The sequence below is a fragment of the Lathyrus oleraceus genome, chromosome 2 (genome assembly GCF_024323335.1).
Source record: "Lathyrus oleraceus cultivar Zhongwan6 chromosome 2, CAAS_Psat_ZW6_1.0, whole genome shotgun sequence".
Lineage (NCBI taxonomy): Eukaryota > Viridiplantae > Streptophyta > Magnoliopsida > Fabales > Fabaceae > Lathyrus > Lathyrus oleraceus.
Genome location: NC_066580.1, coordinates 148,805,753 through 148,877,841, shown reverse-complemented (window position 1 = coordinate 148,877,841; position 72,089 = coordinate 148,805,753). Strand labels below are relative to the sequence as shown.

General features: G+C 37.6%; 2 protein-coding genes and 1 non-coding gene across 3 annotated transcripts; 2 read left to right on the top strand and 1 right to left on the bottom strand.

Moving 5' to 3' along the window:
* Window positions 1-40,123: 40,123 nt before the first annotated feature.
* Window positions 40,124-41,134, bottom strand: LOC127122347 (uncharacterized). Its single transcript, XM_051052696.1, has one exon. The coding sequence runs from the start codon at window positions 41,132-41,134 to the stop codon at window positions 40,124-40,126; it is 1,011 nt and encodes a 336-aa protein (XP_050908653.1).
* A 13,498-nt stretch (window positions 41,135-54,632) lies between these two features.
* On the top strand, window positions 54,633-56,439 carry LOC127118599 (60S ribosomal protein L9-like). Its single transcript, XM_051048818.1, has 3 exons — window positions 54,633-55,090; window positions 55,937-56,059; window positions 56,175-56,439. Exons 1-3 carry the CDS (start codon window positions 54,719-54,721, stop codon window positions 56,256-56,258), a joined length of 579 nt encoding a protein of 192 aa, XP_050904775.1. The 5' UTR covers window positions 54,633-54,718; the 3' UTR covers window positions 56,259-56,439.
* LOC127124799 (small nucleolar RNA SNOR75) lies at window positions 55,430-55,517 on the top strand. Its single transcript, XR_007804270.1, has one exon. It is a non-coding gene; the product is annotated as a small nucleolar RNA SNOR75 (small nucleolar RNA).
* Window positions 56,440-72,089: the final 15,650 nt, after the last annotated feature.

Sequence of the window (72,089 nt, the reverse complement as noted above, 5' to 3'; positions counted from 1 at the left end):
GCAACTTACAACAGTCTTCAAATCAGCTTGCAAATCACTGGATCTTGCTTCCAATAGGCTCAATTATGCTCGTGGATGAGGATGCAATCAAGAACTTGGCGCGGTTTGTGAAGAATTTTGGAGAAAAGTTGAGAGAAAAAAATGTGAAGCTTGGTGAATTCAGATCTAGATCTGAGAATTTGATGTGTTAATCACATTTTCTGTTATGATTTGCAATATATATGGTCTGTTAATGATCCACACTAATCATGATTAGGCTAATGCAAAGGATTAATGAAAATGAAGGTGTTTTGGCCAATTTTGCAAGTGCACCCTATGCATACAATAACCAATGTAACAGTACACAAGTGCCTTTGGAAATCACTTAAAAACCTGTTTTGAACCAGATGCAAGTGTTAGGAAGTGAATGCCATGAATAATTTTTGAACTTGACTTTTCCCTCCAAATTTCAAATGGAAAGTCAAATATTTTTGTGAGCAAAATGCATGGCCTGTGATGCTTGAATTGGATAGTACATGACAAAAGAAGAATGTTGCAAAAAATCCCACTCCATTTGGCCTTATGGTTCAAAAGTTATGCACTTGTGAAGTTCAAATTTGCTTGACCAAGATTTGACCATATCTTGCCAACCACACATGAGAAATTCATGTTCTTGGACTTTTTGGAAATGGGAGAACAAGATCTACAACTTTCATGTTGGACAAAATTTCATTTGAATAATTTTTGATGATGTAATATTGAGGAGAAAACCTTTCCATTTTTGGCAATTTTGAATTACAAGTCACTTTCTATTTTTGGAAAGTTTTCATCTGACTTTATTTTCTTCAATGTTGATGTTTGAAATGTAAAATGAGACTTATTTGGACATGAATGAAGTCTCTCTAACCCTCTCCCACCTCCAAATCCATCAGTTGACTTTTGGTTGACTTTTTCCAGTTGATAGATGACTTGGTCATGCACAGATGAATTTGAGCCTCAATCAGTTGATGAAATGGCTCCAAAATGAAACCCTAGCTTCCACAAGCTCATTAAAACCATATGATGATCCCCATCTTCATGAAAGCCTCATCTCCTTGACAAACCCTGATTGGTATAATGCAGATGATTAGGGTTGACCAGAGGTCAAAACCCTAATCTCAAGGAATCTGATCAAGCACACTGAACCTCTTGGTGATGACAAGACCATGATGATGATGATGTACCATTTCAACCAAGATAATGATCAATATCCTTGAGGAACCAAGAAACCCTAATTGAAGCACAAATCCTCAGATGATTAGTGATCAATTCATGAGACCCTCAGGCTTGCATCTCTTAACCTCTCCATCTTCTGAGAAAGACCTAGGAGGATGACTTGCTTATTGTTTCCACATGATATGCAAAGATGCAATGCCTAATGTCCTAAAAAATGAAATGCAATATGTTAAGCTAGTCCCAAGAGAGGAGGGCAAATTTTGAGGTGTTACACTATGGATGGGGAGGATTTCACTCGTCCTGTGAATTCAGATGCAGTCAAGAAATACTTCGCCTAAAAAGAAAAACAGAATAGCTCGCTAAGTTGAAAACCTGAAAGGGCGACTTAGGCAAAAAATGAGCGTCTCGGTGGGAAACCCGAAAGGGCGATCCAAGCAAAAATTAGAGACATAAAAAAAGGGTATATTTGCATCCCGCTAGATTGAGTACCTCACTCTGGGGCAATCTAGGCAAAAATTAGGGATTTGGCAAGTAACTGCATCCTGACAAGACTTTCTGTTTCACAGCTGTCTTTTCGTCAGAGATTCTCGCTCAGTCATCATCAACTGAAGTTTCAAATACATCGGATTCAAATTGGTAGAGAAATGGTCATTATATTCAATGTGCCCTCTTCCAATATATATCACCGATTTCAAATTTGTACAGATCTATGGAGTCTTGCCATTTGCAGACTACCATCCCATCAAATCAATTTGAGCTTTTATCCAATTATTTGCACTCTTATTTGTTTCAATTCAACAAATGTTTTGCATGTTTTAATTGATAAAAATATCATTGTTTTCAAAATAAACAAATTTTTCACAAAAACAACTTTTAAACAAAGTGAACATTCACAATGATCAAAGGATACTCAGGAGATTCTCAGTGCTCTCCCAAGGGTGGCATGATTTCCAATAGGGTAAGACATTTGTTCATATCTCCAGCATAACTGTATCTTTTTCCTATAGAACCTTTCATGGTTTCTCCTCAGCGAGGTTGCTCAGTGCAGTGTTGGTTGAAGTTGTTCAGCTTCATTTCCCCGGCAGTACAACATTCTTCCTCCTAGCCTCTACTAGCCCCATGGTGGTTTTCATCCCCAGTGGAGTGCTGTCTTAGCCCTATTGTGGTTTTCATCCCCAGTAGAGTGTTGTTTGAACATTTTTGTGGGCCAGTTCCCGAGCAGAGTGTTTGTTGAAGACTTCAACTTGCCTCTCCAGCATTATTCTCTCCCCAGCATGGGTGCTTTTCTTGGGAATATTTGGTAGTTGGTGGGTTGACATTCCAATACTTCGTCATTTCCTCGGATAGATCCTTAGCGGAGTTGTTGGTATGATGAACTTCATCTATGCTATCTATCCCCATCATAGATCTGGTTGCTTCCTGACATCTCCGATCCCTAAGCATGAGTTGCTGTTGCGGCGTTTCTGCCTGTGCATTGAACTCTTTTCTCCGGTGGTGACCGACGATCCCTCTGGAAACTTCTTGAGGCCTTCCTCCCCTGCAGAGCTTTGGTGATTGCCTGATATCTCTGATCCCCAGTAGAGTGGCTTGTGTGGCAGAATCTACTTGTATGATCGTTTCTCCTTCAGACTGGTCTTCCCCAATGAAGTTGTTTGGAGTTGCTTTCGTGGCAGTTCTTGCTTGTGCAGCGAGCTCTCTTTCCCAGTTGAGACCGATGATCCATCCTTGCAGATGATTTGGTTGTCTTTGATCCCGGAAGATTGTTTGCTCTCCGGCGATCCTGGCTTTCTCTCCTGTGGTGTAGTACCGGGTGTTTACTTCCTGGACCTGTTTGTGTTAGATATGTCTGTTTTGTCGGCATTCATCAAACATAAATCACGCATATTCATGCATACTTTCAACATTCAGATATTCATGTTGCATTCTTTTGCCATATATCTTTTGATTGTTATCTCCTGTTAAGTGGTGATATAGATCTCCCTAGTAGATCTCCCCAAGCAGATGTCGGGTGTCTAATCTCTCAACATAGAGTCAGCCCCTTAAGCAGAAAGTGTCTGTCATTTCTTCTGCAGTTCCCCACTGAGATATATCCTCGTGGATGACGGTTGTTTCAGTTTCCTCCCAACACACATAATGGGATGGGTTTTCCCTTTTGAGTTCTTTCCTCATTAGGATGAGTCTTGATTTAGTTTGCCTTTTAGTTTGATCCTGAATTGGCCTTTTTTCAACTGTCTCTTGTGCTTCCCTGTGGTATAAATGAATAGTTGCTTACTAACCGACACTCATTCATATTATCCTCAGTGAAACTTGTGGCCTTCTACCTACTAACCGGTAGTCGTAAGTCCTATCTGTGTGGTTTACTGCCTACTAACCGGTAGTTATAAATCCTACTTACGTCCCCTAGCAGAGGTAACCTTTGTGGTTCATTCTGGTTGATGGCGGATTTTGTGGTTTTCTACCCAGTATTCAGTAGTTATAAATCCTATCCTTTGATCCTTAGCTGAGTCTTTGGTCTTCTACCTACTAACCGGTGGTTGTAAATCCTATTTTCTCGCTTTGTTCCTCAGCGGAATCTTTGGTTTTCTACCCATCATCTTGGTAGTTGTAAACCCTATTTTCTCTCCTTGCAGAGTTAACCTTGTTGTTCATCCCAACCGATGACGGTTACTTTTCCGTGGTTTTCTGCTTATTAACCGGTAGATGTAATCCCCTCTTTGCGGTTATCATTACCCAGTTGGCGGTATTGATTTTCCTTTCCCCTTTTGGATATGTGCTTTGATTAAGCAATTTTATCTCCAGCGGGTCTTCCCCTTCCTTTTGGATATTTGCTTTGAGTAAGCAATTTTATCTCCAGCGGGTCTTCCCCTTCCTTGTGGGTATTTGCTCCGAGTAAGCAATTTTATCCTCAGTGGGTCCTCTTTCATTCACCGTTTGCCGGTAATGTTTGTTGTCCCTTTTGATTGATCATCATTATCATACCTAGTTTGGTATTCCGATGCCTTTCTTTTCGGTTGATTTATCCTTTAACAACCTACAACCCGGTTATGGATAATCTTCCTTGCGAGTATATTATCTATGTTTTGACGGCTATAGATAATATATCTCATGCACTCTTCGGTTGAAGCCTTTCGTGTTTCCCCAGTCGAGTAAGATTCGTTGTCCCTTTGTGGAGTCGAATATTCCCCATTTGTTCTGATGATTGCCTTGCTTGCAATTTATCCCCAGTGAGTCATCTCTCGTCTACCCCTTTGTTGTTGGTAACGATTGTTTTTCTTTTCGGTTGATTTATCCTTTAACAACCTACAACCCGGTTGTGGATAATCTTCCATGCGAGTATATTATCTACGTTTTGACGGCTATAGATAATGTATCTCATGCACTCTTCAGTCGAAGTTTTGTCTTTCTTCAGTCGAGTAAGATTCGTATTCCTTGTGGAATCGAATGTCCATCCTATAAACAAGTTTGATTTCGCTCTCTTCGGGATGATGAGTGTTTTGGAACACAAACCAATTCACGTTTTCGGTTGATTTTATCCTTTAACAACCTACAACCCGGTTATGGATAATCTTCCGTGCGAGTATATTATCTACGTTTTGACGGCTATAGATAATATATCTCATGCACTCTTTGGGTCAAATCTTTTGATTTTTTCTCCAGCAGAGTAAGATTCGTATTCCTTGTGGAATCGAATGTCCATCCTATAAACAAGTCTGCTTTTCCAACTTTCTTCAGGGTGATGAGTGTTTTGGAACACAAACCAATTCACGATTTCGGTTGATCTATCCTTTAACAACCTACAACCCGGTTATGGATAATCTTCCATGCGAGTATATTATCTACGTTTTGACGACTATAGATAATATATCTCATGCACTCTTTGGTTGAACCCTTTGTTTGTTTCCCCAACTGAGTATGATTCGCATTCTTTACAGAATCGAATGTCCATCCTATAAACAAGTCTGCTTTTCCAGCTTTCTTCAGGATGATGAGTGTTTTGGAACACACACCAATTCACGCCTTGGTCGGTCACCTGTTATATGCCTACAACCCAGTATCCTTGGTGTTCCTTCCTGTCTGCTCCCTATTATAACCTTGGTCCCCTGTGGAGTTAGATTTTCCTGAGTTGATATACCTTTTTCAGGTCTCCCTCAGATGTTTTGATTGATTGATATCTCTCATCCGTACACAGGTCTTAGATATTCATTCTTGCTGAGCTTGTTACTCACTAACCGGTAACACCTCATCCTTTTGCTTCCTCTGGAGAGTCTTTGTTAGACATTCCCCAACGGAATTCCTATTGTGATTCACCCTTTTGCTGTATTGGCGTTTTCCCCAATATATGCAATTTTCCCCCGTCAGGGAGGTTCTGTGTGCATCTTTCCCCAGCCTGAGTCCGGATTTTCATCTGAAGTATCCTTTGTGGATAGTTTTGCGGTGTTGGCGTTTTCTCCAATACACGCATCTTTGAGTCCTTCACTCCCCAGTAAGGTCTCCAGTCGAGTCGTGTCCTGCTCACGCAGTGTCAAGTTGTTTTTCCCCTAATTCAGAGTCGTGTCCTGCTCACGCATTCTTTTCTTTTCTTATCCCCATAAGAGTCCCGTTAGAGTCTCCGTTCCTGGTGAGTATATTACTCCGATGGATCGTCTTTTCTTCTTTGTGGACCCATATTTCCCCACAGAGTTTGTTTCTTTTGCATTCATACATTTGCATCATGAGGTCTCTTAGGGACCAAAATTTGTCTCATTATTGTTATTTAAGCCCATTCTACCGCGTCGAGATGAAGATTTTAACCTTAACTTCTCCGGCTAGAATGATCTTAAATAGGGGCATCTGTAAGACCCCAATTTTGCCCCTAAGATCCCTCATGGCATCATATCATATCATTGCATAGCCTCAAGGATCATTGGACACCTTGCTTCCTTCCTTGTGGGTGGGATGTCTTTGAGAGTGGTTCTTGATCACCAAGCATTGCTTGCATTTGTGTATCATTGCTTTTCTTTTAATCACTAACCAAAATGTACAAAAATATGTCATCTAACATTTGTCTTGCAGCTTAAGCAGTCAACAGGTCAAGGCATCAGGTGAATTCATGGTACAAAGAGCAGATGGTATTTTCTTGAGATATGGATCATGTGATCATTATATGGAGCTTACATGAGCTATAGGTTCATTTTGGAGCAAAATCCCCAAGTGGTTGAGGCCCAAATTCATCAGAACATTTTCAGGTCATCTAAGGGCCAATACAGTCAACTGAAAAGTCAATTGTGGGCTTTGAGTGTGGGAATTGAGTTTCTTCATCTCATTCATGTCCAAATCATTCTTATTCATCATACCGAAGATCAAGGTTGAAGAATTTGAGGTCAAGTCAAAAGTTTCCCAAAATGGAAAGTGACATATAATTTCAAGTTTCCAAAAATGGAAAGTTTTTGGTCCAACTTCAACTCAACTTTCCAACATCAAAGAAGCTTCAAATGAATTTTTGTCCAACATGGAAGTTGAAGATCTCTCTCTCCCATTTCCAAAAAGTCTAAGATCATGATCATCTGATGAATGGTTGAGGAGATATGGTCCAATCATTGCCAAGTGCGCATGGAACTTCAAATGGCCATAACTTTTGATTCATAACTCCAAATTTGGTGCCTCTTTTTCTAAATTGCTTCTCATGACATGAAGTTTCCAAAACATCCATCACATTGCATGAATTTCCATCATATGATCATTTGTGCATTCAAGTCAATTTTGGAGGGAAACTTGGAAATTTAAAAATGGGGCATCATGAGAACTTTCTACCATTGCCAATGTGTTTAAAAAATGATTTTGAGTGACTTTGATCAAGCACATGAACTGTTCACGTGGGTTTACTACTTGCACCATGCAATTTTCAAATTTTGTCAAAACACCTTATTTTGCTAATCTCTAATTAACCAATTGCTAATTGCATTTTCAGTAGGATTAGTACAGCATATAAATACCATAATCATAACAGAATTTGGGGATTCACCATTTTAGATCTAGTTTTCATCTCACATCAAAAAAATTCTCTCAACCAAAACTTGCAATTTCTTCACATAATCTTGCATTTTTCTTCTATATTCTGAATCATTGAGTGTAGTAGATGGAGAATCAAGCCTTGGATCATTGATTTTGGTCAGAATTCATGCATAATTCAAGCAAGAACACAAATATGGAAGTGGTGAATTGAGCTAGATCTACACAGTTTCAAGCCTCAATTTCCTCATCAAACATCATAGCAAGTATTCTGGAGTAGAGCTGCAGCGTACAAGGCCTTAGATCGTGCGTTTTCAAGAATTGTTCTTCAAGAGGTCACATTTTCGATCCTTTTAATTCTCTGTTTTATGTGTATGTTCATGTAGATCTTGTGTTGCTGATAATTCTGAGCTAAATTTCACATGATTTGGTGCGTTATTGAGTGAGATATGCTTAATTAAAGTTTGATGCATCAATTTTATTTTGCTCGATTCTCTTTGATCATGATGAATTAGAATTAGATGTTGCTTGATCTGTGATCTCCATGGCATAAGGTTTTGTTTGATGTAAGATTTAGCAGTTTCTGGAAAAAAAATTGTTGAAGGTCTACTGTTCATCATCGTCTTCGCGAGGAAGACGATGTTTTCCAGATTAGCGACGGCCTTGCGTCCACTCTGGTTCGCTAGGGTTTTTTAATGAAACGACCGCGTTTCAGTTAGTGGCGCGCTTCATTTCAAATTTGTACACGGTTCGAATCCAGCGTGCGCCTATTTTCAAATTTCACATCCATTTATGCCTTTCCCTCCATAATTTCCATATATGCTTCATTTTCATTTCAAAATTTCTTTGCCAACTTTAAAAATTCATAATAAATTGAAAAATGCTCCAAATAATCCCTGGTTTTTTGCTACTTGTTCATTGAGATGTCCTCTATTTTATGATGTTAATTTCTGGAATTGTGCTTGGCTGGATTTTGAATTGTGTTAGATCATGTGAATATGTGTGCATATGTGACATTGCCTTCTTCTTTCCATTGTGAAATGCTTGATATTGATCCAATGACCCTGAAATTTTGTATGATGACTCTTAACATGTTGATTGACATTTTGGGCTTGGTTTGGTATTTTTATCATGTTCCATCCCTGTTTTATGTACATGTTTGCTTGGTGTGACATTGTATGTCACACAATTGGTTGATCAACTTGTGCAATTTTATTTCCATATCAAATGACCTCTGTTGATTCTTATTTTTTGTATGAGGATTGGTTTGGATGTGTTGAATGCTCATAAAAATTTCCAGAATTATTTAAATCATTTCTGTTTTGATTTGGAATTTTCTTTCTCAATGTCCAAAAGTATGCCTTGAATTTGCCTTTGACTTCTCTTGCTTATTACATGTCCTTGCTTGATGATTTTGATGTGGTCCTTTTTAGGACATGTTCATGATTGATTAAAGATGATTCATGTTGAGTTTTAGGTTCTGTTTTGAATTTTTTCCTCACTTTTGACCCTAGGCTTTGCCTTAGGGGTTTGGACTCACATTTTGGGTTGTGCATTTTAGGTTTCAAAGCAATTAGCCACATTGGTTGATATGATCTCATCACTTGAGATACAAATTATTTTGGTTGATTAACCTTGCTGTTTTGTAGGTCTTGAGGATGGTGAATCAATTTACTTTGCTTGCACCTTATGCATTGCACCATTGTTGTCTGATAATTGGTTGTCTGACTGTTGTTAGTTGCTTGATTTGTCTGAACATAAATATTAACTGTTTTAGCTTTTCTTACAGGTACTTTAGCCGCCTTAACTCATTATTTGAGTTGCTTTACTTTGCTTGTGGTTGGCATACCACTTAGGTAAACTTCTTTTCTTCATGTAGTCTGGAAGACCTGCTGTTATTGGCAGACACCTGTCTGAAGCCCTCCTTAAGAGGCCATGTCTTTGTTTGTTTAACTTTGTGCCAAGCAGGTTAAGTCCTCTTAAGAGGCAATTGGCAGATAAAAGGGATGTGTAATCCATCCCCTGCTATTCAGTTGTGTCTTTCATCTTGCTCACACCATGTGTTGATGCACTTTGAATAAAAAAACCAAAAATCTTGTACATAGAGTCATGTCATTGTGGAATAGAGTTCCCCATTCTGGACTCCCACATATTCTATTGATTCAAGCTCACCCAGGCCCGGGTTAAGAGCTGTGAGGCATAACCCTCATCCCCATTTCATCTGCTCACCCTAACTCTCAATGTTAGAGGTTAAGAGTCTGACTACCCATTCCAGTATTTGGCTTGTTTGTCTAGGTCGATATGACCCCTTGACTAAAGCCCAACCTTGCTTGAGCCATTGGTTGTGTATAGTGTGTGATAATTGATTGCTTGATTGCTTGTTTCTTCATCTGTGCATAATTGTTTGTGTGTGCCTCTGTGCATTGTTTTCATCTTTGAGCATTAATTATATATCATTTCATGATCATTGTTCATACTTTGTGACATCTTGTTGTCCATTGAGGAGTCAATTGTAAGTCCAGCTATTGGCATTTGTTTCCTGTGATCTGGTAGGAGTTGGAACTAAGACCATTGATTGGCATTCCATTTCCTTGGAGTCGAGTGTAAGACCATTTATTGGCAACTTGTTTCCTATTGCTTATTGCATTTGTTTTCTTTGCTTTGTGAGACTGGTGTAAGTCCATAGATTGGCATCTGGTATCCATGTTTTCTTTGCTTTGTGAGACTAGTATAAGTCCATTGATTGGCATTTGGTATCCATTTTTGTTTTGTGAGTCTGGTATAAGACCATTGATTGGCATCTGGTTTCCATTTTTTTTGGCTATCTCTGATACCATGTTTTACTTGCTCATTTGCTTTGTGCTTGTTGCCTATTCCAAAGGAACCACTTGGATCATCTACATATGATCTCAAGAGGTGAACTCCTAAGAAGTTTTACTCCTCACCCTCCCACCTTTTGTTTCCTTATAACCTCCATTTGCATGTTAGCCTAAACCAGAAAACTTTTGTGCAAACATTCTCACTTGTTTTCAAAACTAGAAACCCAGGCCTTAAGCCTTTGATTTTCAAACTTCATTTTCACAATACTTCTTCTGAATTAGATCTAATGTCAACTTTGACCATCTCTGTGAATACTTCTAATTGGTTAATTTCACTCACTCAATTGTTTTTGTGGCCCTTGTCCACTTCTTAATCAAGTTTTCATGCATTAGCCATAGATCTCAATTATCTTAGTGGTTGATGTGAATCTCACCTTTTGTCCTTAGTGATCGAACTGTAAGACTTCCATACTGAAAACAGGGTTAACCCCTCTAGTATGTCGAAGCTATTTCTCACATGGTGGACTTGTGGTTGTTCAGGTTGAGTTTTCTCCCATGGATAATGAAAGACCTTAGGGCTTTTGTTTAAAATCAATCCACTTACTTTTTGGAAATCTTTTAGCCGAACTACGGCGTTTTGATCCTTATCTTTCATGAAAAGGTACCTAGGCAATGGGTTTCATCCATCCAAACACAAAAATAATAAAATTATATATTCTTTTCTCATCCCTTCAATCAATGTTTGCACAAAAAAATTTCATAAACAAATAATAATACAACAAGTTGTGAAAAGAGGTTCCCTAGGAGTACCTAGGATGCATTGGGTGCCTAACACCTTCCCTTTGCATAATTACCCCCTTACCCAGATCTCTGACCTTTCATTAGTTTTCTATGTGTAAAACTTCTTAGGCTTTTGTTCGCTTTCTAGCCATTCCTTTTGGATAAATAGAAGTGCGGTGGCGACTCTATCTTTGTATACTTTGCTTTTGATTTAGTCAATAAATCATAAAGTGACGAATACACCGCTACATACACCATGTTCCATTTCCATCTTTATTGAAAAAGTGTTTAATAAAGATTAAGTGTTTTGAATTTGATTGAGAAAGGGGTTTGAAGATACCGCATTGACAATTTTAGACGATGGCGAGAGCTAAGATAGGTAAGGCATCCACCTTGAATCTTAATCTCAGGAGTGCACGGTATACACCATGTACCATTTCCATCTTTTAAAAGAGTGTTAAGGTAGGAATTAAGTATTTTTGAGTTTGGAAGACGAATATTTGATGAGAACGAGACATGAGCCTCGGGATCAATCACTCGGGGTTCCACTAGAATGCTAGATTCCAATGGTCCTTTTTCATTCGAATTATTTAAGAAAATTATTTAATGGACGACGAACACTTGATGAGAATCAAATGTTCAAAGGGTTACGCCAGAATGCTTGATCCCAACGGCCTTTATTTTGTCAAAGCTGATCATTAAGTGTTTTAAGAATGAAGGAAAAGAATGGACAGTTAATCCAAAATGTGGGGCTCAGGACTGATTATTCGAGGGTTCCCACCGAAATGCAAGATTCGGATGGTCCTCTTCTTTCGTGTTTTTAAAAAAGGAAATTAATCGGGTTGTAAAGATAGTTTAAAAGTAAAATAAAATTATAGGGATAAAATTAATTTTACAATTTTATATGTATATCGAATTAATTTTATATATATAATCGAGTTCCCACCAGAATGCTAGATTCAAATGGGAGGAAATGAAATTAAATGTCGAAACTATGGAGAGTTAGTGAAATTTAAATTGAAAAAATTAGTGAATTTGAATGTGATTATTTACATGTGTAAGGGTATGACCATGGATACCAATAACCTAATTAAATTAACTAACACAAAAAAAATCGACTAATCGAATAAAACCCAATATCGGAAAGTCAACCATTAATTAAATCTAAAAGGTAAACATTTAAAAATCTAAACAACTAAATAACGATTAAATTAAATTAATAAAAATATAAAAGTAAAATGAAGAGTAAGAAATTATAATAATTTAAATGAAATAGTAAGCATAAAAAATAAAAATATGGAGATATGCTACTCCAAAGTATCGAACCCATCCCACTATAGAAAGTGAAATTGCTCTCTCTCCACTAGGCCACTTATGGTCATTTGTTATCTTAATGATAACTTGAATATATGAACAGGAATAGCTGAAGATAGTTTAGAATAAAAACTAATTAAAAGAGGTGGATTACTGTTAATGGACAACTAATTAAAACGATAGAAGAATCCCAAAGGGTAACCCTAGTTGCCTGACTGTTGGGTTTAAGAGATTAATGGCTAGTAAATGAATGGGGAACACAAAAAACAATATATTAACATACACTATTTAATAAAAAGGTGCACAGGAAGACTAAACGTATTAAGTTTTAAATGGTTTAAATGTTTGTTTTTTAAAAATTAAATAAAAGGAAAGAATGTGAGAGAAACGGTAACAGAACCCAGAAATGTTCGTCTTCCTCACTAACGAAATCCTCCATTCTCTCAATCTCTCGACCTCAACCTCTCGACATCTCTCAATCGCTCATCTCCTCAAACTTTCGCACCTACCTCACAATACCCTACTCTCAATCTCACTCTAAACGCGGAAAAACCAAAGCTTCAAAAGAAAATCAAATAAGAAGGCTCACCTTCGGCGGTGATTCGGCACTGACCTCTTTTCTTTTATGAAATAGCAACGAGTTTGAATCGTTGTACATTCCCGGTGTAACCTTGCTGTTGTGGCTTACAGCTCATGAATGAGATTCCTTTCATTAGTTTTGAATTTCAGCTTGTTTAGATGAGCTTCTTCAAAAAAGGATATGGTTTTGGTTCTGGAATTTCCCTATTCATAGCGACTAATATCTGTGAAAACATTATATGGAAGGCATTTAGTCCTACCACCATTAATAGTGGACGTGGAGCTGAATTTGAGGGTGCTGTTATTGCTCTGTTCCATTTGTTGATAACTAGAACAGACAAGGTTCGTGCTCTTCGTGAAGCATTTTACCGGCAGAATCTTCCCAATGTGACAAATCTTCTTGCTACTGTCATGGTTTATAATTGGATGTAATTAGAATAGAAATGTGAATGTATTGTGGTTTAACACACTGTAATGAGTTGTTGCATATAATACGATGCGTAGGGCCTCTTGAATGGTTTCCTTTTGTTTTCTTCTCCTTTTATGTGCAGACTGTTTGTAAGGAGCTACTAATTTGCTTGGTTTTGCAGGCTCATGAACCACAACAGTACTTGGGAATTCTTTAGGATATGCTTAGTATGCCGTTTTAACATTTGTGATCTCCCAGGTGCTGTTTATAACCTTATGAGGTAATACCTTATACTGGCCTCAAGTGTTGGCTACCCTTGTCGGAGTTGAATTATAGGACACATGGCTTTTTCTTAATTATGCAGGTCACAACATGTTGCTCACATGGCAATCTGCAGGTTCTAGCAAGTTCGTAATAGCATGGAATCATGGCGACGTAGGAGCTTCTGAAGACACACGAACGAGCCACTCTTAACTAGATACCTTTATCTTCCTTTCCTGTTTAAATCCTGTAATATGTAACATGTGGCAATCCTGTAATATGTAACATGTGGCGCAACTTTGGCATGCTGCTCTAGGTGATGGGTTGGAAAGTGTTTGCTGTATAGCTTTATAATATGAAGTGTGATTAATCTATTTCATCTCACAATGTCTATCATGGATTAAATAAGAAACAAAAGAATTATAAATATGTTGATACAGACATCCCAAAAGAATAAGTTATCACTGCCTATGTTATATAAATAATATATGTCGTGTTACATACAAGCAAAAATCAATCAATTCATGTAATCACTCATAGAAAAAGAAATTGTGAATCAGACACACACTAGGGAGTAATCGAAGTGAAAGTTGATAAACAATACTTAGAATACAAGAGAGTTCGGTAGTAAGTTCACATATGACTTACTAAACCCGAATATGAAAAATTTCTACAACAGGTTCATACATGACCTGACAACACTGAAACAATCATAGAGAAAGACTCTTCAAAACAGGTTCATACATGACCTGGTAATATTGGAATGAAAACTCAACAGCAGGTTCATATATGACCTGACAATGCTGAGGGATATCAAGAAGTTCTGACAGCAGGTTCAGATATGACCTAACAAACTCAGAAAAATTCAAGAAGAGTGTATCAACAAGTTCATACATGACCTGACAACACTGAAATAAACATAGAGAAAGATTCTTCAAAACAGGTTCATATATGACCTGGTAATACTGGAATGAAAACTCAACAACAGGTTCATATATGACCTGACAATGCTGAGGGATATCAAGAAGTTCTGACAGCAGGTTCAGATATGACCTAACAAACTCAGAAAAATTCAAGAAGAGTATATCAACAGGTTCATACATGACCTGATGACCAACTTGAACATTTTGAGAAAATTTCCACAACAAGTTCATACATGACCTGACACTTTATAATGCATCTGATAGTTCTGGAGATTTCTCATAAGAAATTCATCCGATCAAAGATTTTGGAGATTCCTAATAGGGAATTTATGCAAAACAAAGATAAGCAGGAGTCTTCTTATAAGTAGATCATCCGTGCAAAAGGCTATGATGATTCTTTATAAAGAAATCAAACAAAACCAACATCATTGGAGTTTTCTAACACGAAAAACCTCCAAGCTTCTGGGAATTCCTCAAGAAGATAAGTCATACATGACTTTCACGGAACCATCAGGAAAGACAGGGTAATTAAACTCTCTGTACGTGCCAACAACAATTGGACTTTTAACCGTAAGTAATGGATTACAACCAACTTTTAACGGATTTTGCCAACAACAATTGGACTTTTGACTGTAAGCAATGGATTACAACCAGCTTTTAACAGATTTTGCCAACAACAATTGGACTTGAAAATGACTGCGAAAACCAGATGTTGGTTTAAGGGCACCAAAGACAAACTGGAATTAGAGGTCAAAGGATATAGGATCAACAACAAGACCTAGGTCAATGCAAAATGAGCACGGAGTATATTTCGGCTATGCATGATTTGGATTTTTTATGCATGATGTATGAATGATCATGATATGAGAATGCTGACAACAGGCAGACTGGGAGTTTGTATGGACTGTTTACAGGGATTCTGATTCCTCAACACCCATAACTCAAACCCGTACAATTAACAGGCGCATCCAGAGGAAAATCTATCATGATTGAGTTATAAATAACCAAAGGCCCATCCTTCCAGAGGATTAATAAGTTGTATTCCATGGGGACTTTTGTTGGTGATCCAGGAATATTTATGCAACCTTGAGGCTTTCGGGGAAACAAATGATTTTCCTTTGATTTTCACATATATCAAAGTAATTTTGTTCCTTTTACTAAATTTCAAAATTTCATTATTAACAAATAAATGACACTTTGCATAACAAAGAAAAGCGTAGAAGAACACAATTAACAATGATTGGGAAAACTCGTATTTTATTCAAGAATGGTAGCACACAAATGGCGTAGCTCCATAGAATGTTACAATTTTTTGGAAAATGGCAATAAGGAAAGGTTTACGTTGAATTCAGTGACCACTAACATCCTTACTAGATATGATTCCCCCAAAACCTTGCTTATAAGGGGAGTAACTGGATTGATCTTCCGCCTCAGATTCTTCGGTGTTAATCAGTAATAACTGATGCAGTTTATGCCTTGTGCCCCTAACTTTTGCCTGGATCGCCCTTTCGGGTTTTCAATCCACCGGGACGCTCCTTTTTGCCTAAGTCGCCTTTTCAGGTTTTCAACTTAGCGAGCTACCATTTTTTTATTCATCCCTAACTTTTGCCTGGACCGCCCTTTTGGGTTTTCAGTCCACCGGGATACTCCTTTTTGCCTAAATCGCCCTTTCAGGTTTTTGATTTAGCGGGCTTTTATTAGGCATAGTATTTTTTAACTGCATCAGAGTTCACGGGGTGTGAGAGCTCTTCACCATCCATAGTTGTGAGAATCAAGGCACCTCCGGAGAAGGCTTTCTTCACAACATATGGGCCTTCATAATTGGGAGTCCACTTCCCACGTGAGTCCTTGTGTATTGGCAAGATCTTCTTGAGCACGAGGTCTCCTTCTCTGAATTCCCGAACACGTACTTTCTTGTCAAAAGCCCTTTTGAGCCATTTTTGGTATATCTGTCCATGGCACAAAGAAGTCATTCGCTTCTCATCTATGAGGTTTAACTGATCAAATCTATTTTGGATCCATTCAGCCTCTTCTAGCTTGGTTTCCATCAGGATTCTCATTGAAGGTATCTCCACTTCAATTGGGAGAACTGCTTCCATCCCATATACCAAAGAGAACGGGGTTGCCCCTGTTGAAGTGCGGACGGAAGTCCGATATCCATGCAGTGCAAAAGGTAGCATTTCGTGCCAATCCTTATAGGTTTTTACCATTTTTTGCAGGATTTTCTTGATGTTTTTATTAGCGGCTTCAACAGCGCCATTCATCTTTGGATGATATGGTGAAGAGTTATGGTGCTCAATCTTGAAGCTCTCGCATAATTCTTTCATGGTCTTATTGTTCAGATTCGTCCCATTATCTGTGATGATCCGGCTTGGAGTTTCATAACGGCAAATGATCTCTTTCTTGAGGAACCGTGCAACCACTTGTTTTGTCACATTAGCGTAAGAGGCGGCTTCTACCCATTTGGTAAAGTAATCAATAGCAACCAGGATGAAGCGGTGACCATTGGAAGCTTTAGGCTCGATGGCGCCAATCATGTCGATGCCCCACATTGAGAAAGGCCAAGGTGACGTCAAAACGTTTAGTAGGGTCGGAGGCACGTGTACTTTGTCGGCATAGATTTGGCATTTATGACATTTTCTAGCATAATTGAAGCAGTCAGATTCCATGGTCAACCAGTAATAACCAGCTCTCAAAATCTTCTTGGCCATGGCATGCCCATTGGCATGAGTTCCAAAGGATCCTTCATGAATCTCCTTGATCAACAGGTCCGCTTCACGTCCATCCACGCATCTGAGCAGGATCATGTCGTGGTTCCTCTTGTATAACACACCATTGCTTAAGAAGAATTTGGATGCTAACTTCCTCAATGTTTTCTTGTCAAGGGTTGTTGCATCTGTTGGATATTCTTGATTTTGCAAAAAGCATTTGATGTCGTGAAACCAGGGTTTGCCATCGGCTTCCTCTTCAACCGACTGGCAGTAGGCAGGCTCAACTTTCCACTCGAACTGAATGAGAGGTGCTTCATTATGGAATCTGACTTGGTACATTGAAGCCAACATAGCCAAAGCATCAGCAATTTGATTCTCAGTTCTCGGGATATGACGGAAAGTGATTTCATCAAAGTATTTTATTAGTTCCATGACATAGGCACGATATGGGATCAACTTGGTATCACGGGTTTCCCATTCGCCTTTGACTTGGTATATCACCAAGGCTGAGTCTCCACATACTTCAAGAATTTTGATTCGGAGGTCAATTGTTGCTTCAATGCCTAGGATGCACGCCTCATATTCTGCTATATTGTCCGTGCAATCAAAACACAACCTTGCTGTGAAAGGAGTGTATCCACCATTCAGATTTAATAGAACAGCTCCTACGCCATGCCCCATGTAATTGGAGGAACCATCGAACATGAGCTTCCACCGAGATCCGGGTTCAGGTCCTTCATCAAGTCCTGGGATTTCAGAATCTTTTACTACCATAATGTCTTCATCAGGGAAGTCAAACTTCAACGGCTGGTAGTCTTCAACGGGCTGGTTTGCCAGGTAATCAGACAACACGCTTCCTTTAATGGCTTTCTGAGATACATATTAGATGTCATACTCAGATAGTAACATCTGCCAACGGGCGAGTCTTCCAGTTAAAGCAGGCTTTTCGAAGATATACTTTATTGGATCCATTTTTGAGATCAATAAAGTAGTGTGGCAAATCATGTATTGTCGTAGACGACGAGCGGCCCATGCTAAAGCACAACAAGTTTTCTCCAAGAGTGAATATCAGGTTTCACAATCGGTAAATCTCTTACTTAGATAGTAGATGGCATGCTCCTTTTGGCCGGTTTCATCATGTTGTCCCAGCACACATTCCATTGACTTTTCAAGCACAGTTAAATACATAAAGAGTGGTTTCCCCTGAACAGGTGGAATCAAAATAGGGGGCTCTTGCAGGTATTGTCCAATTTTCTCAAAAGCTATTTGACAGTCAGAGTTCCATTCAACTGCTTGATCTTTTCTCAGTAACTTGAATATAGGTTCACACGTAGCAGTCATATGAGATATAAACCTAGAGATATAATTCAAACGTCCCAGGAATCCTCTAACTTCTTTCTCTGTACGTGGAGCAGGCATTTCTTGTATTGCCCTAACCTTGTCTGGATCTACCTTAATTCCTCGTTGACTAACAATGAAACCAAGCAACTTTCCAGATCGGACACCGAAGGTGCATTTAGCAGGATTCAGCCGTAGTCGAAATTTCCGAAGACGCTCAAATAGCTTTTGCAAGTGGTTTATATGATCCTCTTCACTTTGGGATTTTGCAATCATATCATCCACATAAACCTCAATCTCCTTATGCATCATGTCATGGAAAAGAGTGACCATTGCTCTTTGGTAAGTTGCCCCAGCATTTTTGAGACCGAATGGCATTACCTTGTAGCAAAATGTTCCCCAAGGGGTGATGAATGTGGTCTTTTCCATGTCTTCTGGATCCATCTTAATTTGATTATAACCCGAGAATCCGTCCATAAAGGAGAAGACTGCGAACTTAGTAGTGTTGTCTACCAGAGTGTCAATATGTGGCAGGGGAAATCGTCCTTTGGACTAGCTTTGTTTAAATCCCTATAATCAACACACATCCTGACCTTGCCATCCTTCTTGGGTATAGGTACAATATTAGCTACCCATTGAGGGTACTTCGCAACTGCTAGAAAACCGGCATCAAATTGACGTTTCACCTCATCACAAATATTTAGAGCCATGTCGGGTCTTGCTCTTCGGAGCTTCTGCTTCACTGGCGGACAATCTGGCTGTAGTGGTAGCTTATGGACAACAATGTCAGTATCTAAACCTGGCATATCCTGATACGACCAAGCAAATACATCTACATATTCTTGTAGTAACTCGATCAATCTTTCTTTGATGCTTGCCCCAAGTGTAGTCCCAACTTTGTCTTCTTTCTTGTCTTCCTCAGTGCCAAGGTTGATTGTTTTCACTGGTTCTTGATGCGGTTGAAGGGCCTTTGACTCGTGCTCGAGCACCCTTTCCAATTCGTCATGGAAATCACAATCTTCCTCACTATCCTCTTCCGCTTGGTAGATGGGGAGTTCAAAGTTATAGGAAGTAGTGGGGTCACCGAATTCAACTGGTTTATTGATTATTCTGCATGTTTTTTAATGATGGTTTTTTTTAGAAAAATGGAAATAAAATGCAAAAGAAATAAAAAAATAATATATATATATATATATATATATATATATATATATATATATATATATTTAGTAGTTTTTGAAAGGATTGCCATTTTAAGGAAAGAAAAACAAATGAATGAACGATAAGAATTTGAACAAAATGCTCTTTATTTGTCATAATGATTTTTTGAAATTTAAAGGGGCCCTACAAATGATCCATTAGCCTTGGGCAGAGCTAAGGATTTTCAAAAAACAGAGGAAAACACAATTACTTTGACACAGGAAAAACTTCTGGAATCTCAACTGCTTCCCAATTTGTCAGGGCTGCTTCACATCGGTATATCAGGTTTGATGCTTCTCCATCTTCAGTGTCATCCTCAACCGCACCAACCTGATCTCCATGGATAAATCCTGTGCTCAAGAAAACTTCTTGTATGCTCCACACACGGTCCTTTGCAGGGACCAGGGCTCCTCCATTAGCAAAAGGCTTGTACCCCAAACCAAAACGATCATTTTTCTCACTGACATTGATGACTTGCCCCCAACCTGCAGGGCCTCCACTTTCGACTGCTGACCTTGCACTATTCAAAGAGGCGAACGACAGACTGGTTTTCTCAATAGGGTCCTTAACCTCTTCAAGTGTAGCATTGGATATTTCAAGTGCTAGGAAAGAGGCCTCTAAGGCATCCTCATCAGCCTCGATATAACGGAAAGAGGAGAGTTGACTGATGATAAAATCTTCTTCACCCGAGACAATGACGAGCTTGTCATCGACAACAAACTTCATTTTTTGATGCAGAGTAGAAGTCACTGCCCCAGCAGCATGTATCCATGGACGTCCCAAAAGGCAGCTGTAAGCGGGATTTATGTCCATGACTTGCAAATTGATGGGGAATACATGCGGTCCGATCTGTATTGGTAGCTCTACCTCCCCAACTACTGTCCTTCGAGAACCATCAAATGCTTTTACCACAAGTGCACTAGGTTTCAATTCTGAACCTTGGTAAGACAATTTAGCAAGTGCCATCTTTGGTAGAACATTGAGGGATGATCCAGTGTCAACTAAAACTCTGGCCAGAGCATCTTCTTGGCACTTTATGGATACATGTAAGGCGCAATTGTGATTCTTCCCTTCCTTGGGTAGCTCTTCATTGCTGAAACTTAGAGTGTTGCAGGCCGTGATATTGGCGACCACTCCATCGAATTGGCCGACCGTTATATCTTGGGTAACATGAGCCTGAGCAAACACTTCCAATAGAGCCTCCCTATGAGCTTCGGAATTTAGAAGCAAAGACAAGATAGATATTTTTTATGGTGTCTGATGCAACTGATCAACTATCTTGTAGTCGGATACCTCGGACGACTGGGTCAGTCGGTTGAAGGAGCGGGGAAGAGACGAATATTTGCCATAGGAAACTGGCTGAATCAGAGGTTATTAAACTCTGTTCATAGATGGCTGATGGATGTTATCCGTCAGATTACTATGGGTGGCATGCATGGATGTCTTTTCTGCCTTAGCCATTCTCCCTACGTAGCAACTTTAAGTAGATGATAGATGGGATGAGATGCTAGTCGCCTTAGCGCAGAAGATCCATCATGGAGCCTTAGGTTAGGCTACTACTAAAGATAGGATGGATTGTCAGGAATGGTAGATGGAGCAAGGAAAAGCATCCAACCAATCCTGTTAGGCTGTTTTGGAAAGCCAGCGGCAAGGAAGGAAAGGAAGCGAAGTAAGCATCCAATCCTGATCTTTTCACTTTCGAGATCGAAGAATCATAGCTATCAGTGCATTAGCAAAGCAGACCCAGAAAGGGAAGGGAGAGTTCTTCTTCTTAGAAATTCACTCGCTTCATCTGCTTGCACTGCCGGTTGTGCCCCTCCATACTCTGGGGTAGGATTTGCGGTTGCAGCTTCCCTTGTTGGTTCTTGAGGGTTTACATTAATATTGGGAGTATAAATCCGACCACTGCGGGTCATCCTGCTCGTCCCTGCGATGTTAGTGATATCGGTGTCAACATTCTTCAAGCCTTTCTCACTTTCAGCAGCTTTGGGTTTTCCATCTACCACTTGTTAGATGCCCAAAAGTGCTTATTTGAGCTATCAAATATGGGCATCTTTCACTCCTTTTTGTTGCTAAAGTGTTAGAAACCGCCTTTGTTTTAGATGAATTGCAATACAATGTTAAACGATCTTGGTACCTTTGATTTGTGTGTTATTGTGCAGGAATTAGGCATGAAATAATAGAAAATGAAGGCACAAGAAAATGGCAAGGGACCAAGAAAAAGAATGCATTCATCAGCTTGCTCGATAGGCGAGTGTTGTGGCGAAGTGCTCGCTAGGCGAGCACCCAGCGAGCTTCCAACGAACATCTCCAGTATTTTATAGTAGCAAACATCAACAAACTCGCAAGGCGAGCAGCCATCAAAGGTGGTAACGAACACGCCCAGACTTGGTCAAAAGCGCAGCCAGCACTCACTCGCTAGGCGAGCCATTAGCGAGCTCCCAACAAGCAATTCCAATAGCAAAACCTCCTAAGCTCGTTGGAGCGATGTTTGAAGCGTGGGCTTCGCCTAGCGAACATGCAAATCTGGCAAAGGATATTTCTCTGGGCGCAGGTGCCTCAGGTGCCTCATTTTGGGGCTCGCTAGGCGAACCATTCTACTCGCCTAGCGAGCATGACAGCTCAGTAGCAGCACTATAAGTAGCAGGGGCTACTTTTTGGAGCCATACTTTACACTTCCATACTTTGTACTTTTTTAGATATTTTCCAGCATTGCTCTAGAGATATTTTGTAACCTAGAAACCCATTTTTCATCTTTGATCTTCTCTTAGCAATATTCTACAAAAAGAAGGTGGATTCCCATCCAATCTCGATTCTTCGACTCGGATGTTGATCAACCTTCTTCCGAAACTTGTTGAGCAAGCCACCATGAAAATGAGTGGCTAAGTTCTTCATTTTATCAAGGTTAGATGTAGATGATCATTAGCTTTGTGTGTAAATGGGATGATCTTCATTTGTAAACTCTTTAATGATGAATATATGGTGAAAACTTTGTTTTATCGATAACTCTTTGTGTTGGTTTATGATCGAGAGATGTTTACCAACTCTTTACCTAGGTTTTCATCCAATCTTGTTTGTTAGCTAGAGATAGTAATGAATGATTTTGTTCACCATAAAGTTGAACCAAAAAGTTATCGTTTTGATAGATTGTGTTAGAGATAAACAATGGATCAAAATGGGAAAACCCACAATGTGTGTTAGAGATAAACACATTGGGAGGACTTTGTGAAATAGTTTATCATCTAAAGGAGTTTATAAGTTTTGTTGATCGAACATATGCATGCAAAGTGATCGTCGAACCCTAACTTTGACAATCTTTCTCAAATAGAAAAACCAAAACTTTTACCGCATTTTCTTACACTTTTATGCAAGATACCGTGACTAAAACCAAAACCCCCTTGTTACTACGAGTTAAGAATTAAAACAATTGTCGAACGACGGCGATATCTCACAATCCCTGTGGAGACGATAACAAAAACCCGACACTTAACCCTATTCCAACAAAATGGCACCGTTGTCGGGGACTATGAATTGATATTGCGAGCATTGCAATAGTTGCTTAAATTTTAACTTTTGAATTTTTGACTTGTGCTTGTAATTTGTTTGGTTTAGCGTGCAGCTTTCGTTTTATGCGAGGGCAGGTTCCCGAGGACGAACTTCTTTTTGATCCTGAGATCGAAAGAACCACCAGGAGACTGAATAGCAGAACAAGACGAAGGAGGCAACAAGCTAGACAACGACAAGAGCAAGGAGAAAGTTCTTCTATATTTCATCCACCACCTTTCATACCTATCATGGATCAACCACCACAACCACTGCCCATGTCCACACCTTGTGTCAACAGTCCAAGGAATACTGCTCAGTTTGCCAACCACACGGGAAGGCAAGCCGAGATGAAAACGGGAACTCTTAACCTACTATATGTAAGTTCATTCACCGGAATGGACCATGAAGACCCCTTTGCTTTTCTCACCAAATTTTATGAGATAGCATTGGCGACCGGAGTTGATCAAGCTCAAGAGCTACCATTGTTCAAAAGATTATTTCCCCATGCTTTGCTCGGCAAAGCAAAAGATTGGTACTTGGATCAAACACCTGCAGTCATGACGGATTGGAACGTGTTGGAAGAGAAGTTCATTGAAAGATTTTTCTCCCACAACCGTTTCATGGAGTCCAAAACGACCATCTCCGTGTTTTCACAAGGGACCAACGAATCATTGAATGAGGCGTGGGAAAGATTCAAATCCATGCTTCGGAAGTGTAAAGGGCATGGTTTTGACGAATTGACTCAAATCCACATTTTCAAAAATGGCCTTCAACCGAATTGCAAGACTTTGTTGGATGGTACCTCGGGTGGTTCCTTGTTGTCTAAAAGCGCTGAAGAAGCTACTGATATCATCAACAGAATGGCTCTAAATGACCTCCAAAGTCAAAGTAGAGGCAACTCTTTGAAGAAACCGGGAGTGCTTGAACTTGGGACGAACGATGCTATTCTTGCCCAAAACAAACTCATTTCACAACAAGTGGAACTCTTGACTCAACAAATAAAAGAGTTGAGAGAACCTTCAAAAGCTAAACAAATAGCTTGTTGTGAGCTTTGCAAAGGTGAGCATGACACCAGATTTTGTCTATCTCCCGAGTTCGAAGAAGTAAACTACATGGCTAATCAACGAGACTACCAACCGAGGCAACAACAACAACAACAACAACCTTATCAACCACATCCTCAAAATCAACAACAACACTTCCAAGGGAATCAAGGGTTCCAACCAAGGAGTAACTATTACCATAACCAAGGTTATGGGGGTGGTTCTTCTAACCGTCAAAACCCTCCCCAAAATCCTTATCAACCTCAACAACCACCGGTCGTTACATCAAAGTTAGAAGAGACATTGACACAATTTATGCAAATGTCAATGGCTAATAAAAAAAGTAACGATGCGGAAATCAAAAATCTCGAGACTCAAGTTGGTCAACTTGCTAAGCAACTAGCGGAACAACAACCTGATCCATCTTTTTCGGCGAACATGCAAACGAATCCTAAAGAGCATTGCAAAGCGATAACGAAGAGAAGTGGAAGGGAGTTGATTAGTGAGAATAAAAAAAGAGATGAGAGTGAACAAAGATAGGAAGAGAAAAAAAATAAGGAGGAAATATTGGAGGATAGTATTGATGGTGAAGTGGGGGAGTGGAGTGAGGAAGAAGTTGAAAAGAACGAAAAGAATGGTGAAGTTGAAAAGAAAGAAAGTGCGGAAATTGAGAAAAATAAGAGTGATGAAGTAATGGTGGAGGAAGTGAAAAAGAAAAGAGCGAGAAGTTCTAGAGTTGCTAAAGGAAAGGAGGTAGTGAGCGCTACTCCAATCCAAAACCTTCCTTATCCACATGCTCCATCTAAAAGGGAGAATGAACGGCATTACGCCCGGTTCATGGATATTTTCAAACAACTGCAAGTCAACATTCCGTTTGCCGAAGCACTGGAGCAAATGCCCAAGTATGCCAAATTCATGAAAGACATACTTACTAAAAAACGGAGGTATACAGAACCGGAGACCATTGTCATAGATGCGAGCTGTAGTGCAATCATTCAAAGGACGCTTCCAAAAAAAGAGGTTGACCCGGAACGAGTTACTTTGCCAGTTAAAATTGGTGATGTCTATGTCGGAAAGGGACTAATTGATTTGGGGTCAATCATTAATCTTATACCATTGTCTATTGTGAAGAGGCTTGGCAACATTGAAATTAAGTCCATCCGGATGACGTTGCATTTGGCCGATAAGTCGACTACCCATCCTCATGGCGTAGCCCAAGATGTTTTGGTTAAAGTCGACAAATTCTTTTTCCCGGTCGATTTCATTGTTATTGATATGGAAGAGGACGACGATGCTCCGCTCATTCTTGGCCGACCGTTCATGAAAATCGCGCGCATGATGATAGACGTTGACGACGGTTTGATGAAGGTAAGGGTCCAAAATGAAGAAGTTACATTTGACCTATTCGAAGCCATGAAGCATTCAAATGATAGACGTGATAGTTTTCGCATTGATGCGATTGAATAGGCAACCTTTGAAGTTTCTAAGCATATTCATGAGATATCTCCTATGGAGTTAGCTCTTGATGACTCCTTTGAAGTTTTCACAGTTGAAGAAGAGCAAGCTCTTGATGAATGCTTAAGGGAACTTGATAGTTTAAACGAACTACAACCGTGGGAAGTTGAGGAGGAAGACTTGAAGAAGGAGGTTAATGAAGAAAAATCGCCAATTGAATTGAAAATGTTACCTTCCACTTTGAAGTATGCCTACCTCGACGAGACCGAAGCAAAGCCGGTTATCATAAGCAACCTGTTGACAAAGAATGAAGAAGCCCGTTTGATCAAAGTGTTGAAAAAGAATCAAGAAGCCATGGGTTGGACTCTTTCCGATCTAAAGGGAATTAGTCCTTCCTATTGCATGCACAAGATCTTAATGGAAGAGGATTTTAAGCCGGTAGTTCAACCACAACGCCGCTTAAATGCTACTATGAAGGAAGTTGTTAGAAAGGAGGTTGTTAAGTTGTTGGATGCGGGAATGATCTACCCGATTTCGGATAGCCCATGGATTAGTCATGTGCATGTGGTTCCGAAGAAAGGTGGCATTACCGTAATTCGAAATGAAAAAGATGAATTGATCCCAACAAAAGTTGCAACGGGGTGGCGTATGTGCATTGATTATAGGCGGTTGAATACCGCAACTCGAAAAGATCATTTTCCACTCCCGTTCATGGATCAAATGCTAGAAAGACTCTCGGGGCAACAATACTATTGTTTCTTAGATGGCTATTCCGGGTATAACCAAATTGCGGTTGACCCAGCCGATCATGAAAAGACGACTTTCACATGTCCTTTTGGAATTTTTGCATACCGTAAAATGCCCTTTGGGTTGTGCAATGCACCGGCGACTTTCCAAAGATGTGTGCAAGCTATTTTTGCTGACCTTATCGAGAAAACAATGGAAGTCTTTATGGATGACTTCTCAGTATTTGGTGGTTCCTTTAGTCTATGCTTGGCAAACTTGGAAACGGTGTTTGAAAGATGTGTGAAGACAAACCTTGTGCTTAATTGGGAGAAGTGACACTTCATGGTGACCGAGGGGATAGTGCTTGGCCATAAAGTCTCTTCAAGAGGGCTTGAAGTTGATCGTGCTAAAATTGAAGTGATTGAAAAGTTACTTCCTCCGGTGAATGTGAAGGGAATCCGAAGCTTTTTGGGGCATGCCGGTTTCTATCGGCGTTTTATCAAAGACTTCTCAAAGGTAGCTAAACCTTTGAGTAACTTTCTAGCTAAGGATCAGGTATTTCTTTTAACTGATGAATGCTTGCAAGCTTTTAAGTTTTTAAAGGAAAAATTGGTTACCGCTCCAATTATAGTCGCTCCAAATTGGAATTTAAATTTTAAACTCATGTGTGATGCGAGCGACTATGCAATTGGAGCGTTATTAGGCCAAAGAAAAGAGAAAAACTTTCATGCGATACATTACGCAAGTAAAGTTCTTAATGAGGCTCAAATTAACTATGCCACCACTGAAAAAGAATTACTTGCGATAGTGTATGTGCTTGAAAAGTTTAGGTCTTATCTTATAGGGTCCAAAGTCGTAGTGTATACCGACCACTCGGCGATTAAATATTTGCTCACCAAACCGGATTCGAAGCAAAGGCTCATCCGTTGGATCCTCTTGTTGCAAGAATTTGATGTTAAAATCAAAGACAAGAAAGGATCGGAAAATTTGGTGGCGGATCATTTATCTCGCTTAGTTAATGTGGAGGTTACCGCTTCAGAGAAGGAAATCCGGGAAGAGTTTCCTGATGAAAAACTTTTCAAAATTCAAGTTAGGTCGTGGTTTGCAGACTTTGCGAACCACAAGGCTAGTGGTTTTGTGCCTCCCGACCTAACTTCGAACCAAAAAAGGAAGTTTATTTCGGATGCCAAGTACTACGTATGGGATGACCCATATTTGTTTAAGTTGGATGGTGACAACCTTTTGAGAAGGTGTGTTACCGGCGATGAGGCGCAGAGCATCCTTTGGCATTGTCACAACTCGCCTTACGGAGGACACTATAATGGGGTACGAACGGCCACTAAAGTCCTTCAGTCAGGATTTTATTGGCCCACTATTTTCAAAGACGCACATGCCCATGCGCAAAGTTGTGATAGTTGCCAGAGAAGCGGTGGGATTGGAAAGAGAGACGAGATACCTCTCCAAAACATCCAAGAGGTCGAAGTCTTTGATTGTTGGGGTATTGATTTTATAGGACCATTCCCACCCTCTTATGGTAACGAGTATATGCTTGTGGCAGTTGATTACGTCTCTAAGTGGGTTGAGGCGATTGCCTCACCTCGGGCAGATGCGAAAACGGTAATTAAATTTTTGAAGAAAAACATATTTTCCCGTTTCGGAACCCCCCGAGTGTTGATTAGTGACGGCGGGTCACACTTTTGTAATGCACCGTTAGAAAACATCTTAAAACATTACGGTGTATCGCATAGAGTGACAACTCCGTATCACCCACAAGCTAATGGGCAAGCCGAGGTCTCTAATCGTGAGATTAAGAGAATTCTTGAGAAAACTATGTCAAATTCGAAAAAAAAGTGGTCACAAAAATTGGATGAAGCGTTATGGGCATATCGTACCGCTTTCAAAGCTCCAATTGGGCTAACTCCTTTTCAATTGGTGTTTGGTAAAACTTGCCATTTGTCGGTTGAATTGGAGCACAAAGCATTGTGGGCCCTGAAATTATTAAATTTTGATAAGGATTTGGCCGGTGAGAAAAGGAAGGTGCAACTGCTCGAGTTGGAAGAGATGCGCAATGCCGCATATCACTCGAGTTGGTTGTATAAAGAAAAGGTAAAAAAATATCATGACAAAAAGCTTCGAAAGAAAGAATTTGTGCCCGGACAGTTGGTCCTATTGTTCAATTCCAGGTTGAAGCTATTCCCCGGAAAATTGAAATCAAAATGGTCCGGGCCATTTCGGGTCAAAGAAGTTAAGGAATACAGAGCTATTGTCATTGAGGACATGGAAAAGAAGGAGAGTTGGACCGTTAATGGCCAACGATTGAAGGTTTATCTCGGCGGTCATGTGGATCGCGGGAGCTGTGCTATTTCCTTGGATGCTCCTCTGTGAGCATCGACTCGTCGAGCTTATCCGACGTTAAACAAGCGCTTGTTGGGAGGCACCCCAACATTGTAAGTATTTACAGTTTTCTGTTTTGTTGTATTGGTGTCCCATTTTGAAAAACCTTGTTGATATGTGCTTGGAATGTTGTTTTGAAAAAAAACAAATTGCTGTCATGCTCGCTAGCTGCTCGCTAGGCGAAGGCAGTAGCGAGCTGATTCGCTAGCTGCTCGCTAGGCGAAGCAGCAGCGAGCGCTGCGTGGCAACACTTTATTTCTGTTTCACAGGGCCACTCATTTGGGCCCAAACACTTGTTATTTCATTTTATTTTTAGTCTGATAAAGTATCAACCTTATTCTCACAAGAACTCACACTCACTCTCACATTCCATTTCACTCAAACCCTAGCATTGCATTTCAAACCCTAGTAACTCAGCGCGCCATGGTAGATATTCATGATTCTATGCGATTGTTACAGTTGCAGGTGCGTGTAACACCTCAAAATTTGCCCTCCTCTCTTGGGACTAGCATAACATGTGGCATATCATTTTTAGGTCATTAGGCATTGCATATTGCATATCATGTGGTTACATTGTGCAAGTCATCCTCCTAAGTCTTGATCAGAAGATGAAGAGGTCATGATACAAGCTAGGGTTTTATTGGATTGGATCATTAGTCATCTGAGGATTGGGCTATGAATTAGGGTTTCATGATTTCTCAAGGAGATTGGTCTTGATCTTGGTTGCAATGATACATCATCATCATCATGGTCTTGATATCATCCAAGAGGTTCAAGTGATTGATCATATACCTTGAGATTGGGGTTTTGACCACTGGTCAACCCTAATCAGTTGCATTGGGCCAATCAGGGCATGGCAAGGAGATGGGGTCTGCAATGGATGTGGGGATCATTTCATGATTGTATGGAGGCTAGGGTTTCATTCTAAAGCCATTTCATCAGAAGATTGGGGCTCAGGTTGATCAGTGCATTGTCAAATTCATCTATCAGCTGAAAAAGTCAACTGTGGTCAACTGTGCTTGATTTTATGGATTTGGAGGTGGGAGAGAGTTGGATACACTTCATTCATGTTGAAACAAGTTTCATTTGACATGTCAAAGCTCAAGAATGAAAAAAATAAAGTCAGACAAAAGATTGCCAAAAATAGAAAGTGACTTGTAATGGAAGTTTCCAAAAATGGAAAGTTTTTCACCACAAAATTACGTGTCCAAAAAAGCTTCAAATGAAAATTTGTTCAACATGAAAGTTGTAGATCTTGTTCTCACCTTTCCAAAAAGTCCAAGAACTTGAAATTCCCATGTGTGGTTGACAAGTTATGGTCCATTCATTTTCCAAAAATGCCTATAATCAAAGTGGCATAACTTTCACATGGAATGTCCAAAATGAGTGATCTTTTTATGAGCAAACTCCATTTCACATGTACTTTCATGGTGCATAATCAAAATTCATCAAAAATGGTCAATGCAAAAGGTCAATTTTCAAGTGCAACAATTAAAATCCAAGGGCAAAATGGTCCAAGTTGAGAAATATATGGAATTTTGGAATGGGACTTTTTGCAACACACTCCAAATGACATTTAGAAGATGTTTGAGCTGTCATGAGCTGTCATGGTGTAATATTTGGCAAGGGCATTTTTGGACTTGCACTTAAGTTTCACACTACACTAATTAAACTCATTTTTGCTAATTGAGATTAAGAAAGTGATTAAGGCATTGGTATAAATGGCTAATTGTAACAGAATTGTTAATCACTTCACATTCTCCAAGAGCTGTAACCACTTTTCCCTCCATTTTCTCTCAAATTCTCAAGAACTTCATCAAGCATTTTGGATCCAAACTTCATCAATTCTTCATGAAACTTGTTCATTCTTCTTGATTCATCTTCCATAAGCCAAGATCTACATCTGTTTTGGTAAATTCGTGGCAATAGCATCAAGATCATGGACTGTTGCAAGCTTGCACAACAATGGCAACTTGATGATTCTTCCATCTGAAGCAACCTTGAGCTAACCTAATATTTCCAATCACCTTCCTCATCACTTAGCTTCATCTGTTTTGGCAAATTACTCGTGGAGAAGCACAAATTCGCAGCTGCCTTCATCAATTGGTCAGTTTTCGAAATCTTCCTTTGCTTAAATTATTAGGTACTTTTGAAAGGTCTTTGAATGTAGAACATCGTGCTATGCTTGGTTTTTGATTTGGTTAAACTATAGGTTGAGTTATCGTGTTTTGAATGTTTGATGTCATAACTTGTTTCACTCGATCCCGTGGCTGTGTTAGGAATTATGTTGAATGAGTTACATGTTCATGTTCCTTGTGGAAAGACGGTTCCATTGATTATGAGTTTGTTAATTTTGGTGACGATTTGATGTTCTTGATTTTCTGGAGATTTCTGGAAATGTTTTGCTCAAGAACGATGAATAGTGGCTGTTTGATCCAAATATTCGCCTTGCCTTGTTCAAATGTTGTTTACCGCGCCTTTCAACCAATAAGGAAGCGCCATGGCATCTGTTCGATACGTCGTCGTTTTGGCTAATGTGTTAAATATTACAATTGTGCCATTTCCGGATTTTATTATATATTATTGCATTTGCTTTTTTTCATTTTTATTTTCATTTGTTACATGAACTTCAAAAATTCCTAGAGACTTCATTTTTCATCCAAATTGAGTGAGACTTTTTGCATTATTTTCATGATGATGTGTAGAATTTAATGGTTATTTTTGTGGATTTTTTGCATGTGTAGAAAAATAATTGGCCTAGGGTTTGTTTCAATGTATGCATTTTGTACATGTCTTACCAAAACCTTCATGAAATGATGATGCCTTTAAAGAAATGGATGAAAATTTTTGTGCTTATTCTGGACATGTTGATGGTGATTTTCATGTAGAGTTTGTGATTTTTGGATACTTGGTTGATTAGATGTGATTTTTTGAATTAAGGTGTGACAATTTGTGTCACACCAAGCTAGGTCAATTTCATGATTTTATTTAAAATGCTTAGAGATGTTGAATTGAGCTGAGATTTTGTGTGGATGATCATTGATATGTCAAGATTACATGAGAATTTTTCTGGAATTGTTGATGTCATTTTCTAATTGATTGATAATTTTCTTCTCTATTGGCTCATTTTGTGAGTTTGGGTGACACATGTTGGTAATTCATTTGTGAAATTCTCATATTGTATTGGATGAAGATGAAATTTGGTATGAGCATTGTAGACATATTATAGGACATCATGGTTTTAATCCCATTCATTTCTTAATTGTTGTCACTATTTTATGATTTAGTGAAGTTGATGCTTGTGTTGATACCTTGAATTGGCTTGTATAAATGTGTCTGGACTTCTTGATTTTCATTGACCTACTTCCTTCTGTCCAATTGAGCTGAAAATTGACATGCTATACATTGAATGTGTCCTATTTAGGTGTGAATTTTTGTGGAATTAATTGAATTGTTTTGGTATGCTTTTGAGTGAGATAGTTCTGTTTGGTCTTTTGATGTTGCTAATTGCATGATTGATGTTAAATTGTGCATGAAATGATAATGGTGATTGATATGAGCATGGGACCAATTGCATTTGCTTTTAATTTGTTTGAATGTGATTTTGGTTGAATTGCACTTGCTGTTTAGAATTTTTATCCCTTTTGGACCCTAGGCTTGGCCTAGTGGTCTTGTTTCTCACATTTGGTTTGGATTTTCAGGTTGAAATGCAAAAGGCTTAAGGGAAAAAGTGCAAGTTGATTAAATTGAGTTTTGTTTGATGTTGTGAACTAACATTGGCTTTGTGTTGTAGGTTTGATGCTTGAGTTTGAGCTCATGGCTTGCACTTATGTGCATTAACTTGTGTTGTCTGTATAGATTGACTTTTGTTGTTTATTGTTGGTTTGTCTGAGTACTGATGATACTTGATTGATTTCAGGTACATTTAGTCGCTTACAGTTCTTTAAGAACTTGCTTGCTATTGCTTGGTTTTTAAACCAGTTGAGGTAGAATCTCTATACTTCATGTAGTCTGGAAGACCTGGCTTGTTATTTAGCCAGGCAACTGTCTGAAGTCCTCCTTAAGAGGCGATGTTTGTGATTGTTTAACTTTGTGCCAAGCAGGTAAAGACCTCTATGAGGCAATTGGCGGAATCCAAGGGATATGCAATCTATCCCCCGCTATTCTGTTGAGTCGTCCCTCTGCTCACACCACTGTGTTGATGCATTGGGACACAAACCCAAGATCTTGTACTTTGTACAGTTGTGTCAGAGTCTTGAGTGTAGAAGGGTCTCTCCATTCTGGACCCACGCTCCTTTGTCTGAAGCTCTCCCTGGTCAGGGATAAGAGCTGTGAAGTCTAATCTTCACTCACCTTTCATCAGCTTCACCTTAGCCCCTCAATGGCAAGGTTAAGAGCTAATACTACCTCTGTACAGATGACTTGCCTCGGCAGTCCACCCTTGTTTGAGCCTCACTTGACTGGATATAGTGTGTGCTATGTGAAATGTTTGTTTTATTTTGATTGATGCTTGCATGCTTGTTTTTCCTGGTTAGGATTAGCTTGCTGTTGTGCAAGTAGGTAGAAACCATAACATAGGGCAATGATGCATGATAACACTAGGCTCGAGTACAGCTCCCTGGTAGTGTGTCTCCCCTTGGTTTCTGGCTAGATTTTCTTTCCCTTTCAGGGGAACTACATCGCCCTGATCCTCGTTCTAGACGAGGTATGTAGGCAGGAGACCGTGCGAGGTCTCTCCGGGCACTTTTTTTCTTTTTGTGTGTGTTTGCTTGTTAGCTTCTTGTGTGTCAGGATATGGATGTAAGCCCAGCGATTGGCTGTCTGTATCCTGATTGTGTTTGTTTGGTTCGGAAGCCGATGTAAGCCCAGCGATTGGCATTCGGGTTCCAGGTTTGCCTGTGTTTGTGTGTGTCTTGTTTGGCGTGCGTGAGCCGAACTACGGCAGCTCTGATTCTCGTTCCAGACGAGATACGTAGGCATAGGATGCGATATCCTAGCGAGCCCTCTTCCCCCTTTTCCCACCTGTGTTGTCTTCAGTGTGTGTGTGTGATGTTTGTTTTAGCAACCTATTCTTTCTTTTAGAGCGTGGATCCCGTCGAGTACGACGGACGTGAGGGGTGCTAATACCTTCCCCTTGCGTAACTGACTCCCGTACCCTTTCTCTTTGGTCGCGAGACCATGCTTTTCCCAGGTTTCTCTGAGCGTTTCCTTTCCCTATCTTGGGATAAATAACGCGCAGTGGCGGCTCTGTGTTGTTTTTTTGTTTCAGCCCGCCGGTTGTTTTTCGCGGATGCGACAGTGCGTGACCCCTCCGGTGAACACTCGATGATGACACGTGAGCAGTTTCTGCAGTACGCTAGCTGGCCTGTGGATAGGCTTATGTTTGGAGAGGGGGCGGGTGCCGGTGCATTTGGTGCTGGTGTTTCAGGTGGTGTTGCTGATGATGATGATGCTACCGGTTCTGAAGCCGATAGTGATGAGGGTTCTGAGTCCTTTGAGGGCTAAGTTTGTTTTATTTTTTATGCTAAGTTTATTTTATTTTTATTGTATTTTCAGATTTGTTGTATTTTAGTATTGGTTATGTACTTTTGGGGTGTTTTGTCCCCCATGCACATTTTTAAAATTTTTAAGTAATAGTTATTGTTTATGTTTTTAATTTGTGTGTTTGGTTTAAATTTCTTTTGTTTTAATAAATTTTTGGTTGATTGAGTGTCAAACCTTCTAGATTGGTTGCTCCTCAAAAGAAGTATCCAATGAAGGTGCATCCGAGCTTGGATGGCAATGATAAAAATAAACAAGTGAATAATGCTAAGGTACATGGTTACCTTCGGTTAGAATTTTAGAATGCATTAAGAACTTTACTCTTTTTGTAATTGAATATTATTCTTTTTGCAACATAATTGAATGAATGTTTCATCTAGGACTTAGAACCACAAATTGTGAGGAAACCTCCATTGTACACTTAAATGCTGGATTCTAATAAACTTTGTTGATTCATTTGATGCATGCTTGGTCTTTTATTATTGTGAATTTGTGGAAGCAATTATAAATGATCAAGGCGCTTGTTTTCTATTGAGCACAACCAGTTCCAAATACAACTTACCCGTGAGCAGAGAGAGTATTCGTTAACCCCTTTGAGCTTAAACAATTGAATCTCAGCTTGAAATAAAGCGAGATGTCAAAAATCTTTTTTCTTGAAACTCGGATAATTTTGATAATTGTTCTTTTGCCGTAAAAAGTCAAGATCATTCACTTAGGGTGAGTAAGAAATAAGTTGGGGAGAACGAAAATGAGAATCGGTAAGTGCCACAACTCGTTAAAAACCGAGCAAGCATTGAAAATAAAAAAATAGAAAAGAGAAACATATATTTTGTAAATATGATGTGAAAGAAAAAAAATAGAGAAAATGAAAATGAATGCTTGCTTGGAAGAAAAATAGTGAAAAACAAAAATTGAGTTGTGAAATAAGAGTTGTGAAGGTTTCAAATGAGAAACAAATGGAACGAAGTTGAGATGTGTGAATAGTGTACAGTGAATGTCTCTTTTGCATCGACAATTTCATTTTCAATGGCCTTAGAAATGACCCTTGTTTGTTAACCTAACCAAGCTACAACCGAAAAGTCCTTAGTGATCTTCGTGCTTCCGCATTACCATTTATAATTGTTAGACATTGTATGAATTGAATTGATTTCTTCATTGTTTGTTGGAGAGAGAGATTATTCCCGCGGTTGCAAACGCGTAATTTCTTCAATCCTTATTCGAAGAGGAGAGATAGGGTGATTCATTCAAGATAATATTGTTGTGGATAGATACATATTTCGCATTGCTATTAAGTTTTAGTTCTTGTGTATTATGTTATTCTAACCATTGGGAACTTATGCCTGGTTGATTTTCTTGTGTTTGAGCCATTTTATCCGACTTCGGAGAAACCTTTTTCTTAAAGCAAATCCTCTTGTCCTTCAAGAGGCATACTTTGCTTGAGGACAAGCAAGAATCTAGTTGGGGAGAGTTGTTAGATGCCCAAAAGTGCTTATTTGAGCTATCAAATGTGGGCATCTTTCACTCCTTTTTGTTGCTAAAGTGTTCGAAACCGCCTTTGTTTTAGATGAATTGCAATACAATGTTAAACGATCTTGGTACCTTTGATTTGTGTGTTATTGTGCAGGAATTAGGCATGAAATAATAGAAAATGAAGGCACAAGAAAATGGCAAGGGACCAAGAAAAAGAATGCATTCATCAGCTTGCTCGCTAGGCGAGTGCTGTGGCGAAGTGCTCGCTAGGCGAGCACCCAGCGAGCTTCCAGCGAACATCTCCAGTATTTTACAGTAGCAAACATCAACAAACTCGTTAGGCGAGCAGCCAGCGAAGGTGGTAGCGAACACGCCCAGACTTGGTCAAAAGCGCAGCCAGCACTCACTCGTTAGGCGAGCCATTAGCGAGCTCCCAGCGAGCAATTCCAGTAGTAAAACCTCCTAAGCTCGCTGGAGCAAAGGTTGAAGCGTGGGCTTCGCCTAGCGAAGGTTTTGTTCGCCTAGAGAACATGCAAATCTGGCAAAGGATATTTCTCTGGGCGCAGGTGCCTCAGGTGCCTCATTTTGGGGCTTGCTAGGCGAACCATTCTGCTCGCCTAGCGAGCATGACAGCTCAGTAGCAGCACTATAAGTAGCAGGGGCTACTTTTTGGAGCCATACTTTACACTTCCATACTTTGTGCTTTTTTAGATATTTTTCAGCATTGCTCTAGAGATATTTTGTAACCTAGAAACCCATTTTTCATCTTTGATCTTCTCTTAGCAATATTCTACAAAAAGAAGGTAGATTCCCATCCAATCTCGATTCTTCGACTCAGATGTTGATCAACCTTCTTCCGAAACTTGTTGACCAAGCCACCATGAAAATGAGTGGCTAAGTTCTTCATTTTGTCAAGGTTAGATGTAGATGATCATTAGCTTTGTGTGTAAATGGGATGATCTTCATTTGTAAACTCTTTAATGATGAATATATGGTGAAAACTTTGTTTTATCGATAACTCTTTGTGTTGGTTTATGATCGAGAGATGTTTGCCAACTTTTTACCTAGGTTTTCATCCAATCTTGTTTGTTAGCTAGAGATAGTAATGAATGATTTTGTTCACCATAAAGTTGAACCAAAAAGTTGTCATTTTGATAGATTGTGTTAGAGATAAACAATGGATCAAAATGGGAAAACCCACAATGTGTGTTAGAGATAAACACATTGGGAGGACTTTGTGAAATAGTTTATCATCTAAAGGAGTTTATAAGTTTTGTTGATCGAACATATGCATGCAAAGTGATCGTCGAACCCTAACTTTGACAATCTTTCTCAAATAGAAAAACCAAAACTTTTACCGCATTTTCTTACACTTTTATGCAAGATACCGTGACTAAAACCAAAACCCCCTTGTTACTACGAGTTAAGAATTAAAACAACTGTCGAACGGCGGCGATATCTCACAATCCCTATGGAGACGATAACAAAAACCCGACACTTAACCCTATTCCAACACCACTCCATCTACCACCTTATTTCATACTTCCAGGGTACTGCTTTGGTGCTTTCAAAGGGAAAGGGGGTAGGCATACAAACTACCACGGGTGGTGGATGAACAACATCTTTTCTGTGATAAGTTACCTCAAACGGTTCTGGTAGATTGAAAATGGGTTCAATGACTGAAACTTCCTCGTTTGTTGTTGGACCACAAATTTTCAAAACACCTTGATCCATCAAGTTCTGAATGTCCTTTCGTACCACTTTACATCCCCTTGGATGAATGACACATTCTTCACAATTGTCATGGCGTGTATCAATCAAACTAGCTCCCACCAATCTTGCATGAAGTGCTAGCAATGGAGTTTTAACATTTTCGACGTTTTTGATTATACACACATCAGAAGCATCCTCGATGGCATTAACATCACCATGCACCGGCAGAGGGTTACTTTTTACGTTGGGTCCGATATCTCGAAATGAAAGAATCTTCTTCTCAACCAGGTCTCGCACAATATGCTTCAAAGCATAACATCCCTCTAAATCATGTCCAGGGGCACCCTCATGGAACGGACAATGGGCATCTGGATTGTACCATGGAGGTAATGGATTTGGTGGAGGACCCAAAGGTCTGGGAGTCACCAACCCTTTTCATAGTAACAATGGGTACAATTCAGTGTATGTCATAGGGATTGAAGCAAACGGAAGTCTACCTCTTTGTACCCTATTTTGATTTGGAGGATTTTGTGGACGAGGAGCCTGTGCCCTTGGCTGTTGATAAGCAGGTGGCACGGGCGCTTGCTGGTATATTGGTGCTTGTTGAATAGGTTGATAGACAGGAGCTTGTGACTAGTTGAAATTTGGTGTGACTGTTGCCACATACGGTTGTTGAACATACTGCACTGGATAAGTTGGTTGTTGCTGAGCAAATTGATGTTGCTTCTTTCATGAATGACTCCTCCTTTGACTGGTTGACACCGCATTTGTATCACCCTCTTTCTTTCTTTGAAAACCTCCGGGAAACTTTTTGGCATTACTACTAGATGTTTCAGAGGTAGTTATCATTTTTCCATTTTTCAATCCAAGCTCGACCTTTATGCCCACGGCGACCAGGTCAGAGAAGCTTGCAGATACACTACTCACCATTCTTTCATAGAACATAGGTTTTACCGTATCCATGAACCAATCTGCTAACTCCTTCTCAGCAAGGGGTGGTTCGACTTGCGAGGCCACTTCCCTTCATCGTTGTGCATATTCCTTAAAAGACTCGTTATCTTTCTGGGACATGCTGAGCAATTGCCTCCTATCTGGGGCCATATCCATGTTATACTTATAATGTTGGATGAAAGCATCAGATAAGTCTTGGAAACAATGAATTCTACTTTGATCAAGGCTTAAGTACCACTTAGAGGGAGCACCCCTCAAGCTGTCTTGGAAGCAATGTATCATAAGTTTATCGTCTTCTACGTGCGCAGCCATTTTTCGATAGTACATAATAAGGTGACTTTTAGGACACGAGTGGCCCTCATACCTATCAAAATCTGGGGTCTTGAATTTTGCAGGAATCATAAGACCTGACACTAAGCACATCTCCTTAGCAGTAGCACCAAAAACTTGGTCACCTTCCATAACCCTTAACCTCTTTGCAAGAATCTGGAAATTCTCCTTCATCCCTCTTATATCTTCCTGCCTTTCATCATCTTCGTCCGAAAAGTCCGGAGCATGTTGTTGATCCTCAAAGTAAGGTTGCACATGTGCACGAACGAGAGGTGGTGCGAACGTGTGGACCACATGATGAGTTTCATTGATGGTTGGTAGAGGAACCGTTTGCTGAGTAGATTGTGCAAAACCAGGGGCGCCTTAAATTGGAGGTGTGAAACCAGGAGGTAAACCATAGGCTGGCCAGGTGGTTGGTACCGTCCTTGCAGGTTAGGGTTCAATCGACGAACCGACGATTTCTGAAACGACCGTCGTTTGGGTGTCCAACTTTGCCCTGGTGACCTATAGTATCTCCATGACTTGACCCATGTTTCCTCGTAGGTCTTCGAGTTCTGAGCTTACTCACTCCAATTCTTGTTCTTGGTCTGCCATTCTTCGAGAGCACTGGCTCTGAGGTTGTAGTGGTGTTGAGGACTCAGTGTGTAACAACTAATAGAGAAAACGGAATGAGTTTTTATTTATTTATATGGAGAATGCATTTTATGTTTATTTATTTTTAGGGATTCTTATAAACTTCGCAGTTGTTGAGCACGCACTTTGAAAGTAATGTGAACAGAAACAGAAAACAATAGTCAGAAGCTGATTCAAAAATTCAATACCCATTCATTCAATGAAGCCAAAAAGTACGAAGTACACAGTCAAAGTGGGTACAAAACATTAAGCCAAATACAAAAATTGGAAATAACACGAAGCAAACAACTTAAAGAGTCCTCTTAGCAACTCGCTCTTTGTGTGCCTTCAATTCTTCTTCGAACCTTCGCATCATCCTTTCACAAAGCAAAACAAGGTCATGAGCCGATGGATGAGTGTTATTTTCATCCATGTCCTCTAGAGCATTTTCTAACTTCCATGGTAAGTCTATGGCCACGCCATTACAAAACTCTATGAGGTTAGCCAACTTCGTACGGTACGCATCAAGACTTGGCTGCAGAAGGTTGATGGTGCATTCATACTCATCCAATATCTCATTCAAATGCTTCCTATGATTTAGTCAACCCATGCTTTGGCTCTTCAGAGACTCATATTGTTCCTTCCAATAACTAGCTAGCTCCTTGTTGGTATTCAACTCATCACACTTCTCTTCCCAGGCTTTAGGACATATCTGAGAGGTTCCTTGGGCTTGTTCCTTAAGACGTCTCTCACGCACCACTTAAGCTTCGGAGCTTCGAAGTTGCTCCTTTAGTTCTTGTATTTGGGCTTCAAGCTCCTCCCTTACCTACTTCTTTTGCTTAGTGGCTAGGTCCCACCAACGCTTCCACTCTTGTCCATCTCGTTTAGCCTTAGCTAACTCATCACGGAGTGAACCTAATCCACTATCAGCCTGATCTAGGCATTCCAAGACTCTTTCCTTGAGATCTTGCTCAATTCTGTTCTTCTTACGACTCTCCTCCAAAAGTTCCTTCCTTTGGTTACTCTTCCTTTTGAGAATCATATTTTTCCCAGTTTCTTTGTAGAGTTTAGATTGTAGATCATCTTTCTCCTTTCCAAGTTTAGCTACCATGGCTCGAAGTTCTTCCATCTCTTCAAGAGAAACAGGGACTAGTTCTGGTGAGGTAGACCTTAGAGGAATCTCTATAGAAAAAGGGAGCTTCACAACTTTGATCCTCTCCGAGATCCATTGCTGATAAGGAACCCTTGATGCATCATTCTTCTTTACTATTTTTGTTCCTTTGGTATGCACCTTTTCCCAAGATCGAATGATCTTACGGAGGAGAAAAGGATCATTGGTTCCCATATCATTCAAAACCATCTCTTCTAACTCTTTATCATCGGGCTTCCCACGCATAGGGTATCCAAACTGTCGCAAAGCTAACATGGGGTTGTAGCTGATGCAACCTTTAGATCCTATTAGTGGTACATTTGGGAAACTACCACAATTGATAATGATTTCTTCAACATTCAGCTTGTGTCGGTACCAAATGATATCCTTACTAGACAAAGACACCAGAGTTCTTGCCCACTCCCCACTGGACATCTCACTGATGTGAGCATCAGGCTTGAACACATATGAGATAAGCCAATTATAGAGCAATGGAAGGCAACATATCAACATTCCATTCTTCTTTTGATGTCGAGTATGCAAAGTATGAAAAGTGTTAGCTAATAGTGGAGGAACCAAACTTTGTTTATCCTTCCAAACGACCCAAAAGATACTTATGGCAGTTGAATCTATAAAACCTTCATGGGTTGGGAACAATACTAGCCCATATATGAAAACAGCTAGCATATTTGCCAATGCATCCCAATGATGTATCTCAAACAACCTTTCTGCTTCTTCTTCTAGGTAAGCCCTCCAAAAACCAAAGAGATTCTCCCTTTTCTTCCAATTAGCCAATGCATCAGATATGGGATGTGGAGGGCAAAGGCTAGCATCTCTACCTCAACTACCTAACCAATCCTATTATACGGTGTCCTTCCTTTCATAGAAAATCCCAAGAGTCGGTCGAATTCCTCCAAGGTTGGAGTCAACTGAAAGTCTTGGAATAAGAAACTTCGAAGCGGAGGATCATAGAACTGAGCTAAAGCGGTGATGGCTGGTGTTTGAACATCCACTGAGATAAGATCCAAAATATGGCCAAACTTCCCTTGCAAAGTAACCCTGAAGCATGCGGGAAGTTCATTCAGAAGTCTTGATATGTTGGCAATATCTGGCATTTTGGCTTTGAATGGTAATGCTTTCCTTCTTTCTGAACCCATTACAAACTTTTTGTGCTAACAACTGCGTATTCAAAAATTCCTTGAAAACAAAATTTTGTGTGAGTGTCATGATGTCATGCAAATGATCATGAATGCATGGTATTTGGTTTTGGGATAAGGTAACTCAAAACACCCTATTTGGTAGGCTTCTTAATAGATAGTTCAAAGCTGGTTACCCATAAACCCACTCACAGGATAGTTTTTATGTTTTTGATAAGGTTCCCAGAGTCATGGACCATAATCGTATCAACATCATGCAACAGGCTAGCCGCTTTATGACGAGAGTGACGAAAGGTCTCTTCTGAGCGGGGTTTTCATGTTGGGTGCAACAAGGAGAGGCCCTTGGAGTCCAACATTACACAACCACCAAAGCAGGAACTGGTTCTAAGATGGGCTCCTAGAGTCATGGACCCTTCATGAATCAACGTCATGCGACAGGCTAGCTGTCTTATAACGAGATCTACAAATAGGTCTACTCTAGGGGAGTCTTCATGCTAGACACACAAGGAGTGGCCCTTGGGGACTAACACTACATAACTTCCAATTCTAACTTATGTGTTCTCTCTTCTTTTTCCAAAGCTCGGGTGTAGAGCTTTATTCATGATATCGAAATCCCAACACCCACATATAGATATATATACAGATATAAAAATGCGACAAAACAGAGATAAAGAAAGCATATAACAAAGGAAGAAAAATAAACAAACAAAGCTAACACACATACAAAAACCTAACTAAACTAGGGTTGACTCACTTAGGTTCTTGATATTCCCCAGCAGAGTCGCCATCTGTCGCACCTCGAAAAATGGGGATACGACTATAAGCGAAGCGCAATCGCACGCTCGCAATGATGGACTGAACAGAGTCGCCACCGAACATTATTTATTCCTAAAAAGGAAAGGGGAAATATCGATAAAACCCAAGACAAAATGACAATGATTATTGGTCATCGCAGCCAAATCAGGGTTCGGGAGTCGGTTACGCAAAGGGAAGGTATTAGCACCCCTCACGTCCGTTGTATTCAACGGGAACCGTTTAGTTAGTTTCGTTTTGAATGTTAGCTTATGTTAGTCTTCTCAAGTTATAATGAGGGAGAGAATAAAATAGAAGAGAGAAGAAATGTTTTTGGATTTTTTTGACGAAGGACTAAAGCTAAGTTTTTTATTAGTGGGCCTGACAAGATTTACAAATCCTGCTCCTACGTATCTTAATAGAGAAATCAAGGCTTACGTAGTTCTGGGTAGAAAATGTTTGTTTGTTGGTCGATTTTAGCGAAAGCTATATCGTATTAATCGACGAAAACATTGTTTTACCCAAAACAGATGAGGAGTGGACGTATACCACACATCGAATGGATTTACAAATCATCATTCGGAAAAACGTCACTTATCTCGACTCAACAATCGTGGGCGAAACATTGTTTGCATCACCTTAAGACAATATATCTTTCATTTATGAAAAAGGTTTTTGATTAATCGCACGGCGGTGAGAAAGAGTTTGATTGGTTGGATGTATTTTGAGTAATGGCGAGAACTTGGATGAGCGAGATATTCATCTCGAATCCTAGTCTCAGGAGTGCACGGTATACACCATGTTCCATTTCCATCTTTATTGAAAAAGTGTTTAATAAATATTAAGTGTTTTAAATTTGATTGAGAAAGGGGTTTGAAGAAACCGCATTGACAATTTTAGACGATGGCGAGAGCTAAGATAGGTAAGGCATCCACCTTGAATCTTAATCTCAGGAGTGCACGGTATACACCATGTTCCATTTCCATCTTTTAAAAGAGTGTTAAGGTAGGAATTAAGTATTTTTGAGTTTGGAAGACGAATATTTGATGAGAACGAGACATGAGCCTCGGGATCAATCACTCGGGGTTCCACTGGAATGCTAGATTCCAATGGTCCTTTTTCATTCGAATTATTTAAGAAAATTATTTAATGGACGACGAACACTTGATGAGAATCAAATGTTCAAAGGGTTACGCCAGAATGCTTGATCCCAACGAACTTTATTTTGTCCAAGCTGATCATTAAGTGTTTTAAGAATGAAGAAAAAGAATGGACAGTTAATCCAAAACGTGGGGCTCATGACTGATTATTCGAGGGTTCCCACCGGAATGCAAGATTTGGATGGTCCTCTTCTTTCGTGTTTTAAAAAAAGGAAATTAATCGGGTTGTAAAGATAGTTTATAAGTAAAATAAAATTATAGGGATAAAATTAATTTTACAATTTTATATGTATATCGAATTAATTTTATATATATAATCGAGTTCCCACCAGAATGCTAGATTCAAATGGGAGGAAATGAAATTAAATGTCGAAACTATGGAGAGTTAGTGAAATTTAAATTGAAAAAAATAGTGAATTTGAATGTGATTATTTACATGTGTAAGGGTATGACCATGGATACCAATAACCTAATTAAATTAACTAACACATAAAAAATCGACTAATCGAATAAAACCCAATATCGGAAAGTCAACCATTAATTAAATCTAAAAGGTAAACATTTAAAAATCTAAACAACTAAATAACGATTAAATTAAATTAATAAAAATATAAAAGTAAAATGAAGAGTAAGAAATTATAATAATTTAAATGAAATAGTAAGCATAAAAAATAAAAATATGGAGATATGTTACTCCCAAGTATCAAACCCATCCCACTATAGAAAGTGAAACTACTCTCTCTCCACTAGGCCACTTAGGGTCATTTGTTATTTTAATGATAACTTGAATATATGAACAGGAATAGCTGAAGATAGTTTAGAATAAAAACTAATTAAAAGAGGTGGGCTACTGTTAATGGACAACTAATTAAAACGATAGAAGAATCCCAAAGGGTAACCCTAGCCGCCTGGCTGTTGGGTTTAAGAGATTAATGGCTAGTAAATGAATGGGGAACATAAAAAAACAATATATTAACATACACTATTTAATAAAAAGGTGCACAGGAAGACTAAACGTATTAAGTTTTAAATGGTTTAAATGTTTGTTTTTAAAAAAATAAATAAAAGGAAAGAATGTGAGAGAAACGGTAACAGAACCCAGAAATGTTCGTCTTCCTCACTAACGAAATCCTCCATTCTCTCAATCTCTCGACCTCAACCTCTCGTCATCTCTCAATCGCTCATCTCCTCAAACTTTCGCACCTACCTCACAATACCCTACTCTCAATCTCACTCTAAACGCGGAAAAACCAAAGCTTCAAAAGAAAATCAAATAAGAAGGCTCACTTCGGCGGTGATTCGGCGGCGATGGTGAGCTTGTATCTTCCTCTCTTCGCTAGGTTTTTCACGCCGTTTCTGAAAATTAGGGTTTTTGTGGTTTGGAAAATTAGGGTTTTCGTCCGTAGCCGCCAAGATTTAGGGTTTTTTCCCGTCTCCAAGATTTAGGGTTTTTTCCGTCCTCTCCCCTCTCACCTTTTATACTCAACCACTAGGGTTTCAGATGGCTTATGGAGATCCAGAAGGGTATCTTTACGAAATCCCTTTAGGGTGCTCATATTTTGGTCTGCCTCATTTGACGTTAATTCAGAAACGGTAATATGAACCTAGCTTTCTTCCTCTAATTTTGTCTTAATTCTCTTTTGGGATATTTTTTGAATCCTAACGCCTTGCTAATTACTTGGTTTTACTGCAGTGAAAATTGGTGAAAAGAAAAACTTCAGTTATTTGCAAAGCTTGGTGATGGATCCTATCATAGCTATTTAACCATTTTGAAACCGAATTTGTGAGTAGCCTAAATTACAAGCTCGAATTCTAACCGGACTTTTCTGTTACGTTTTCATGTGGCAGGGAATTCACAACGGGTTCATGCCATGAAGTGGTCGGGTCAAAAACAATTTGGGGCCTCCAAAACAGTTCCTTTTTTGGTTGATGGTAAAAACGCGGGGTCATTGAATAGCTATGGAGCTCTCTTGGTATGTGTTGCACTGGCCTATTTTCTTTTATGAAATAGCAACGAGTTTGAATCGTTGTACATTCCCGGTGTAACCTTGTTGTTGTGGCTTACAGCTCATGAATGAGATTCCTTTCATTAGTTTTGAATTTCAACTTGTTTAGATGAGCTTCTTCAAAAAAGGATATGGTTTTGGTTATGGAATTTCCCTATTTATAGCGACTAATATCTATGAAAACATTATATGGAAGGCATTTAGTCCTACCACCATTAATAGTGGACGTGGAGCTGAATTTGAGGGTGCTGTTATTGCTCTGTTCCATTTGTTGATAACTAGAACATACAAGGTTCGTGCTCTTCGTGAAGCATTTTACCGGCAGAATCTTCCCAATGTGACAAATCTTCTTGCTACTGTCGTGGTTTATAATTGGATGTAATTAGAATAGAAATGTGAATGTATTGTGGTTTAACACACTGTAATGAGTTGTTGCATATAATACGATGCGTAGGGCCTCTTGAATGGTTTCCTTTTGTTTTCTTCTCCTTTTATGTGCAGACTGTTTGTAAGGAGCTACTAATTTGCTTGGTTTTGCAGGCTCATGAACCACAACAGTACTTGGGAATTCTTTAGGATATGCTTAGTATGCCGCTTTAACATTTGTGATCTCCCAGGTGATGTTTATAACCTTATGAGGTAATACCTTATACTGGCTTCAAGTGTTGGCTACCCTTGTCGGAGTTGAATTATAGGACACATGGCTTTTTCTTAATTATGCAGGTCACAACATGTTGCTCACATGGCAATCTGCAGGTTCTAGCAAGTTTGTAATAGCATGGAATCATGGCGACGTAGGAGCTTCTGAAGACACACGAACGAGCCACTCTTAACTAGATACCTTTATCTTCCTTTCCTATATAAATCCTGTAATATGTAACATGTGGCAATCCTGTAATATGTAACATGTGGCGCAACTTTGGCATGCTGCTTTAGGTGATGGGGTTGGAAAGTGTTTGCTGTATAGCTTTATAATATGAAGCGTGATTAATCTATTTCATCTCACAATGTCTATCATGGATTAAATAAGAAACAAAAGAATTATAAATATGTTGATACCGACATCCCAAAAGAATAAGTTATCACTGCCTATGTTATATAAATAATATATGTCGTGTTACATACAAGTAAAAATCAATCAATTCATGTAATCACTCGTAGAAAAAGAAATTGTGAATGTTAATTCTTAACACTACTAGTACAATATAATTATAATATAATAAAAGACATGCTTTAAGTTATTTGACTTTTCAATTACTACTACTGCAAGGCTACATTGGCTTAACATAAATGCATTTGAATGCCATGCTTATGTGTATCAATTTTGGTTCTTGCTTGGAGAACAAGAAATGTATGAAGAGGCAAAGAGGAAATCGAGGAAATTAGAATCAACATGAGGTTGAAATAGAATAGGTCTTAGAGCTTAGAAAAAAAACTGACTTTACTTTGGTTAAAGTGATATTTTTTGCAAATTCATTTGTAAAATCACACAATGATTGCGCGCGCGCGCGCGCACACACACACACACACACACACACACACACACACACACACAGATATATATATATATATATATATATATATATATATATATATATATATATATATATATATATATATATATATATATATATATATATATATATATATATATATATATATATATATATATATATATATAAATGGTTCTTTTATTTCAACAAAGAGAAAGCTTTAATTTCAAATGATATTTTGCTACCAACTTAACATATGAATTGCTAGTCAAAAACTTGCACCATGACTTTGAATGGATGGTACATATGAAATTGACATGAATGTATGCAAATGAACTTTTTAGGCCAAGGGCCGAATGAAAAATGAAAAATTTTCAAGACCAGAATCGGGGTATGACACTTAATAACAATAAAAACCCTAAAAAAATATGTTGGTGGACTGTTGAACCTCTGTCCTTGACTTGATATGAGCATTTGGACTTAGAGTAGGCAACATCCATATGCTTTGAAGGACTTGTCCAATGCCATTATTTGAGACTGAATTATCTTGGCCAATGCCATTCATCTGATGCAAACCTTAAGAGCTCCCATTGGTTTATTTGTTACTTTGTCCCTATGCTTTAATTATTATCCTATTCTTATTGTTTATATCTGATGATTGTTTCTATGAGCTTGTCACAAGGAATATTTCATCTAATACATTTGAATACACTGAAGAAATTCTTGTCTTGTGGATTGCATCCCATTTGTCAGATCTTCTCAACTCTAAACTTTTAAGGTTTTGTCAAGGATAGTCCCTTCATCTCCTCTTTTCCTTCTTAAATTTAAAAATCTCCCCCTCCTTTTAAAACCTTCTTTGTTTGTGTTTTCAACTTAGACTTGTTTTAATGAGTAGAAACTTTGGCCTTATGCCATTGATTTTTTTCAAAATATTTTCTTAATCAAACTTGTGAATAAACTTAATTATATTGACTTTAATTTCAAAAGGAAAAAATAACTAACAACCTCATCTAATCCTTTTGGCCACTCTGTGCCCTTTTCTTTAAACTTTTCAAAAGAAAGTATTTAGATTTGAGTTATCTCTGGTTGAGATATAATTCTCCCACTCCATAATATATTTGATTGTAAGTCTTTCCATTTATTAGGGGTTAGTGACATACTTGTTGATTGAATCCAAGTTGGAGCCCTCCTTCTTAAATGTTGTAAAGCACTCATTATCGGTGGATGTTTGGTTGAGTGTTCTCCCATTAATAACAAAAGATCTTTAAACTTTTGTTAAAATTAAACAATCTACCTCTTTGAAATTTTTACCACGAACTACGGGGTTTTTATCCCTCATTTTTATGTTGGTACGTAGGCATAAGACCGAAGGTCTTATCAAACACAAAAATATAATAAAATTAATTCTTTTCTCATCCCCCCAATCTATATTTTTAGCAAACATCATTTTCAACTGAAACACCTGCACACAAAAAGGGCTCCCTGGGAGTACCTAGGACACGTTGGGTGTTAATATCTTCCCTTTGTGTAACCAACCCCCTTACCTATAATCTCTGATATTTTATTATTTTTTACTTGAAAACTTCTTATCTTTGGGTTTTGTTCGTACTTTTCCCTTTTCCTTTGGAAACAATAAAAGCGCAGTGGCGACTCTGGTTTTGTTGACGTCGAATTAACTAATAGCTCGATGGTCACGAATAGACCGCTACATTTTCAAATATATTCTTTCAAGTATTTTTAATATCATTAAGACTCTTTGGTCGATGAACTTCTCCCCTTTCTTTAAAATTCTCCATATTTGGAAAGAATAAGAATCCTTGAACACACCGAAACAGAACAAGGTACTTATTATGATGTCAATTGAAATGTTATTCTCATGAGGACAAATGTTGGACTAGATGCCTAAGCCAATGTGTACCATAATTGATAGATAATAAAAAACATAATGATAAATCATAAAGCAAATAAAGAACATAAGAGAATTGTTAACCTAGTTTAGTGTAACAACACCTATATTTAGGGGTCTTCCAACCTAAGAAAGAAAATCCACTCTCAATAGTATTAGTACAAAATGTCTTAGATGTTAAACCTTTGTTCAATTCCCGTCTTCTTAATACTACCTGAAGCTAGCAGAAATATACTCGAACGTATCACACGTTCGAACATACAATAGAGTCGCCATCGAACTTTATTTATTCTTGAAGGAAAGGGAAAACATCGATAAAACCCCGGGGAAAGAGATATGCTAGGTAGGGAAGTCAGTTATGCAAGGGGAATGTATTAACACCCCTAACATTCATGGTACTCCATGGGAACTGTTTTAATTGTTCTCGCTCGAACATGTGTTATATCTAAAGATTACTTGCAAAAGAATAGAGGGAAAGGAAAGAAATAGATAAAGTGCTCGGTGAGGATTGGGGACCTCATGCCTACGTATCCTCATAGTGCAATGAGGAATTCAGAGCTCGGTAGTTCAAAGAACTAGTGGTGGGAGGTGAAAAGAAATGTGTTCAAAGTATGGTCTGAACCAAATGATAATATTTTGAACTCCAACAAGGGGTAAAAATATGAACCCAAGAGTAAAATTGGCATTGACCGATATGTGGACTAGCAGGGTTGCCACTATATGGTATAGCCGAAAACAAGGAGAATTAAGTGTTTAGGGACAATATAGTTCTTGGTTCACAAGGTGACGCAAGACGGAGCTCAAAGGGATAATATATTTGGCTCAAAGATATCAGGTATATCACATGAAGTGAATGAAGGTAGAATATGAATCTACCATGGAGATGAACGGAATGAAGTGACCAAAGTCACATAAATGAATATTTGGTAACAAGTGACTGAAGAGGTATAGTTTGAAACCAAAGGTCAAGGTATATTAGAATCCATAGGAGAAATGGAATCTGTACCATAGAGGAAAATGGCATTAATCGATATGTGGACTACCAGGGATACCACTATACGGTATAACAAAAAAAGGAGGAATTAAATGTCTGGCTATAGGCCAAACAACTCTAGGTGCAAATGCGGATTGCCGCTATATCGTCCTAAAAGGGTATATATTAAATTCAAAAGGAAGTGTATCTCGGTGTCAAAGAAATGATATATCACCGGGTGAACGGTTCAATGATTGAAGGTAGATGATGGATCACGAAAGATATGAGTGGTGTCCTAAGGCGGAAGGAAGAATAATTAAGATTATGCTCGCCAAGGATTCATATTCTCGTGCCTATGTATTCTCATTGTGCAATGAGAAAGTCAAAGCCATCGTAGTTCGTGGAACTATGGGAACAAAGAGTGATTGAAAGTGATGACAAGTATAACTTGGACCAACATAATAGTATCAAGGGAATCCACAAATGGAGAGAACTTGGAATCAAAGAGTAAAATTGGCCTTAACCGATATGTGGACTAGCAGGGCCGCCACTATAGGGTATGGCCAATAACAAGGTGAATTAAATGTCTGGGCACGATCCAAACAACTGTCAATTCACAAGGTGGACTACCGCTATATCGTCTTAAAAGGGTATATGAGGGATCCAAAAGAAAGTATTATCGAGTGCAAGGATAGTATCTTGGATCCATGAAAGAGATAAACTCTGAATCTAAGAGCAAATCAACGTCTTAGCCAAAAAAGAATGAATTGAATGTTTGAGGACGATCCAAACAACTCTCGGTTCATGAGGTGGATTGCCGCTATATCATCCTAAAAGGATGTACAAGGAGTCCAAGGAGAAGTGTATTTGATCTCAAAAAGATGGTCTTGATTGATCAATGAAGAATGAAGTGTTTTTTAAATAAGGTAGCTCGCGAAGAATCTGAATTCTCTTGCCTACGCATTCTCATTATGCAATGAGAAAGTCAGAGCTTTCGTAGTTCGGCCTACTACGACTGAAACATAGGGGAATGAGACAAAGGGGAAAGTCAGAGCTTTTGTGATGATTATTCATGAACCCTAGAACATGAATCTCAATTGTATTATAAATCTTTGGATTTTTGCATGAAATTAAGATATATTTGTGTGTGTGTGTGTGTGTGTGTGTATATATATATATATATATATATATATATATATATATATATATATATATATATATATATATATATATATATATATATATATATATATATATATATATATATATATATATATATATATATATATATATATATATATATGTGAGTGTAAAGTGGCTATGGTGGTTGGTGTTAGAACAAGATTTTGATTTTGCAATATATCTCTAAGTTTTGATGATAACAAAGAATGAAATAATTTAGTATCCTAACAGTTTTCTTAAAGTATGCAGGACTCTAAGTTAAAATGACTCTAATAAGTCACCTTCTGATTATTAAGAAATGAATATCTGGAATCTGAATTAGTCCAAAAGTGCTGACCCAACACAAAGAGAAATCACATCTGACTCTGAACAGAATGCATCTGATGAGCAATCACCTGAAGAATCTGACTCTAAAGTTCAAGTTCTGATGATCTGATTCTAAGAACTCTATCTGAAGACTCTGCAAGAGATATCTGAAGGCTCTAACTCTGAAGACTCTGTTCATGCTCACCTCACTCTGACACATGCTCAGAAACACGCCATCAGATGTCACATGATCAGAAACTTAAAGTTGGAAGCATTCAAATTATAGTAGAATCCTTTTAAGGAAACATTTGATTATGCTCCGAGTCTGCTATGGAAAGAACAAGAAATTTACCCCATTTGTCTCCCACAACTGGCACAAAATCTTTATTGATTTACCCACAACGGTATTATCTTAAGTGTTATATAAGGGCCTCTTCACAACTTGCAAAAACACACAACTTTGATACAACAACATTGTCATACAACTTTCTCACCACTCTTATGAAGAACAACTCACTGCATACAATATTATTTTTTCACCATTATTGTTGTAAGAAAAAGTTTCCATACAAGAGATTTTGCTTAATATTGTGTGGTTATCTTTCATTGTTCTTAAATTGTGTCTATACTGCTTATCTAGAAGCATCTATTGAAACACTTTGTAATTCTTGTAATTGCTTTTGATTCCTCAAGTGACTTGTTTAGGTCTGTAAACTTGAGAGGGCTAAGAGGTTGTTGAACCCTTATGCGAACCTTGTAATCTGTTGAGATTAGTGGATTAAGCTCTTGTTGAAGGCGAAATCACCTTGGTCGGGTGGATTGGAGTAGCTTTGAATTTCAAGCGCACCAGGATAAATCGTTTGTGTTGTTATTTTTAACTGTGTGTGTTATTACAAAAATCTTTTAATTCCTGTGAAAACAATTCAAACCCCAATTTCTTATTTTTCTCTACCTTCAGTTGACATGAAGGAGATTTAAGGAGGGTGATGAAGATGAAGGAAGTTTATGGTTAGAGGTTTATAATCACGAAGATGAATGGTGAAAGGAAGTTAGCTTTCGCGTGGTTTTTATGGCTTGATTGTCAGTGTGATTGCCTCATTCTAATTCCTTTATTTATTTATTTATTTTAAATTTCAATACATTTAACCTTTGTTTATATTCAACTATTAGGTCAACTTAAAAGGAAAAAAATCATTTTTATAATTGCAATTAAGGGGGAAAAATCAAGATATTATTTGTTGCGATTTCTGCCATATTGGAAAAAATCCCTACAAATAACTCCTATTTAATTTTTTATAATTTTTTGTTTTTTAAGATTTATAATGTGTTATAAAAAATAAGCAATGTCATAAAGGCATATGAAAGAGACATTAGATTATGCAAAATATAGAAAACATTGTTTATAAAATCTTCAAAAGGTCTGAGAAAGCAAAAATAAAACCTTTATAACCTCCATGATGCATAAAAAAATATGCAAATATATATTGAAAGGGTAATAACATATTCCTACTATGTTCAAATTGAAGAAATAATAACATATTCCTGCTATGTTCAAATTGAAGAAGTTGATGCACTAGATATGATTGTGAACTATTTGGGACTTGAGCCAAAGGATACCCTGAAAGAGTTGGAAGACACCAGAGGGTGTAATGCTAGATTTGGATTCCTGGAGAGTCAATATACACACCACCTGGTTGCGATAATGCAACCTAAGGGTGATGAAAAACATACTATGTTTCATAGAGCACGTGCATTGAAGTCACACCTCTTGTACTTGGTTGACACATCCATATTTGTGGACAAGAGTACCTATTACATGAATGTGGTTTACCTCAGATACTTCATTGACTTGGAGTAGATTCATGAGAATAATTAGGGAACCGCTTGTTTGGTTTACATGTACTCTAAGTTAGCCGAAGGTTATCTTTGGAAGACCAAACAAATGACAGCTAGATGCACGTTGTTGATGGTAATATCTATGCATCATTTAGTGTTTCTATACTATTTTCACAACACTTGCGCTACACCATTACTAATAATTCATTTATACCATTTTCATGCATGAATCCTCCAACATTTCCCACGCATCTCAGGCTGGTCATATGTTGATCACTATACTGAGGATGTGCGACATGCTTGTGCATTCGTCTCGCTTAGAAGAAATTAGTCGACCGATCCCTTCAGAGTGTAGCTTGACCGTACAACAACACGTGATATACACTTCTGGTTGTACGACTTTCACCGTCAGACAATCCCTTTATGATATAGCCTTATACTCTGGATGGTTGGCTTGTTGGTCACGTATGATGTATTCACATATGCCTGAGCGAGTCATCCGATAATTCATGTATATGCATGTTGTTCCAAGAGAATCCTTTGTGTCTCCTTCTCCTACTATGCTCCGCGGAGATGTAGAGGCCATGCATGATGATTTCCTTAATCATCTAGTACCGCATGAAGCACGAGGTATCATAATTCCTAGTGAATGGAGTTGTGCATTCGACTACATCCAATGGTATTTTAGAGTGTCATAATTCGTAGAATATTTCCAAAGACTTGATTCTTAGTTAGAGGAAGAAGAAATTGTCAACCGAAAAATTCTTTGTAATTTTTGGATTCTCCCTTACATCCATTTCAGTTTCATAATCTTTCTCTAAAATATTATTAATCATGGAGAATTACTGAGAAAGAAAGAGACAAAGAGAGAGAGAGAAATGAAAGGTAGAAAGAATGATAAATATGAGGTCTCAAGAGAAATTAATAAAATTATGATTGAATTTTTGAATTTTGAAATTCAAAATTGCCGCTTGGAAAATTCACGAGAAGTTTTTTTGTAAAGCTAGGTGTAGCATAAGATGAGGGTTGAATGAACCTAAGATAAATTTTTTGAGGAACTCAATCGTTGAAGGACATTTGACAGCAAGGAAGAGGCTTATGTTAGAACTATTTTAATGATTTGTTATTTACTAAAGTATCCAAAATATAGTGTAAAATAAAATGGTTAGATGGACAATTTGGTCGAGGTATGCAATCAACTTTTGAAGGGTTGATAGTTGGAGTGTGAATTCTAAATATTGTCGAATGTGTAAAATTCTAAAACTTATAAATATATATTTTATTTAAAATTCAAAAGAATATAAAATCCCCATTTCAGAAAGCCCAATTCAAAAAGCCCAATAACTAACCTTTCACTCTCATATAAAATCCCCATTTCAATTTAGGGTTACAAAACCCTAAAACCTCTCTCCGTCACACAGAATTTCCACAGCGCGTGCACGCCGGCGAGAGAGAACAAGATGAAAACCATTCTCTCCTCCGAAACGATGGACATCCCCGAAGGGGTGAGCATCAAGGTGCACGCTAAGCTCATCGAGGTTGAAGGTCCACGTGGGAAACTGGTTCGTGATTTCAAGCATTTGAATCTCGATTTTCAGCTTATTACTGATGAAAATGGGAAGAAGAAGCTGAAGGTTGAAGCTTGGTTTGGATCTAGGAAAACCTCTGCTGCTATTCGCACTGCTCTTAGTCATGTCGATAATTTGATCACTGGTGTTACTAAGGGGTATCGTTACAAGATGCGATTTGTGTATGCTCATTTTCCGATTAATGCTAGTATCACTAACAGTAATACTGCTATCGAGATTCGTAATTTCCTTGGCGAAAAGAAGGTATTTTGTTTATTTTACTATGAAAAGTTTATTTATTTTTAGTTTATTGTATGATTATAAGCCTTATTCTTGTGATTTTAGTATTACGTTTCTCTTTGTTCAATCACATACTGTAATAGTCATTGTAATTTTTTTGATATGCTGAGGATCTACTCCTGATTATATAGTTATTCATTATTGGGAAAGTTCAGATTTTTTATAAAATTAGTTTGGACAAATAATTTATGTTGATTTTACTCGAATACATGATAAAGTGTTATATTTTTATTTGGTTCATAGTGTTAGTTAAATTTAATTGCATGTGTTTTTACCAAGGAAGAAGGATATAAAAAGTGGTTTTCTCTGTGATGAACAACAACTGATGACGAGTCTGTATTATTTTCCATTCTTAACCCTGATGACATATCGAGGCATTTGTCTGAGAGGATTCCACTTTTACTTCCTATTACTATATGCATTTCAGAACATTTTTACTTTTGCTTATGGCGTATTAGTAAAAGGTTATATTTTGGTTATTTGACCATTTTATTAGTTATTGTGTATCTCAATATCATTGAATATTGTTTATGTTTAGGGGTATCATTTCGATAATATGGATGCATTGTGAGGTTTAGATGATATAATGTAGCTCTTTAAGCTATTCATGGATTGTTAAAATTATATTTAATTTAAAACTAATTCCAACTAAGTATGTTTTGTATATGTATATTTAAGATCAGGTGTTTTTTTTGTTGCTAAAAGGACCTTTGGCAAACATTACTGTATAAAAGATTGTGTTTCTGTTATGGACTTCTTGCAGTTGTTTAAGTCTGTTTATTAATTTTTATTTGAACTTCATATTTGTAGGTAAGGAAAGTGGATCTCCTTGAAGGAGTTAGTGTTGTTCGATCTGAAAAGGTTAAGGATGAGTTGGTTTTGGATGGAAATGACATTGAACTTGTTTCCAGATCTTGTGCTCTTATTAACCAGGTCTGCATTCTCTCCTGTGTATACTTGTCTGCTTTTCAGTCAATTCTATTCTCTTGGTTTGAATGATATATTCTTTCTTCATTTTAATTTCAATTTCTCTCTTCGATTGAAACAGAAATGCCATGTTAAGAAGAAAGATATCCGGAAGTTCCTTGATGGTATCTATGTTAGCGAGAAGGGGACAATAGCTGAAGAATAGATGGTGGGCAATTAGGAAATATTGATGGTAGTTTGATTTTCTCATTTGCATGCATTGTTACTGTTTAGTGATGATACTCTGTGATGGTGTTTATTAGCTTTTTTTTTGATTAATTCACAATTTTGTGTTATCAAAGTTATATTTTTGGAAGTTATTTGAATTTTTTATTTACCATTTTATACATTTTGGATTATTTACCTTGATTTGAAATCATTTGTTTAAAGATGTTTGTACCCTGTGAGATTATCTCTGGTGGTAATCTTCAATTTTCAAGTAAAATACTATATGATTGTGTATTTAATTAGCAAGTCTTGCGTGGTCACATGACTGTAGATGTTGTTCACCATCTAAGATAGACGTAAGAATGTGTTGCTTATATTTTTCTCACATTTTTATTAAGTAGAGGGGAAATAAGAAGGGGGTAACAGAATGAAAGCAATCGAACACAACTCACTTTTCTTTCTTTCCAGAAAACGACTAAAAGAATGTTGACCATAATGGTTTCTTCAATCTCCGATAATTTGACCATTGAATATATTTATTTAATTTGGAGGTAGGATTGATGACCGATAATTTGTTATTAATTTTTATTTTAAGTATTTTTTTAGAGGTTAAATGATCCATTTTTTCAATTTTATTTTAAAAAATAATCTACATTTTAGATTAATTTCCAAACTATTTCACTTTAAAAAAAACGTTAAATTTGACCTCATAGGATAGATAGATGGCCATAAGTGTCTTGACAAGTATGTGTGCATGTCGCAATGACATGGGAACAAGGTATTCAGAAGACCTGAAATTTGCCACAGTCGCACCAACTTCTGTTTAGTCTGACATCATAGGATAAATTTGACCTCTCCTCATAATGGTCCATTGTTTCCCGTGCACTGGAATTTTGCCTATGACAGTCAAAGATTGTAACCACATGTGTGCTAGCTTTGATAGTTTCCTCTTTCATCACTTTCATACAACATTCACTGAAATAATTGACCTGACATTAACACTGCACTCTATCATTCGCCTTTGGTTGCGAAGGTCGATGCCAACCTAAAATAGGTTGTTCTCACCAATGCAGTTATTGGTAGATTACTAATGCCTTTGAAGACGTCGTTCACGCATTCCACAAGGTTTTTTGTCATGTGGCCCATTGACATCCTCTATTAAATGCCCTTGTCCATTGCTCTAATGGTATGTTATCCACCCACCTTCATGCATCTGCATTTTACAATCTAATTTCGTCACGGTAATGTTGAAATGACGACTGAGTTAGAGCATACCCTGCATTCACCACTTTTTTGCGAAGGTTCTTGTCTTTGATTGCACGCATGGAGTTTTGTGCGATATGTCTAATGCAATAAACATGGATAGAAGGAGGATTATGCCATATGTTGTCATGGTTACTGTAAGTACTCTCCATAGCAGCATGTCTATCTAAAATCAATCAGAGATTGGCTTGTGGAGCGACATGTGTTCTGAGATGACTAAGGAAGAAACCCCAACCACCAGCGGTTTCACCTTCGACCAGAGCAAAGGCAATGGGAAAAAACGTTATTGTTGTCGTCTTGTGCAACAACCATAAGCAAAGTGCCCTTGTATTTTCCGTATAACCATGTTCCATCAATTTGAATAATAGATTTGTAGAATACAAAACCATTTATGCATGGTTGAAACGCCTAAAAGAGGCAGTGAAAAATTCTAATTCCACCAACGTAAGTTTCGTCTGGTGTAAATGTTGGCAATGTCTCCATAATTGCGACAGTCCCTGGTGCGTATGTTTTAAGTGCCCATAAAAACCGTGTCAATTATTTGTATGAATCCTCCCAATTGCCTATCGAAGGTAAGGCAGTAAATGGGAAAACCAACTATGCGAATTCAATTTGCATGAAACTCTTGTGTGCTGACTTGTTAGATGATAACTCGAGAGGTCAAGGTATACTCCTTTCACGCCTTAAGGCATATTACAATAACTTACAGTTAGATGAAAATTCTATCGAATACGCTCGAATAATAAAAAATAGGTGTTATATTATGCTTTTAATTGGTTTATTTTTATTTCCCGAAGGTAGTGGTTCTAGTATGCATGTTATGTATTTATCTTTATTAAGACATGTAGATAGAATAAGAAGTTATAGTTGGGGGGTCTGCTTGTTTGACTTATCTTTATAGCTCTTTGTGTAAAAATGCACACAAAGACACATCTACATTTTCTGGATGTGTTGTTTTACTCCAAACATGGGGTTGGTCCAGACTACCGTCCATAGCGCCCGTCAACCACAACCCATTCACATTCCTGTACGCACAAAAGTAAGTTCTTAACAATGGACTATATTTACTTAATTTACCGATTATTATCTCTAAATAATATATATATTTTTTTGGTGCAGATGGTCGACTCGTGGTATGAGTTACAATAGATGTCCTAGACACTGTATTATCCAGTATCACAATCTCTTGGGTCACCTTCGATCAACAGATGTATTTCCATTAACCGAATTAATTTGCAATAATATGTACCTATACAACCCACACCAAGTAACTTACACACAAGAAGGTTCAACATCTAACCCCTAACAACATTGCCAGACCGGTTACTCACAACCCTCAACCCATCAAAATTTTCGGCCCATAAACAGAAAAACCTACGACCTTAACAAGCAAAACATCCAACCACAATACCAAGAGCATACCCAGTACCACCACCAACAAGTAGATCATCATCAAGACACCCAAAATTTCTATGCACCCAACACATCACCCTACCATAACCGCGTAGCCAAAACACAGCGATCATTTAACATCAACCGTCCCTCCTCCTCCTATAGCTAAGAAACCCAAACATCACAAAACCAAAACATGCAACAATCATATGGCTACAAACACCACAACAATCATTTTAACCTTTTTTCGACGCATCATTCATACCAATGTCACCCTTCAATCGTCCTGGTCGCCCTCCAATAACTCAAACACAATACAACTACTCTGAAATGGGTCACAAACTCAACTATGGTGGTAGCGCTTCATTACATACACATAACTACGCAGATTTGTCTGAATATCTTAGGGAATCTCCTGTAGATGGTGGTGATGTTCCCGGCCCCTCAAATCCTCAAACAGCTGGGGTGAATCATCAACGGGGATTAGGGTCACGCGTTCGGGTAGCTGGGGGATGTGGTACCAGAGTTCGGTTAGGTCATCCCGGTCAAAGACATTAGTCTTTTTGGTATTCGTATGTAAACACATATTAATATTAATACCAATTGGTCTGATTTTGAATTTTATATCAAATGTACATTGTTTTTTTTTAAAAATACACAACACATATAGGTGATAGTCCAATTGGCGCCTCCTCTTAAACCTAACACACAGGCGCTAATTGGATTGGCAACACTAGGTGCATAAGTCAATCCTATTGGCGCCACCTCTTTAACTTAGAGAGAAGATGCCAATTCATCTGACGCCAGTTCTTCAAAGTGGATTATTTTAGGAAATTATCTGAAATGTGGGTTATTTTGGGATTTTTTTTAAAAAGCTGGGCTATTTGAGTAAGAAATTCAGAATATTATACCAAATTAATATTAAACATTATAAATATAAATTGAAGGCTTAATACTAGGGTGGTAAAACGGGCCCGACATGTTGGGTATGCACGTTTTGCCGACACTTCATTGCGGAACAGATTAAGGTTTTAGATCCTCATCCTCTAATGTGACTGTTTCGCTAAACCCTATTTTTTAAAACTTTTGTAGGTGCGAGCATTAACATAATTTCATGCATTTTTAAACTTAAAAGGTGCAGTGCCAACAGGCCTGTCCTGCCCTTACTTTAGTTCAGAGCATACCAAGGTTTTAGGCCCCCACCCTCTAATGTGATCGTCCCGCCCGCCTATTTTTTTGCGGTGTTTTATGGGCCAGGTCTAAACGGAGTTGGCATGCCCATTTTCCACACATACTTAATACTTTGTTTGATCCCTTATCTTTACTTTAGGGTCCATTTTGGTCTCTGTAATACCCCAAAATTTACCCTTCATTTTTCCTGGAAGCATGGGATTATGTTTTACACTTCATTAACATCATATTAGGTCATACTCATTGCATACTGCATTAGTGACATGGAGATCAGGTTTTGATCGATCACTCGTTAACAGAAGGAGCCCACACAAAGCAAGATTGAGAATTGGACTTTATTTTCTAAGTATACAAGTCTCAAGGGTCTCAGGGGGGTCCAAGTATCTTATTATGGTCCTCAGTTCATCAGTGAAGGATTCAAAGCTATCAGAGTGTTCATCTGGATTTAATTAGAAATTAGGGTTTCATGGCTACCTGCAACAGGCAATGTTTGGTTGGAAGTAGAGGAGCCCATCCATGTCATGATTAGAGAGGCATCTTGGCCTAGGAAGATTCACAATTATCTCAGAAAGATCCATTGGCAATCAGTGCAATCAGTTCCTGATCATTTTGCCCTAAAACTAGGGCTTGGTATAAAATCAGTTTATTTCTGATTCTTTGGGTGAAACTCTTTTCCATGGCCCTCCATATGTCCACAAGGGTCCACATACAAAAAATCAGCTCTTTATTTGAGCTAGAAATGCTTCAATTGATCAATGGAATCGGGAATTAGACAGTTTGGGAAAAGTCAACTGTGGGGCCAGAAAAGTCAACTCTTGACATTTTGAGAGTGGAATCTCAAAATCCATGCCTAGGGGATCCTACATGTGAAATTTGATCAAGGTTGAATCATGGATTCATCATTTAATCAGGAATTGGAAAAGTTACTTAATTTGGAAATGGTTGACTTTCCATTTAGGGCAAGTTTTCATGATCGTTGCACTCACTTTAAGCCCATTTTGCATCAAGATAAAAGCTCAATTTTAAAATTTCTCCAACATGAAAGTTGTTCCTCTTGTTCCAAGATTTCTATAGATATAAAGTTTGATCCATTTGGATTAGAATTGAGAAAGGTATGCTTAGTCAAAGTGAGACAATTTTTTAGGACACGTAGAAAAATTTCTAAGTCCAAAATCTTCAAAATATGTCAAGACTTCTTGGCCAGTTTTCTTGCACTTCAAGGCATTATTTGAAAATACTTTCTTCACAAAAATTGTACCTTGCCATGTCCTCTTTCACATCCTTTTGGAATCATCTCATTTTGATCCATGGTTTGAGAGATACATTCATTTAAAGTGGGCACTATGACTTGATTTTCTAGGCAGATTTTGGGCCTGGCTGGCCCAATCAGATTTTCTAAGCATGCTGCACAAACCAGTCACGTTTTTTTACCTCTTTTGGCCATGCATTGGATATCCATTCACTTAAGTTTGGCCCAAAATAACAACATTTTACACCTCACTTCACACTTTTATTCTTATGGATAAATCACTTATTAAAAAGCCCATGAGAACACCTAATCCACCCTATTTAAGAAGCTGAAACCCTAACCCTGAAGGAGCATTGGAATTTCGTGGCAAGGAGGAAAAGCTTCATCACATATCAGATTCCATTCCACTTCTATTTTCCATTAGGTAATCATCTCTTCCATGACCATGTTTTGACATATCTGCGCTTGCTTACCATGTTCATCACCATTAATCCTTCCATTTTCATATTTCTTTTTCTTATTTAAAATATTTTCTTCGTCCATAAAATTACCCAAAAACATTTTTCACTTTTCTTAACGTTTTATTTAATTTTATATAATTTTTATTTTCGTATTTTTTTAATATTAATATTTTATTTTAATTATTTATTCTAACTGGTCCATTTTAACACACTTTCTTTTATTGATTTTATTTTTATGACTTAAAGTTATTGTTAGCATTTGATTTTTGGGATGAAGGTTGACCGCTGTCTCATGGTCAACCTGAACTTTTTTTGAAATTTTATTTCACATTTTCAATTTATTTTCGATTTATTTTTGACCTAGTTTGGTTGGTTGACTTTTAATTTGACTTCTGTTCTATTTTAATTAATTCGCGTACCAATTTTCGTTATTTTTAAAATATTTTTGGGGGATGATGATGTCCTGGCCCCAATTTATTTAGTTTAGTTTTTCATAATTTTCTTGATTAATTTACTATTTATTCTTGATTTATTTCTAACCTAGTCTCATTAATTGTCTTTTGGTTTGACATCTGTTTTATTTTAATTAATTTATGTACCAATTTTCGTTATTTTTAAAATATTTTTGTGGGATGATGATGTCCTGACCCCACCTTATTTAGTTTAATTTTTCATAATTTTCTTGATTAATTTACTATTTATTTTTGATTTATTTCTAACCTAGTCTCATTAATTGACTTTTGGTTTGACCTCTGTTTTATTTTAATTAATTTATGTACCAATTTTTGTTATTTTAAAAATATTTTTGGGGGATGATGATGTCCTGACCCCACCTCATTTAGTTTAATTTTTCATAATTTTCTTGATTAATTTTCTATTTATTTGTTATTTTTTAAGTTGACTTGAATTTTAGTTGACTTCTTTATGATCGATGTTTGACTTAGGGATTGCTTATGGCAATTGAAGAGATCTTTTGATCCTCCCTTGTTCATCTCATATGCCATGTATTAGAGGCCTTTTACCTTGATTTTATTTGGTCCTTACCTCATTTCCTGATTAAATTATTCAGTGGACCCTTCGTGTGTATATTTTCATCTGTTTGATTCATCTGTTATCTTTTATACTTGTTTCTCTCATTCATGCTTTCTATTGCTTGATTATTTAACATGTTCATACTCCCATGCATTGTTTAAATGCTTCATTATTTGATTCTTTGGTTTGATTATATATTGTTTATTTATCCGATCTGATTAATAACTGTTGCCTACTTGTATGATGTATGAGGCATATATTCTTATTGTTTGTTTGCCATGAACAATCCCCATTCATAACAAATGTACCCCTCTCCCATAAAGTGTATAATATTTATTTCTTTATTTCTTTAGTCACCTGTTGATACAAGAATTAAAACGAACATCTGATAACCATTTCAAAATAAGATCAAAAGCTCGATCCAACGTCGAGTAATCATTTTCAAAACTTAACAGAACCAGCACGCATTTATCCATCCTCTTGTAAGTCGATTGCCTCAGGCATCGCCATCTACCTGTAAGTCAATTGCCTCTGGCATCGCCATCTACCCTTATGCGTAACTCCTCTCCGCGCTCCATCTATCGACTCTTGTTCCGTTTAGGTAGCACTCATTAGGTAGAACCCTTTGTATGATAACATAGGTAGAATTCCCCTATTCTTTGGATGCTAACATTAGGTAGATGTTCCCCTTTGTAAATCCTAACACATAGGTCCATATTGCATGACAACTCTAGAGCAGAGCTTCCCCATTTTTAGACCTTCCGTGCGTCTCCGATCTTGTGGCATGTCAGTCCGTTTTATTGCAAAGAGGTAACTGCCTAAAACTCGATTCAGTGAGCTGCGACACCTACTGCTAGGACGTTGAACACACTGCCCACCCTCTTTTGACACAGCTGGTGTCCTCTTTGGTAAGTCCATGTTCAGATGACAATCCTTAACCCCTAGTTAGCCGAACTACATTTTGCTCTGATTCTCATTCCAGATGAGATACGTAGGCATAAGACGCGACGTCTTGCCGAGCACACTTCTCTTTAACCCATTGGTAGCCGAGCTACGAAGACTCTGATTCTCATACTCAGATGAGATACGTAGGCAGTGGATGCGACATCCTTGCGAGTCATTTTCTTTTAACCTTCCTTTTAGTAAATAGTACTTTAGATATACCTACACCCTTTAGACTAGAACAACGCTTATGAAAAGGGCTCCCTAGGAGTACCTAAGATGTTTTGCGTGCTTAAAACCTTCCCATTGCATAACCAACCCCCTTACCCAGATCTCTGACATTTTTACTAGTTTTTGATTCGATAAAACTTTTAGGTTTTTGTTCGCTTTCTAACCATTCCTTTGGATAAATAGAAGTGCGGTGGCGACTCGACTTGTATGGTTTACCTTGGATTTAGTCAATATCTCTAATGGTAACGAATACCCCGCTACAGTCTCTTTTCTTTTAAAAAAGACCAATTTGATCCATTATCTATTCATACATGTCATATTTTTCCTTTCTGTTAGATTCATTAGTCAAAATCAAATTAATTTCCCACATGACACGCTGATGTGGAAATCAGGCGTTGCTGTGGAGAAAAATAAGTTGGCATGTATATTAAGTGAAGTTAAAATTGTATTCTCAATGATTAATTCATTCCATTATCATTTCCGAACTCTAGTAGACAAACATTTGAAGAAGACGATTTTGAAACTTTGAAGGCGATTGCCAAAAAGGCGATCACGTCTGAAGAAGCTTTGAAGGTGAATGCGAAAGGGTAATCGAAGGTTGAAATGATTGAAGATGAAATTGAAGGTGCGAACACCTCTTAAGAACCATTGCATATGGTTAGTATACATTTATTTGTTTCACATTTTAGGGTTTAAAATGTTATGTGGTGTTCTTGTAGAAATGAACTTTCACTTGGTATAACAATTTTAGGGTTTTTAGTGTTACATTGTGTTCAAGGATCAACGAAATGTTAGGGTTTTTGGTGCTACGATATTAGGATTTTCAATGTAATATTGTGTTCATGAATCAATGAATTGTTACGGTTTTCTGGTTTTACGATTTTAGGAAAAGCCAATGTTATCTTGTGTTCATGCATTAATGAAATGTTATGATATTCTGGTGTTAAGATTTTAGGGTTTTCGCCCCCTTGTCTAATTTTAAAATTTCTAGACTTAGGAAGAAACACTGCTACGAAAAACACATATATTGATGGTTGCGAAACACATATAAGGATGGGTTCACGTCCGTTATTAGGTAGCGTTTGATTATATATAAGCTAGTTTCCATAATGGGCGAGTGACTGTGGTTATAAGTTAGGTAGCACACTAGCAAAATCATTGTGAAATAATTTATAGGTCATGGGTTCGAATCACTACAACGCCATTCTTGTGTTTTATTATTCTGGATAACGCTCTACTTATAACAACCATTGAATTAAAAACCTTTATGATATTATGTATTTTTTAAAATATATTTTTTAGTTTTACAGTATTCCCAAATTTTTAACCTGAATATTTCTGAATCGTATCATACTAGAAACAACAATACACCCATTTGTGAATTGAAATAGACAAAAAATTGTATTACATCAATGACACAATTCCATTAGGAACCAAATTTTTTATATTACATAAAAACTAAAATGGCATAAAATAACCTATAATGTACACATCATTACATCAAATATTACTATCTTGTTGTCTTGGTGTCTTGTCTATTGGTGTCTTGACTTTAAACACCTATAATTTCAAATAATAATAGTTGTTAAAAAATAGCATCATTAGAAATTATAACATACAATAAATTATGAATGAAGAATATAAAATACTTACTTGTTAATTTTCCCATATGCCTTCTTGATGATCATTACGAATAACATGTACATCATCTCTATCAACTTCTTCATATGAAGTATACACTTGTGTTGCATAAGAAGGAGTGGAAGAAATGTCAAAACTTTCATCATCACTATGAGGAATGTGTTTTCTTTTGAGAACAATTGACCATCTATTCGATAAGTCTGCAGGGTATGTCACATAAAAAATTTGTTTTGCTTGAGTAGCCATGATGAATGGTTCAGTGTTATAAGTTTCCTAACAAAGGTCAACCCGTGTGAATCCCAACTCACTAGTTTGTACACCATTTTTATTGGGAACTCACTTGCATTTAAATAAAGGCACTTTGAAAATAATATAATCGAATCTCCAAAATCTCCTCAATGATACCATAGAACGTGGTGGTTGCCAAAATAAGATTCTTATCTTTCGAACTAGGGAAACACATGGATTTTGCCTCAACCATAATCCCACTATTTTGCATTATACTTCGATCATGTTTTGCTTTTGTATAAAAGAAATAATTAGAAATGTCATATACCGTCCAAGTTATCACAAGAAATTTTGGCATGTACGACAACCATTTAATTGTCTCGGATGCATAATCATCATTAGAATTCCTCTTATTAAACCAACTTATGAATTCCTTGTTATGACATGTCAACAACCACTTGCCATTCATTCGGGGATATTTTTTATTTATAACTTTTGTGTGTGTAGATATGTAAGGTTCAAACTACACTAAGATTATTCAATATATATAAATTTCCATCAAGTACTACATCCTGATTCATTGGCTTAACATTTAAACCTTGAGTACCTATACCTTCAAATTTGTCAGCATAACGAGACTTTGGAATTCCAATAGACTCTGTTTCTGACAAATAGTTTCAACAAAACTCAAAATCTTCTTCTGTGATGTACCTTTCAACAATCTAAGCTATCGGTCGGTGATGATTCTTTGTATATCCTTTAAATATCTTCATGTATAGATTTATAGGATACATCCACCTTAAATAAACTGGTCCACAAAATCTGATTTCTCCGACTAGATGAACAAGTAAGTGAACCATAATGTCAAAAAATAATGGAGGAAAAAACATCTCCAATTGACACAATATTATTGCAGCCTCATCTTCTAATTCATCTAACTTTTTTAAATCTAGAACTTTATTACATATAAGATTGAAGAATAAGCACAATCTAGTTATAGTTATTCTTACATTTTTTGGAAGGACGCCACATATAGTCACTGGTAGAAGTTGTTGCATTAAGACATGACAATCATGATATTTTAAGCCAATTAACTTGAGATCTTTCATTGGTACAAGTTTCTTGATGTTTGAAGAGTAACCTTGGGGAACTTTGATACCATGTAAACACTCGTAAAAACTTTTCTTTTCCTTTTTAGATAGAGTGTGACATGCAAGAGGAAAATAATATCTTTTCCTCTATCTTCTAGAGCCAACTGTTGTCGTATACCCAACTCCACTATATCTAAACGGGAATTATTATTATCTTTAGTCTTGCCTAGAATGTTTATAAATGTTCCTATCAAACAATCACACACATTTTCTCCACATGCATCACATTAATACAATGTCTTACATCAAGGCTAGACCAATATGGAAGAACAAGGAACACCAATCTCTTTTTCAAAATATTTTCTCAACACGACCGTCTTTATTATTTCCATAAACAATTGTAAGGTGTTTTTGTCGTGATAAAATTCATCGCCAGTTAAAGGTTTATGAGCGATTTAAAACTTTTGCTCTCTGTCAAAAGCCTTCTGCAATCTACGCAAAGGTGATTGAGTTTTATAAATTTTTTAGATGCCCAACGTAAAAGGTGTTTTCTCCAAACTCAAGATGGAGAAAACATGTATTAGATTCACATATATGACACGCTTTATGTCCTTTGACATTATATCCAACCAAATTACCATATGCAGGAAAGTCGTTGATTGTGCAAAATAATACTGCACACATCTTAAACTTTTCACTTGAATATGCATCATCAATGTCAACACATTTATCCCATAGAAGTCTTAAATCATCAATTAATGGACTTAGATAAACATCTATGTCTTTTCCAGGTTGTCTTTGTCCAAAACTCATCATATTTAATATCATATGCTTGCACTTCATGCACAACCAAGGAGATAGGTTATAAATCGTGAGAAGAACATGCCACGAAGAATGATTAGTACTCAGATTACCAAAGGGGTTCATTCCATCTATGGAAAGCCCAAGCCTAAGGTTTCTTGGCTCAAGGTCAAAATCAGGAAACAATGAATCAATTTACTTCCACTGCAAAGAATCAGCTACATGGTGAATGTTTCCATCATATTTTCTCATTTGCATGCCATCTAATATTCTTTGCGTCATTCACATTAGCAAAAAGTCTCTTTAACCTTGAAATTATTGGCAAATACCATAACACTTTAGCAGGAGGACACTTCTTACTAACACTGTCATTGTCATCACCATTGTTGTTCTTCAACTTGTAGCGCGACTCACCATATTCTGGACATTGATCCAAATTTTCATACTCTTTCTTGTATAATATGTACTCATCAAGGCATGCATGTATTTTGACATAGTTCAAACCCATTGGAGACAATATCTTCTTGGCCTCATAACAACGATCCAACAAAATGTTATCCTCTAGTAGCATTTGTTTCAACAAATCAAGCATTATGAGAAACGTTTATTTGACTAGCCACCTTTTGCCTTCATATTAAACAATTTTAACAACGCAGACAATCACGTGAAATTGGTTTACCTCTTATATAAAGGCGCATCTTTGTCGCTAGATAAAGTATCATAAATATGGGCTTTACATAAGACGATTCTCCAATATCACATATCATATCTTCTAGTCGATCATCCATATCTTCATCACCTTTATCCATTTGTGATGTCGCATTTTGATTATTATCCACTTCTCCACGCCACGTCCATATTGTATAATTTTGACATATTTCATCACAACATAGGTGATGCAATAGTTATTTCTTTGACCGTTTTTTTATATTCCCGCAAACAACACAAGGACAGTAAAATATACCATTATTGTTGGGAACATTTTTTGGCGAATTCAAGAAATTGAAGAACTCCATTCTCAAACACCGGGTCTAATCTATCAGCTTTCATCCAACTACGAACCATAACAAATTCTAAAATTTATATAAAAAGAATAATGGGAATGTCACACTAATGCTACACATACAACATCCTAATATGATTATATGCACATGATCTGAATAAAACATGAACAAAATGGAAACACCTAAAGCATATTCACAAAATTGCAACATGAACATGGAAAAATGGAAATACCTAAATCATATTCACAAAATCTAAATAAAATATGAACATGGCAACATGAATAATACACATGACAATGACAATGCCGAAAGCGTTGATTCATGAAATGCAACAAAAGTCAACATCATTTATCTGTTAAAAAAAGAAACTAGTAACCCTAGCGAAGAACATAAATATTCAGAAGCGTTAGAGATTAAGAGAGAATGGTAACATACCATAATTCGAAGAGGATGATTCGTTTCAAAAAATGATGTTCATTTCCAGAAATGAATGAAGATGGTGATGATTTCGCTATCGCTGTCGTCTCGTTTACTACGACACCTTTGCGATATATGCCTACCGAAGGCCGGCCGCCGATTGTCAGAGCACCATCAACGTTGTCGTATAACGCCACGAGTATCCTGATTTCTCTGATGCATCATGCCTAAGTGCTCAAGTGACGCCTATAAGCCGCCAGTACTAACTCTACGCCCACGTCTTAGGACCTGGTCCTAGAGTCGGAGCCGATGTTTCCGTGGCAACACCAACGATGGGGTGTATGGATGAGACAAGTGGCATAATGCTTGGGACCACCATACTTGTCCATGTGGAACTTTAACATATTTTATCCTTTTATTGAGTGAATGGACATAACTCTTCATAAAGACTTTTAATGTTAGTGCCACTTTTTATGTGGGACTATTTGCCATGCATTTATTGGTATTTACTCACTTCCACTTTTCTTGTCATTTTAGAACATACTCATGGACATTTATTGTTCATAAGTTACAACATATACCTCACAAGAAAAGCTTCACTCACAAGCACTAAGGCAACATTAAGTGAAAATAAATATTTTCTAGACATAGAGAAAGAAATTAGAGAGATAAATTTAAAAAAAATGGTAAAATATTGGAAAGTTGTGTGTTTTGAAGAGGAGTCGTACATCCCTTATAAAGTAGTTAGAAAAACAAAAAACGGAACTAATCCATGGGACAAATTAATGAGCCTAATCAATTGGTATAAAGCTCTAATCGATTGGTCAACTTAGTTTTAGTCATTAATATGATGTCCTTATTATTTAGGTAATCGATTAGAACTCTTCCAATTGATTGACTTATTGCTCAAATCAATTGGTTGGCCTAGAAAAGTTTTGCCAATTGATTGACATAACTTACCAATTGATTGGTTAGTTCAAAAATATTCTAGAAAAAGGTTTAGACAACTTTTTAGTCACTTGGCTTGGATTAGAAAATAATTTTCTAGATGAAACATTTGAAAAGATATTTTAGGTGTGTGTGAGTTTCCTTAGTAATTCTAAGTTACTTTCTTACTTTTACAATACTCGGGTCACTCAGACAAACATGACTTGACAAGCTTTCACACTATATCTGAGACTTCAAGAAATTTTCTAGATTGCTTCTGATTATATAAGCACTTTAATCTTGAGTATCCTTTTGTTGATGATATGTTTCTTTAGTTAGATTGTAATCATTAAGGTTTAAAGTTATTGCGAACGAATTTAATCATCATTATCATCATCAAATCTTCAGATAGATTTTCTGCGGGATTTTCAACTTTATTCCTGCAAGCACATAGATCAACATTCTCCCTTTTTTTATCATGACAATGAATCTCTCGTGGAGGTGGTAAAAGAGATAACATACTTTTGTTTGGAGTGATTAAACTCCCCCCTCAATTAAGTAGAGAGTATATTCTACTCCCCCTGAGATTATACTTCTCCCCCTTTGTCAAAAATAAAAAACATGGATAAAACTATGTATTTGAGAAGTAAAACATATAATCACTTAGATCACATGTAAAAGGAAAAAGTTTCCTTATAGATATAGACATGAGTAGTCTAGAGTAAGACATAGAGAATATGATCTAAGATCTTATTTCTCCCCCCGAATGGTAGCATCTAGCTTTAAATTTATCAGGTATTTATAGTTTGAAGAACTTATTCCCCGTGATTATTTCTTCGAACTGAATTCAAAAGTCTTTGAAGGTTTTTAGACCGAGAGGAAATTTTGGAGTCTACTTCTTTCTTTATCGGATTATTTCCAATGGATGATCATTTCTTCTTATGAAATCATTTGGACAAGCTCTTTTTATTCTTCTTAGGCCTTATACTAGTATTGGACTATAGGCATACTGTATTTGGCACCCCTTTACTCCAAAAGAACTTGAAACTCAACCATAGGTTAGTAGAAAATAAATTTAATTGACTAAGTAGCTAATAAATAACTTACTAGAGAATCAATCAGGGTTTCTGATTTTTCAATCTATATTAAATATACTACCTCAAAATCTCAAGGTAACTTGAGAAGCTTCCCCTTTCGAGGAAACGACAAAACACCATCAATTTTTCTTTTATACGAATCATTTGATACGAGAATTGGTCAAAACATAGGAGTGATAAATACATTACAAGTTTATCATCTTAACATTTTAATAGGTTTCGTGATTTCAGTCGTTGAACGATACCATCAACGTCAACACCTTGATCCCATCCATTGAGGGATACCATAAACATCAAGAACATGAGTTTAGACAAACGCCATCAGGTAACCACTTCTTCTTGTACACTTAATATATTTCAAGAAGCTCTCCCATCTTTTCGATTTTAATCTTGCTAAGGGATTATTGAGAATTAATCCCCTTAAAAATGTCTCTATTAACATTATGAATGAGATGGTCCTTAATGTCCTCCATTGTTTAGTTAGATATTTATTCTCTTAAGTTGAATTCTTTAACTTGAATCTATCCATTTGGAATTTGGATTTTTTCTTTCCTTTGATTACCATCTTCCAATGATGTTCTTTAAGGGATTCCTGCAAAAGTAACAACCTATACTTCTACCTACTAGGGGTTAGTTTACCAAAGATAATATGTTTGACTTCTTCCATAGTCATGGTACTTTTAAAAGGAGGTTTTAAAAGGATTTCCCATTAATATTTTTATAGACAATGCATATATATGAGTTAAACATACTTGATTACCTTTGTTACATAACTTACTTAACTTGTGCAATAAAGTTATAGCTAATTAGAACAACTAAAGGATAAGATTAGGGATCTTACAAAAACTCAAATATTCAATGA

Excerpts from the sequence above, each read along its gene's own strand:
- LOC127122347 (XM_051052696.1), bottom strand. The coding sequence starts at position 41,134 with ATGCTAGCTGTTTTCATATATGGGCTAGTATTGTTCCCAACCCATGAA.
- LOC127118599 (XM_051048818.1), top strand. The coding sequence starts at position 54,719 with ATGAAAACCATTCTCTCCTCCGAAACGATGGACATCCCCGAAGGGGTG. Across the intron at positions 55,091-55,936 it reads ATTTCCTTGGCGAAAAGAAG|GTAAGGAAAGTGGATCTCCT; the intron begins GTATTTTGTTTA and ends TCATATTTGTAG. Across the intron at positions 56,060-56,174 it reads CTTGTGCTCTTATTAACCAG|AAATGCCATGTTAAGAAGAA; the intron begins GTCTGCATTCTC and ends CGATTGAAACAG.